Here is a 72089-nt window from a genome sequence, read left to right on the forward strand (position 1 = left end):
GGTATGTATCTCTTCAGTGCTCACTTTTTTTTTAAAATGACTGACCCATTTTGCATTACTGGGTGCACTGTCACAATCAATGTTGCTGCAAATCATTGACTGTGATAATCAAAACAAACAAACAAAAATGACTTAGCATGTAGTGAATTGAAAATAATTCACTTTTTGAGGTTTTTTTCCCATCTAAAAACATAATGGCATCATGACAAAAACCTGTCATTTTAAAGGTTAAAATTCTGAAAATTTATGAATATTTGATCAGCCCTAATCATAGGGCTGATGTTGGTTAAAAAAATAACTCAATGAATGTAGAAAAAAATATTAATGTAAAATGGTTTTTAAAGTGTGATTTTGAAAAGAGCATTTTGTGCACAGAGCAATACGAGTGTGAGTAATATTAAAGCGGGTTCTCAGAGTTAAAGATCATAACCACACAGATAACAGCCTTGTCTCCCTGCTCAGGCTGGTAAGAAGGTAGCGGATACATCGGGCCAACAATGAGAGGGTCAGGAAGCGCGTCTACCCTCAGGCCGTGACAATAACTAAATGAGGTCACTGCCTTAGTGCTTCTGCCACACACTGACAGAAGTAGCAGGATAACATTTCACTGTAATTGTACCTTACATGACTTATGACTTAATGTGACAAATAAAATGGATTGATTGAATGATTGATTGAGTTATATGCATGTTTTTGCCCATAAATTAAACCTTTGTGCTTCCGAAAAGCAGCTGTCTAATCCAAACACAGTCACAAGCCAAAGTCTGCTTGTCACTGCATTTTTATGATCTCCAGCTGCAGATAGTGTGCAGGCGTTTTCTCTGTTTAAAATGGACTTATCACCTCAATCAGGCACTGACTCAGTGCAGGGACACGTGTCCTCAGATAAAGAAGGTAGATGCAAAGTGTGTCTCAGAAGAGTTCAACAGATCCAAACCCAAACAGTGAAAGTGAAACATACTGGGTGTGTTTGTAGGAGATGTGTCTATTCCTGAGCATTTCAGCAGTTCAACCACACAATTGAAATTACAACACGTGTGGTCAAATGTTGCTACCATGCCTCTTGTATTGTTTCCTATTTCCAAATTGAAATCTAAGTGGAAGCAGTAAGTTGCAATAAGGTGTGTGTGTGTGTGTGTGTGTGCGTGTGTGTGTGTGTGTGTGAGCATGTGTGTGTGTGCTGGACTGTGGAAACATGCATTGTGTCGGGTCTTGGCTCAGTTACCCTGCAGGCTGTAATCACCCACACCATCGAGAACCCAGCAGCACATTATTAAAAATACAGACGAATGGCGCTTCAACCCAAGAACCAAAGCAGCACGGGCTGAGCTGCAGTTCCTCAAAAAGAAGACTAAGTATACTAAGTATTTAATCACAAAATTTACATTATGAGTTGAAGTCAAAGGTCATGCTAATGTCATGTTGTGTTCATACGGCATCTTTGGGGTGATGCTGGAGTAGTCCTTCCTGTAACTTACCTCATACATTCACCTGCCAGTCCGCTTCATGCTCACAGTTTTCCTCACTCGAACTCTGAACTATCACCTGTGAACGTGAGCTCACGTCAGTGCTTCTACAAATCTCCTCCACTCCTGATAACTGTCCCTACTTACCTGCAGCCTGATTATACGCACCTGTGCTCCATTCAACCTGAAAAAAGAGTAAATAAAGGTCATTACCAATTACTCACCTGCTCTGTTGTGCTGCAAATGGGTCCCACCACACCCCGTTACACTGCTGCATCCATTGCCAGACACAGATTGTCTTCCTGTCTGTACTGCAGCTCTGTATTTGAAACAGCAAATCAATTTTGAGGAAAATGTAATGCAGATTGAATTATGTTTTCAATTTTTTGTATGGTTTCATTGAGTTTCACAAAAATAGACAGATTCATTTTTTCCAGTTTTGACTGAATACCCTCTGCGACCATCCTCCACCCCATGGCACAGGAACCCCTATAAAGTAAATATATGAATACAATTTAACAAGTAAAAGAGGGAAGAAAATAAAATATTACGTGTTCTATTAAGATGAGAATGCGTATGATCGGTATTCACTCCTGTGTCAATCGACCATGCATTGACAGGCTTTTGGGAGATGGGAGCACAACACCGGTGCAAAAGGGATAATTTCAGCTCTTTAACCGGTGAATGCAATGACGTGCCATCACTAATTACTTTCCTTCTCCATCTAAGCAGCACTAAAACACATATCCACAATATTCTGCACCTACTTTGAAGGAGACTGAGTAAGATGTATAAAAAGAAGAAACCACTGAAAACTTTTTACCTGTTTTTCAGCCTGTCCACGACATCGCAGGGATTCACAAAAATTAGAAAGGCAGACTCGTGTGGTGTGTGGGAATGCAGTACTCAATGGGTTTACCCGTGTTTCAAAAACTTGCATGCATGTGCTTATTTGAGTAGAAAAGCGGTGTTAGGAGACAAAAACCCAGATAGTAACCCTTCAGTGAGTCAAAACATTTCTGGTTTCGATCAGTTGTGTGTATCAGTTTTTAATTTCTCACTTTCTTTTTCTGCACCTCATTAGCAGCAGCGTTTGTCAGTCGTGCATTGATTAAACCTGATACACGAGCAGCTGGGTGGCAGCCTGCGCTCTGCAGACACCCTTGGGTGATCACATACACACCAGACAACGCTTCACTAACCACCTGAGACTCTGAGGTGGACAGAAGAGACACCTGAGTCCACCCGCTGCTCCGTCTGCCATCCTATCCCGTCTTGTTAACATCGTTAGCCAAGAATAACGCCCTGCCCTCTGTGCTGAAGACAGTGATTGGTGTAGGCGCTAATGTACGAGAGGCAATTAACCCCGGCCCACAGTAGGGTTTAGACCACATGCACGCATGTGTTCATGTCTATGACAGTAATCTGTGAGAAAAATTAGGCAATTAGCTCTGAGAGGTAATCACACTCAGGACAGCTGAGTTATTGTTGATCAGTGGAATCATTTTCTATTGAGGTCATTTTATGTGATGGTGATCTATCATGCCATAATTAGGCTGTAAAATATTAATACAATATATATTGATTCATTCTGCCAGCACAGGAGGAAATGTTATACATCACGCCATGTGAGACAATTATATTGGCCTGCTTCTGTAGACGATGGGGTTTGGTGTTAGCACTTTAATATCCATTACAGTATCATCCTGGCATCATTTTATATTTTTATTTAGACAAAACCAGCAATGAATTGGCACATCTCACAACTCCTTCTGACTTAGGAACATGCCGACCAGCGCAACAGTGTGGCTCACTGATGTGTTGTAGTTTTTAGACAACACTCGGGGGTTTCCATTACAGATTTGCACAAAACTAATGCAACATTTTCAAAATGTCGATAAAACACAAATGCCAGATGACTTTGTTTCCATTGAGTGATGCTCTGCGACTTCTCCTCTGGCACTAACACTCAGTAACCATGGCGATGGATGTTCAAAACATTAGTAGGTTTATTTCTTATTGCAGCCACCGCACTAGCTGTCATTATTTTCAGTGGAAGGTGATGTAGGCGTGTTGTGCGAGTGATAATGGAAAGGCAACCCCCTTACATGTGGGAGCGGCCTCGTGAGGGATTTCTGGTAGATGATAGTCCACGATTTCACAGAGGAATTGTGGATTCAAAACTTCCAGATGATCCGCTCAACTTTTGAAGAGTTATGTGATGCAATAACAGCTCTTGTAGCTCCTGCTGCATCATGAGGGAGCCAGTTCCTGTCTACAAGCACATAGCCATCACATCATGTGACCTATAAAAACATTGCAGTTTTGTGAAATATGGCTTTTTTGAACAGCCTGAAATACCACTTTATGCAAGCGTAAAAACTTTTTTGCAATAAATGGGAGATATGACGTATTTCCATTGGGTATGTTTAATATTCGCATTTTCAATTTTTTGAAGTTTGCACAATTTGAGGATTAATACAAACCTGCCTAATGAAGCTCTATGGAAAAGCGGAATCAGCAACTCTCCATCAGACTTTGGATACAAAAATCAGTGAATTGCTGGTTTGTGTCTTTTTGAGGGATTTGTTAACATAACAAAAACATACATAATATTCGCAGTGTTATCCTTTTAGCACTGCAGCAGCTGTGGCTCAGGAGGTAGAGCAGGTCATCCACCAACTGAGCGATCAGCAGATCACTCCTCCAGTCTGAGGTAAGATACCGAACCCCGAAACTGCTTTCTGCTGCATTGCTGAGTGTGTGTGAACGGTTAACTCAGGTGGCACCTTGTGTGTTGCAGCCTCGGCCACCAGTGAATGTGACATGTGGTGACATGTAGCATTTTGAGTGGTTAAAAGACCAGAGAGGAGCTCTACAAATTTAAGTCCATCCATTTACCAGTAAACTCCAAATGATCTATAAAGTGCTGTTAAATACAAATGACTGTACACGTACTTATTGCAGCTGCAGGATTAATGATGAGAAGATGCCCTGAGGAGCCTGTGAGACAAAATGGAAAAAGACTGTAGTTTCCATCTTGACTCACCACTTCAGAATCTAAATAAATCACCAAAACTCTCACCTCTTTCTCTTTCTAGCTTTCTTACAGACATATTGTGTAAAAGCAAAAGTATGATTCTGAACAAGATGTTAGACCAACATGCACATATCTGTGTGCAAGTATTTTGCAGGTTTTTTGCAGGGGGGGGGGCATATCCTCCATTAGAAAAGTTTGAGCAACAAAAACTTTATTTTGGGTATTATTTGCTTTATGCATTTTTTTTTCTGCATTAATTCAGGCTGGAAATCTCTTTAATTGTGTCATAATAAAAGTCATTTGTTTCTATTGTTTTTATTCAGGGGTACAGATGCACATGTTCTAAATACTGAAATGAGAAATCTACACCTTTGGGACGTATTGAGTAACAGTAAACTTGGCTTTGATAACAATAGGTTGTTTGTTTTGGCAGCAATTTTAGTTCAATTTGGCTGCAAATAAGCTCTGCATTTGGCCTAGCAGCCTTTTTTCCACGTTGTTTACTGCACTAACATATTTTTGCCTACAGCTATGTCATGTGACTTGTTGCCAGTTTGTTTGTTTGTTTTTTAAGTCGTATCTGCACCATCAAGAGAACAAACCTGCAGTCATTATTTTCATTATTTATAACACAACTTTGAGTCAGACTTAAGATTGTGTGCATGAGCAGTTTAATCACATGTGAACCTCAGGATTATTATTTATGAGCGCCTGTTGGGTGTCCATTGTTTCCTCGGGGTGACCAGCTGTGGGTCTGCTAAGCAGAGGGATGTAGAGCCTCCAGTCCTGCAGTTCGCAGACCCCCTTTTGTCTTGGCCTGGGTCGTTATGAGAGGACAGCCTGGGGACTGGACCCCTGCTGTTTGGAGACCCCACACCCATTACACACACACACACACACACACACACACACACACACACATACTTCCAACTTCTAACTGCCATCTGGGTGCATCTTGTAGGGACCTTTTTAGTTCTGCTGCATGTAGGCTATATTTAATAAATGTATGTGTATATATATATATATATATATAATATATATATATATATATATTAATTAATGGGAAAAACCTCTTGAGATTAAAAATCTCTCTTTCAAGAGTGTCCTGATAGACAGGTAGCAGCATAAGTTACAGGTGGACAGCATTGAACAGAAATATAAAATAAATAACTCCAAAACAAACCATATAAAACACAAAAAGAGCACAAAATGAAGTTACTACAAGCACAAAGTCCTTATGTGTATATTGTGTTGTGCATCATGCACATTTGTTCTATTTATAACTTACTAGTTTTATACATTGTATTGTAGCAAAGGCACATTTTTACACACTAAACACACTCAGAAAATTATACATATTTATATTTTTAATATTCACATACTAGTGCTAATTGTTTCTGTGTTTACATTTTGGATGTTATGTTTTTAAAGACTTTGTGCTGCTGTACTTATTTACTACTCTATAATTTCAATCTGCTTGGCATCAGAGCAACTATAACAAAGAACAGTTTCATTAAAGTAAGTAAGGGATCAATAAGGAATTTTTTCTGATTCGAAAGATTGCGATAAAAACAAAGTGAAACAAAAGAAAAAAGAGACGATAAATTTGCACACCAATGGGAATGGAGTTTAAGTGCAATCTGGATGACGACATATTAAGCCAATTCTCAGATTACGGACAAATCCAGTTTTGGCCACCAGTTTTGACTTATTTTAAATAATCAATGAACAAAATAAACATGCCTTTATACAGTTGTAGCTGTTGGCAAGTGTCACTCCCACTGAACTGTAACTGGTGTAACTGCTCCATCTCTGTTTACAGACTGATGACAGTTGCTGTATTTGCCAGAAATTTAACAAGCAAACAGACAATAGACTTGTCAGCCTGATCACTGTTCAGACTAATATTCCTCTGGAGGGATACTCCTCTCCAGGTTTAATTGACTCCCGGCTGTTATATAATGCACAACAGTGTTATTGATCTACTGATCTGAGTCTTGGCATTATACATTTAATATTATGTTACAGAGAAAAAATGATTTTAGCATTTTCTCTTACTTTTTTGTTTTTGTTGTTTTTTATTGGCAAGAAATGTCACACAAACGTAAACTAAAAATTAGCTGGGCGGGATTATTCAATATGATCAAAAAAAAGGAGGGAAAAATGTCCAGAAAAATATATTTGTAATTCTCTTAACTATATATTTAAAATTATGTTGCAGAGAAAAGAAAAAAAATATTTTCAGCAGTTTGTCTTTTTTTGTTTGTTGTTTTTTTAAAAAAATATATTGGCAATAAACGTCAAAGGGGACAAGATATTGATCTGAAAATGAGCTGGGAAGGATTATTCGATATGATCAAAAAAGGAGGGAAAAATGTCCAGAAAAAATATATTTGTAATTTTCTTAACTATATATTTAAAATTATGTTGCAGAGAAAAGAAAAAAATATTTTCAGCAATTTATCTTTTTTGTTTGTTGTTTTTTTTTTTTTTTTTTTTTTTTTATATATTGGCAATAAACGTCAAAGGGTACAAGATATTGATCTGAAAATGAGTTGTGCAAAAGGGATTATTAGATATGATTTTAAAAATGGGGGAAAAGGATGTATATATTTTATATTTTTTATATATATTTGCAAATCTTTTAATTATATTTTTACAGAGAAAGGAAAAAATACATTTTAGGCTCTCACTTTTTTTTTTTTTAATTTTATTTTAATTTCATTTATTTATTTAGCTTATTTTATGGTGGTTTTCTTGTAACTTTTTACAAAGTTCTTGCTAATTTTTGGACTATTTCTGATTAAGTTGCTTGCCTCCCTCTTCCCAAGTTTTTGAAAGACATCAGCCCATTTTCTGAAGTTTCAAACAGTTAAGTAAAGGATGTAAATACTTCCTCCGCCAACAGAGTAGCCAATACAGTAGCATAAAATAAAACCTCTTAGGTACCTCAAATTTGAATACTTGTAGGTAAAAGTACTTTGTTAATTCCCACCAAAACGCAACCATTAAGCATTCCATTAAATCAAACTGAAATGATGACACCTCATCTTAATGAAATAACGCTATAACCAGTTTTTGGGGTTTCTGTGCGCGCGCGCGCTCGGCGCGTGTGTGCTCTCGTGAGAGCCTCGCTCCGCCCACAGCAGCGTCATCACCGCGGAGAGCAGCTCAAAGACGGAGTCGGTGCCTGCAGCCGCAGACCCCTCAGTCGTCGTCGGTGGAATAAAAACAGGAGCGACTCACGGTGTAAAAAAACAAAAAGGGCGACGTTTCTTTTTCAGCCGCCGGAGAGAGAAGTGGCGTGGATGTATGTAACTTTTCCGCCATTGTTGGGGTGAAGAAGGACGGCTGAAAACAGGAGCTCACCCGCAGCTGGAGGAGTTTTGTGTCAGGACTTTAAAGAGAAACAGGCGACCGTCTCACCGCTAACGGAGGTAAACTACCAACACGACTGACTGAGGCAAAAAGTCTCAGTACAAATAACAATGTTGCAATTTAAGTTACTCCGACTTTCATGTTGAAAATAACCAGAAAATAACAAACAGGCTGCAACTTAAAACTTTAGTGGCGAGACTAAAGAAACATCAAAGTTACACCATTATCCCGATATATGCTGAGCTGCTGTAACCAGCTGTAGAAACGGATTTATCGATAAAAATCCAGTCAGCAGTTCTCATAATCGATTATTCGTTTAACTCTTTGAAACCTGGAGACATCTCCTTTCTCGTGCTGCTTTCAGATGCCTTTAAAAAGTATTATAACTTTGAGCACAGTGGTGCCATTTCTGTCAAAAACATTGACAAAAAAGGCAATGAGCCACAGAAATGTTACACAAACTGGAGTAAATTCTAAATAATAAAAACATATTTTTAAAAAATCCGTCAAAAATCATCGAAATTACATATTACATAATACATTTTTTTTTTTTTTTTTTTTTTTTTAAATATTATATTTTGAATCATTTTTTCCAAGTCGTGTTTGCCTTTTTGAAAACGTTTTTTGTCTTGTGTTTTTTTTTTTTTTTGGACAATTTTCAGGTAATTTTGTCCTACTTTTTACAAATTTCTTGTTAATTTGTGGGTCTTTTTTCCTTTTGTTGGTCATTACTCTCTTCCTAAGCTTTTGCACGAAATCAAGCCAACTTGCTCAGGTTGCAAAGGGTTAAAGTCGTTTAAAAAGCCAAAATACCAAACATTTCCTAGCTCCAGCTTCTCAGATGTGACTGTTTGCCACCCTTTTCCTATTTAAGCATCATTAAAAATGCAGCTAAATTAATTATATTTAGTCTAAAATCGTCACATTTTGCTCTTGGAAGTTGTGGCAGACATTTTTTCATTATTATTGGATTTATTTTAGACTAAACAATAGATCAATTTATGGTGAAAATGTCAAACAAATGTATCAGTGATAAAAAATAGTAGCTGCCCTGGTCATTGTAAACACACACTAAGTTTGTGCCCCTGAAACGTCAGAGACTCGAACACAAACTTAATACATGTTTGAGGCAGAAAAGCAGGCCAGTGTTTATATTATATTTGAAGGAGATATCTGAGAGAATATTTTCTGATTGGGGCTTTTGATTTTTATATCAGTTAACCTACATTTCTAACCTGTATAGCTTCCTCCTCCAGTAGCAGTTTTACTCTTTCTCCTCCTCTCTGCCTCGTCTATCTTCTTTTCTCTCTGTGATGCCTTATGTGCTTTCCAAGATAAAAGTTTTTAATCACATGAGCAACATTTTCCAGAGTTGCTGGCTGCACAGATGTGTGTGTGTGTGTGTGTGTGTGTGTGTGTGTGTGTGTGTGTGTGTGTCAGCAGTGTAGCTATGTTTAGACAAAAAAATCCAAACCACAATTTGGATGAGTAGAGTAGCTGTCATCCAGTGGAGGGTGAGTTTCTGTCTTTCTGGTAAATAAAAATGGGGAGCAGACAGTGAACATTTGTAAATCAAATCCAAAAAAAGTGAGGAGCAGTCACATAAACTGGTTTGGATTTATATAAATCCCCCTTTTTTTGAATTGATTAGTATGCTTTTATGCGATTTAATATGGAAAATGTGAAATTTTGGAGCACAATAATTGGCTTGTTTGGTACTTTGGCTCATTTTTTCCATCTCAAACCACATGATTTTTCATCTTGGCTTCATATGTTGTCCCAGTTATATCTTTCTGTTTGGCACATCAGCTTGTACTCATGATAATGATTGCATTATTTTCTCCATCTCAGATGTGACTTATCTCCGTTTATTATGGTATGTAGTCCCTGACCTGCATGGTTATTAGATAGTGATGTAGAACAGTATGTTCAGTATGTCTTTTGTTGAGTTGCATCAGATAACGATTTAAAGTGACTCTTGTGAGGTTTTGTCATTTCAGATTTTTGTGATGATTTGTTGAATCAATGTGTTGCTCATTTGGCTCGGTATCAAGTTGCCATGGCAGAGATAAAGCAATCTGATTTGACATAGTGGGCAAATGTGAAATTATAATACCCGTGTCCATTACGTGATGCCATGGAGGTCGGAAAGATTTTTTCCCGTAGACTTAGATTGAGGAAAAAGATATCTGTAAATCGATGGATGAATTGTTTGAGCAACACAACTCCTAAAAAATCCATTCACTCCAGTAACATTTCTAAAGTCTGGAAGAGCTGCACAATAATATCATTTTTACCCTCTTCAGGTTTGGCATAACTGGAAGTTAGCTGCTGGTATGAAATTGGTGGTCTCGTAAGTGGACGCAGTTGTCTCGCCGCTGCGTCCTCTGACCTCATTTTTAAGTGTTGTGAACATAGTGTGGATGAATGAAAGCAGGTTTGAAAAATACGACACTGCACAGAGTATAAATTTAATGTTTGTTCCTCCGAAGCTGAGAAATGAAGCCAGTGTGGACGTGCCAAAAACTGCAGTTACTCAAATGGCCACATGGGGCAGGCTTCAAATCAGAGTAAATGCCCCCCATGTTAAAATTCACAACTTTACAGCAGAAAAAACAGCCTGTTACAAAATAATACTTAAAAATGACTTGTTTTATTATCAGGATTTGATCCATTCTTTCCGATTATAGTTCTGAATTCTCGAAGAGCGGCACAGTTTAATTATTTTATCCCTTTTCAAGGTAGCAGAGGACTACTCCGAAAGAAAGCAGTTGTCCACACTCAGCTGCTGTAAGTCTCTACTTTGTTTTGCTCTGAGGGACACACTGATGCTGAACATCTGGTGAATTTCATACCACGGAAATCAAGCCTTTTCGGCTTCATAGGAGATGCTCTAAAATAAAAAGTAACGCAGTACAAGCTGTGCCAGTGGTATACACTTCTGGACGAGGTGCGGTTGTCTGTCCCCACATCCCCCTCTTCGTTTTAAAGTGTTTTTAATCTGCTAACTTAATATCTCATCTCAGCCGAGTAAAAGATTATTTCTCTTTCCGGGTCTCTCAAGAGTTTGTTGCTGAGACAGAGGGGCCGTTTACGCGGCAACGGTTCTTGTGGTTTCGGTTTGGCTTTTCGTTCACATGACAACTGTGTTTTGGGGGCCTGAAGATGCAAACTTTTGAAACTGGTTTCCAGAGGGTATGCAACCCTGCATCCCCTCTGGAGACTCAGAATAAAGGAGACTCAGAATAAAGTTGATTTTCTCCTGATTTGTATGTCCGAAAATGCTGTTTCAGTCTCAGAGAGTTAGGGAGAAACTTGGCTCAGGAAAAAGCAGGTCCATGTTTGCTTAAATGAGTTTGCAACAAAAGAATCAGTCATAATCTGCTCATGTTCACAGTACATCCGGTGGAACGAATAGTTGCAGGATGGCCACTAATCTGGCCACTACTGAGAAACTTTCATAGGAATGAACAGGACCTCCAATGCTGTAGCCTGTTTTCTTTATAAATCCATGAAACAGAGGTGTTGGACGGCATTTTTTAAAATTCCTGTTCCCAAAGTGCTGATTTTTCTTCCATTTTAAATTCACAAAAAGTTAATTTTTATTGGCCAAATGGTCCACCAGTCTGTTTGATCATCTCAAAGCCATTTTGGCGTTCAGACACAGACAGCACTCTGCATAAATAGCCAATAATTTCTCCACTGAATATGCAGAGTGCTCACTTTTAGACACTCGCTGATGTCGTCCTCCTCCAGCTCGGTGAGCAGCTCCAGTTTCCTGCTCAAGGACACTTTGACCGTCACGGGATGTGCGTTCACCTGTTGAATAAATCAAGCTGTGACCTTTTTGGATCGAGGACATTTTCTCTACCCACTCTCATGTTTTCATCTTACCGAATCTGTGCCACCTTTTGAACCCTCCTCATTACTATTCAACACGTTCCAGACTGTGGCTGACTAACAGTTTCTAGTGGAGAGGAACAGGGATGAGTAATAGCAGTTATATACATAAGAGTTTCTTCCTAATGTTTTCAGGACCACCAATGTCAAAGTCAAGTCGGCTGGTTATTCCATGCATGTGCAGGACTTTGTTTATTAGCAGAAAACGGGCTGCTCTATGTCAGCCTTAGACCAAACATCTTTTTAAGCAATTTCACTGTTGCAAATTTCCAATATTGAACATTTTTTTCCTCAGTTTGTACGCTCTTGTATGATCTCAATAAGTATTTTTACCCCAGCTTGTCAAATATTGCCGCTTGGTAATTCCCTTTGCATCTACATATGACGCACTATGTGTCCTCTTGTGTATGTTGTTGACGTTCCAGGACAGCGTGCCAATTTATGCTTGTTAAATGCATTGCGTCTTTTCAAATATGCATGACTTTTCACAGCAAATGTACAGTTTCTGCTTGTTAGATGCGTACAGTCTTTTTCAAAATCAACACCTCATATGCACTTATTCGTTTGTGAAACTCAAACATGTGGTTAGATTTAGAAAAATCATCATGGTTTTGCTCAACGTTCATACTGAAAGTGAACGGCGGGCTCCCAGGTGAAAGTCTGTGGTTTGCTGGATCCATCTACCACCCCTCCCAGATGCCCTGTAGGGACTTTCCAGCTTCTTATGTCACGTCATTACAGGCAGCATTTTAAACTGGAACTGTTTTGCGGCATGTCATACCAATGCCACAGGTGCTGTCCAGCCTTGTTATAAACTGATGCCACCTACCTCCGTATCATACTGATACTTTCTGTGTATGTGTCTGAGGCCGAATTTGCAGACCAAGTCTCAGAATTTGACGAGTTTGGAGGCTGGTGATTTCACGACTGTCTTAAGTCAATCTTTCTCTTGTCTTGACTTGCTGAAATTTTAAACATGTTTAATATTTAGTCTTGGCTTGTGCAAATAGTGAAGCACAGCACCAAAGAGGAAGCAGCAAACCGCATGAGTTAACTTAAATAAGTCTCAGTTTTCTAAGACTGTGGAAAAGGACGAGAAACTGGTTGAGTCCTGAAGTGATCATGAGTCTGTTTAGTGTATCTGATCCACCATCCGGGTTATTTTAGTGAGAAATCTCAATTTCTTTAAACACTTTGCCCTATGATTGCCTCTATCTCCTTTTCACTAAAATATTGCAATTAATCAATGAAGGCTGGTCGCGAGCTGAGGCAGCAAAATCCAAAATGTTTGTCCACAAATACAGTTTATATTCATGGATTATAATGATGCCAAATTAATGAGAATATTGTCAACAGCTTATGTCTTAACTAATTTTTCTAGAATTATGTGTTTTTGCAAACACATGTGATTGTCAAAGTTGAATATATTTCTTAGAGGGAATTTGGATGGAAATGATTTCTAAAGAAATTGAGTTATAGTCTTGCAAATAGTGACCCTGAAAGATCCCCAGTCTTTGCAAGATCTTAAGTGACTAAAAACTCACAGTCTTTATATGTAAGAGAGAGTCAGATTTATCAGTCTTGTAGTGTATGATATGCATTAATAGCAGACTGAAAGAATTGTATTTTTTTAGGAGTTGAATGAATTAGTTCATTTTAAAAGCTGCAGCTGATTTAAAGACTCCTCAGCAGCCTTCCTCTCATTTCAAGGTCAGTAATTCAGCACACCCCAAACGGGAGAGCTGGAGTTACCCAGGGGTGCTGCTAATTATGGGGACATGCGATCATGTCTGTACTATAACCACACTGCTGTCATTCATGTCGACACAGAAATCTGCCCTGTTTAGAGAGACTGTCAAACAATACCTCACAGTACTACTTTTGAATGGCAGCCAACATTTTCTCCAGTTTACAGAGAAAATGTGTTTACCTGGCTGCTGGCCAGTCGAGCTCCTTATCACAACCAACATAAAGAAGGCTCACCTAACAAGTCTGCAAACAAAACAGGCTCTGTCTGTACGGTCATGATGCAGAACAACGGAAAAATGTCTGCAGTTGATGGGAAAGCTGCAGTCAAATAAGGAACAATCCGATTTTAACTTTGCCAATTTGCGCTCAAAAACTGAAACTCAGCTGACATTAGCAGGCAAACAGGGAAAAAGTACTTCCATTTGACTTGTTAGCTTTTTTTCAAACTTGTATAAATGCTGCTCCGACGCAGCAGAGAGGGATGCGTAGGAATACAGCTGAGAGAAAGTAGTGCCAAAAGAAAGGGCTATTTGACAGCAAGGTAAAACCAGAGAGTGCAGCTGTCGTTGGTTAAGAAATGGTTATAAATGGTAAGATAAGCCACAACGGCTCCTTTTCAGTTTCAACATGGGCAGAGTCAAATATGCGCCCACACCTGCTGAACATGAAACGGACGCATCACCTCAAGTACACACTCATCAGTAAACAACAAATACTTTATTTCCCAAAATGTCAGCACATGACACGGGTTATCTCCTCACAAACATCAGTGTTTTCCACACACATACTGTTTACGTCATTCATGGGATGGTATGAAAATTTAAAGTCAATATTATCCCAGAAAAAAAGTGCAGTTCACAATATTATCCTGATAATCCTCCAAATGTGCTTAAAACTCCTAAAAAGGAAATTAAACATGCTGCAATAACTTCACCTTACATTTTGTTAAGAAACTCATGTTATTGCAGCAGAGATCAAACATGTCTTTTTTTAGTAAAAAAAAAAAAAGATTTAACTGTCTTAGGAAGTGAGGCTTTTGATTTAAATATGGTATTATATAATTTGTTATGTAATGTGTAAATACTTGATGGAGATCTTGTGCTTTTTTGAGGTCGGTGTGTGTGTTTATTGTTTGTTTACCAGCAATCTCCAAACTTAATATTTAAAACTCTACCAATAATGGAAATTCACCACAACTAACTTATTGAGATTTTATTTATCCTGCATTACATAAAAAAACGTATATCGACCTGTCTGTAGTTAACATGCTAGCGAGACTAAATATACCTTGATAATTAAAAATAAGTGACCTCACTTTTCTCGTGCTGCTTTAAGATGCCTTTCACAAGAATTGAAACCTTTGAACACTGAGAAAACTTGTGCAATTTCTTTAAAAAAAAACATGGGATAAAAGGCAATGAGCAACTTTGTAAGAAATGTATAACAAATTGCAGGAAATAAATAGATTTAGAAAATATTTTTAAAAAGGCAGGGAAGAATGTCAAGGGGAAAAAAGAAATCTGTGGAAAATTGTATTTTTAATGATCATGATTACATATTTAAAATAGTGTTGCAGGATTTTTATAATTTTTTAAAAAAATTTAAAAATAATTTCTTTGTTTTTAACTGACTTTTTAAGTTTAAGTTTTTTCCTCTTATTTATTCATTTATTTTATTTTATTATTTTACTTTTTTTTGGTAATTTTCTTGTACTTTTTGACTAATTTCCTGCAATTGTTTTTGCCTCATCTTATCTTTTTGAAAGAGTTTTTGAAAGAAATCGAGCCAATTTTCTCAGGTTTCAAAGAATAAGCTGTTCAAGCACTCTTATTTACAGTGAGTAGGAATATACACAATATTTAAATAAATATAGCAAAATTAACAGAGGTCTGTAGCAAGACCTGCTTTGCTTTCTGTGTTTGTTACCATGATGTGAAATTGGCTTACCCACTATATCAGTTTTCCAGTAAAGCCGCAAAAGCAAAATGAAAGTCAAACTACACAAAACAAAAGAAGCTTTTTAATGTCCCTTCAGATTTCATCTTGAAAGAGAGCCAGGGTTTAAAATTACACGCTTTGTTTCTTTTTTTAAAATCACCAATAATGCCTTTTAATGAGCCTAAACCCAAATGTGTACTTTCCAGAGTCAGATGAAGCTGCTGCTGTTAAAGTGCTTGGCTGCCGCTGTTTTCCGAGATCCATTAAAACCAGCTTACAGGGATAATATATACTGCTGCATGGACACAACTAATCCATAATGTTACAGTCAGTTTGCCGACAGCAGTCCTGATTGCTGCTAATACATCAGTGGGTTTAAAGTCCTTATAGGCATTAATGGGCTGATATAAACTGACACCAGCATTGCCTGTAATGGCACACAGAGAGCCTTTATATAAGTGGAATTTCTTTATGGACTCAGCACACAGAGCAAAGTTTCAGAGTTCAAAGTTAGTGAGTCTAAGGAGAGTGACATGCATTTGTTGCGCTGGCTCTGCACAGTGAGCCTGCATTAAATTTAGGATGTAGTATTGGCTGTGCGCACTAAAAGTTCATTAAAGCGATCTGGATTCAGTTCATTGATTCAGATAAACCTTTTTAAGTTGCAAACATTGTTTCCATGTGTTGACATAAATGTTGATAATTGCATCAACCTGATCCTGTAAACTGATATTTCTGATTTAAAGTGAAATTCAATTTGTGGTAACCAAATGAAATTGGCTTGATAATTTAACTTTTCTCCACCTGCAGCTCAGGACTTAAAGTCCCCTCCTCTGACCACTGAACACGCCTGGACAAAATCAGACAGACAAGACATATTCGGGACCTGCAGGCCACAAAACTATGACACATAGGACATTTTCTCAAATAAAATTTGCATTTATGCTGTAAAGTGAGTCAAAGTTGTTGAAGAAAAGCTTATAGTCCTGACTTAATGTAGTGCTTTGGTTGCATGTGATTTCACCAAAAGTTGCTCGAAAAGACTCGAAAAGATTGATGCAAGCCGTTGCATTCATTTTTTTTTTCCATTTGTTTTCTGAGTGTAGGTAGACGTCTACAACCCACAGACTCTGCCAGCCCGGCCAATGCTGAAGCCATCTTTGCTTCTTGCAAGTTTCAGGGTCATTTTTCTCTAAATCTGATTAATTCGAAGTGAAAGTAATGCATACATGCTCAGTTAGACTGAGATGAAATGACTGAAGAGCGTTAAAAAATTTGGCCGTTAAAAAAACAAATTGACACCAGAGGAACACAGTGTTTTTTTCATCAGTCTGACTAAGTGTTGCTCTGTACACTTTCCAGTACGCAACACCAGAATGAGTACCTGGACTGCAGATTCGTTTTGGGAGTAGGAACATTTGATGATTGTGGAGGTGCTCGAGACAGTGTGACACGAATATGATAGAAAGACGTCACTCAGCAGAGCATTTTCAGAGAAATTAATGACCGTTTCTGATTATAATGGAGATATTAAATCTCAAAGTAGTTTTAGATATTAGTGAATATGTCTCCCGCAGGAGTGCAAGTCTGCAGAATCAGCGAGGATTTTTTTTTAGGAGGAACTTGACCTGAAACTTAGCGTGCAGCCGTTGTAACTGGTTCTGCTTTCGTTGTCACGAGTCTCCATCTGCTTTTGGGAACCAGAAATGGCATTTTTGGCATTGCTCAGGAGGTGCAATTAAACGTTTTATATTCGATAGGATTGCGACTAACATTGTCAATTAATTGTCTGTTTTTTTTTTCTTTCTTAACCAGTTAGTGTTTTGATGTTAGACATTGTTGAAAGTTTTCGATTATTGTTTCCCAAAATGCACCAAGAATTTTTTATTTTAAAAAAAATTGCTCAAATTGATTGCTAATTATCAGATTAGTTAATGATTAACGTAGTAGTTCACAAAAACGAATTGATTAATTGTTGCAGCGTTATCATGCATCATTTTTATCAATCGTTTTGTCTATAAAATATAAGATTTTTTTTTAATAGTCTCAGTAGCCAAGATCAAGGAGATTTCTTTAAATGTCTTGTTTTTTCTGACCAAATGTACAAAACCCAAAGGTATTCAGTTTAATAATAAACCTGCAGACATGTCTGATAAATAGATTAGCTGATCAACAGAAATCTGGACCATTTTGATTGTAGATCTATTGTAATTTTTAATCATAAATGCCAAATAGTTGCTGTTTTTGCATTCTCTAATGTGCATGTTTGCTGTTTTAATCAATGCTCTGTGATATTAAGCTAAATATTGTGGGATTTTTGACCGTTGGTCCGACGAAACAGGACATAAAAATACATCTTGGATAGATAAATATGTGACAGGCTGTTCATAATGGCAGACTTCATATTAGATTTTTTTTTAAAAAAAAGAGCTTATATATTGTGGTCCTTGATTGTGGGAAGTTGTGATGGACAAGTTCATGTTATGAGCATCTCTAACTCCTGGTTTGTTAATTTCCCGTATCGGACACACTTAGTGAGATGCCAAGCGTCCGTTTTACGAGTCGCTTGGCTTGACAAATTAGCTCGGTGGTTTTGTCCTTCCTCTCTGTAAACTATCTGGCGGAGATGACAGTGAGACGGGTTAATGAGCCCTCAGCGTTTGTGCAACAGGATAGGACATGTGAGAGATTGTCATTACACACACACAGATGCACGAGGATACAGTTACAAGGAAACTAGTTTGTCACCCAACAGTTTCACAAGAGCCGAACCTCACTGGACACAGCAAAGAAACGTCGAACGTTAGCAGAATTTGAGGTTAAACTGTTGAAAGTGTGCAGAAATGAGATGTGTCATTTTTCTGTAAGCATTGTGTGCACGCTTCCTCTCTGTCTTCCCCATACCGTCTTCCTGCCTCGTGTCCCTGAGGATGTGGGACAGACTTTTATACAGCCGTCCATTGTTGATTAGGTGCATATCTGATGTTGCACAGGAGCCAATGATTCTTAATTTGTTTCCGAATGGTTCCTCTTGTTTATGTGTGTTCAGGTTGTTTGAGGTCAAGGTTATTCAAGGCTTCATCATCTCTGAGTCATGGTCACTACCTCCTTTATTTAATTACGCCCAAACCTAATGCAGAAGAAAAATTATAACCTGATTATCTTAATTTTATTTTGATCAAAAGCGCTGTTGCACAAACACAGCGAGGCAGACAGCTGCAGCTTGGAAGACACTCGAGCATCCTGTTTTGAAATGTGGTCATGTGTGCAGCTCATGTCAGAAGGAGGAAGTGTCCCACGGGAGGTGGGTGTGGCTGAGGCAGCTCAAGTCCCGCTCAATGTTGATTACGTAAAGTATACATTTTCAGATTGTTATCAGGAAAACCAAGGAGGGATTTTAGCTGACAAAGGAGCTGTAAAATGTGCACATTTGGGAAATACGTTTTTATCTCTCTCTCTGTTCGCTTCTGCTTCATTTATGTAAATTTGTCCTGGGATTCAAACCCATTTGCCTTCCTAACTGCATTTCTATGAGTTGCATTATTACCATAAACAAAGCTGCTGTGTCTGTGTTATCTTTCTTATTGACACACATGTGATATACTGCCTCGCCTTATCTTACGATCAATCTGTGTATGTTTTCTTGTGTTTGTTTTTTTTTTAAGTGTACTCTGAGATAAATAATACCCTGAGACTGCCCACCTCTGCTGATTTCTTTCCCTTCCTGTAATAACTTCTGCCATTAGCTGCAATTAGCCGTTTTCCACTGAAAGGCTGAACAACCACATCACCCACAGCTGCAGGAGGCTTTTTTCTCAGTCCACTTAAATGCATAAAACTGTGCTGTGGAACAAAGTTAATGCCAGAAGTCTTTTCTTTTTTACTCTTGGTAGTCTTTTAATTGTCCCCAAAAGCAATTAAAAAGGATGCATGAACTTCAACATCAGGATTTTGAATTCTGAAGATCAAATTGTTGTTTTTTTTCCTACTTTAAATATCCCAAAGAACGTCCGCAGGTGCCCTTGTCAGTGTATTAAACCAGCACTAATCCAGTTTTTTTCCTGGTTTAAAATGAGACAAAGGGGTGCCATCCTGATCATGGCTGCACACGTGCACCGAGGCTTCAACAGGCTCAAGAAAATACTTTTTAAAGCAATGTTTTTAACCTTTCCTAAAAATTATGTGTATGAATTGATTTGAAGGACACTACAGAGTACAGAATGAAGTTATTTAGTATTTTTATAATATCTCTTCTTGTTGTTGCACTTTGTAGACGGTCCCTGAGCACTTGTCTCAAAGCAGGCTGCACACTGAGGGCAGTCGAGCTCGGATCACATCTCGTTTTGATTAAAATAAAGTTGTCACTTATTGTCTACTTTACTGGGGTTTGGAAAGAGGAATTGTTTGTGTTTTAACAAGAGTTTTCTTAGTAGTTATTGATCCTGGAAGTTTGAACATGTGAATATCTTTTCAAAAATCTATAAAGCTGCGTTCGCAAACATTGACTCCAGTAGGCAATGGTGTTTGTAAGTGCCAGTTTGAGATATAAAACTATATGTTTAAACATCCAAAAACAGTGGAAATGAGACTAATTATGACCTTATTGGCTCTCTTTGGTGTTTATAGAGCTGGTAGCCACTTTGCTGCAGTATAGCTAAAACAGACAGATCTGTTCTTCATCTATATCAATAGCAGTTATAAATGATAGAAATACAATACAAATACAATACAATACAAATACAAGTGCAACACAAGTGGTAGAAGTGTTTTCCATGAAGACCCCAGTCACAGTTTTGTCAAGTGCTGGAGGCGAGACGAAATATCAATAGGTCACCTCATAATTCTTTATGTAGGAAAAACACTGTTATCAATATTACTGTAACATCAGAGGGTCACATGACGATGTGAAAAGGGCTGTTTGTGGTTGAAAAACTCCAGAATAATCTGTTTCCCTCAACACGACTTTTTTTTTGACCTGCAGCTTTTACAGTTTCGATTCATACTCACCGCTCTCAGCTGCTCTTGCTTTCAGGAAAGCAACCATGAATTTGCATTTTCTGCGACTTAGGGCTGGGCTTTATATCTATATTTTATTAATATCGTGATATTGTAGCTGCATTGCAGTAAAGTGACGTCATTTTCTGAACTTAAAAGACTGTTCTAGCAATTTATCAAAAATCACATTGTGCAATTATTTTGTGTTAACACCCACAATTTCATTTCAGTATCAACATAGAGGTGTTTGGGGAGAAATACTGTGATTTCTGATTTTCTCCACATCGCCCAGCCATACTGCAACAACTTACACACATGCATCTGCACATTCATGCATTTACACACACACACACACACACACACACACACACACACACACACACACACACACAGTCTCACAAATACCTGTCAATAGTCCAGTGGTGCCTCCCTACAACAGCAGCTTCATGAGTTATGGATTTTACCCAAATGGCATAAACTAGGGATGATAGCAATTAACTGATGATCGATTAATCTGCTGTACAGAATAAAATCAACGTGTGATATTTGATTGATTAATCAATATGCTATGAAATGCTGTCAGAATATATATATATATATATAATATAAATAATATATAGTAAATATATATAATATATATATATATTTTTTATGTGTTTTTTTCAAATAATGATTACATCGATTAATTGACCGTTGTGCTGACAATTTGTAATCTCTCTCTCTCTCTGTGTGTCTGTCTCTCTCTCTCACACACACACACACACACACACACACACACACGTGCGCACGCACTTGACCTTCATGCCAAATTCAGCCTCCCTGGGCAAAAACTGTGGTTGGCAAAGGGTGGGGTCGCGGCTAAAACCCTCTGATATAGCCTCGCTCTGCTACCCGCCCTGAGTCAGCAGACGGACAAAGTTAGTAATTAACTTGTGAACATTAAGGAGCATTTAGAAGCTGAATATACAAATGAGCAGAGCTAGAAGAAGAGTGAATGTTGAACTTTCATTCACCAGGTAGGCAGAAACATGATTACAAATGAACGATAGTGTCGCTTCATATTCTAAGCAGCTGCATTTGGCCACCAGTTATATCATGACCCACAAGAAGCTGGTTTTACATGATAAACTGTGCTTTATGTTATTTAATACTGTCAAAAGGTGGATTTTTATAGGTTTTTACTCTAAAGCCATTGTATCCACGGTTGTAACTCTGCCTCATAATGCCATTAATCCCGACTATCTATTGTGTATCACAGCTCCTGCAGCTATTAATCCTGAAAGGTTTCATCATGACAGTATAGAGTACAGGACTAATGTTGCCGCTGTACATACAGTACGTACACAACGTCTTTGCTCATGAGGTCACACTGTGAGTCATGTGTCACACGAGGTATGTTTTATGTAATGCATTAGCTGAGCATTGACAGGGACAGTGTTTGTCACTCAGGTCACACACACACACACACACACACACACACACACACACACAATGTCACACTCCTTTAAGTTTAGATTAGGGTGAGTGTGAGGGGACGAGTCACGGCACAAAGAGAGGTGACCTTTGGCGTGCAGAGTCGAAGTGACAAGTCTTTGTTGATAATTAGAAATTCCTTTCTATTTTCAGTGTGTGTGTGTGTGTGTGTGTGTGTGTGTGTGTGTGTGTGTGTCCTGATTATTGTCTGCTGATGTCAGTTTCTCTTTGTTCCACCAACATTTTATGAAACGAAAGTTAGAAAGAATCAGGAGCATGATGCGAGGTCTGTGGAGACTTTTCAGTGGTTTCTCTACAGATCACACATTTATGTGTTTTAACGCTGCTTAGGTGGAGAGTGAGTGTAACTAGTGACGGCACGATTGCTCCGCACCTGTTGACGAGGTGAATGATCGATGGTGATTAGAAACTAATTTTTACTGCAGAGACATTGATTGTATACATTCTCGTTGCATTAAAAAGCCAGATGTTTGCCTTTTTTGTGCAGTGGGAACAAGGCTTTAGCTAGCTCTTTGTTGCTTGGTGAGCTACCAGCAGATGCACACCTCTGTCTGTGCAGTGATCCGGTTGGTGGGTGAAGGTCCGTAGAAAGAAAATAGTTTCTACATGAAACTGCTCACAACAGGGTCCGTGGATTATTTTGAGTAACAGGGTCATGATTTCTGGGAAAGAGACAATGCTGTTGAGTTTTCAGATGTATTTATTTTTTGGTGCTTTGACACCCAGAGTGTCATCTACTTCCATTATTTTGTAGAGAAGGCCGAATTCTCCAACACTCTACAACTCACACCAAAACAGTCTATTGGTAAACAGCACTACAGGCAAGAGGAAGGATATGCATTTTTGATTTGGTGTGAACTGTCCCCTTACAAAGACACTGAGGGACATGAATGGTACTGCAATTTGTACCAGGTTGTTTTAGCTACACTGTTACAGGCCGGGGGATCAGGTTCGGCTGAAGTGTCACTGAGCAAAACACAATCATCTGTAGGCACACTGAGTCATCACAGACCTGACCTCCACTTTCAATCAAAGCAACTGGATCTTTTTGTCTCAAAGAGACATGTCCACCATGCAACGGGATGTTCAACCAGACTTTTTTGTGTGCATCTGACTGAAAATAATTTTTAAAACACTTTTAAAAGCCAACAAAATCATTAGTCAAGCCCACGTGTCTGTGACTAACTGTAAAAGCTGCAGTGGGACCTTTAGCCCTTTGTGAATACTGGTGTTGACTGTCGATATTTGGTGGGCAGACTCCAGCTCAGACGGCACCTCTCTCAGTTTCAACCCTCAGGCTATTTATGGCGCTCTCTGCTCGCACCGTGTTGCTATAAGGCCCACATTCCCTCATGCGGTAACATCCTCTTATATTCCTCAGACTTTTGTCAAGTGGAGCTCAAAATCACCTCTTTGGTATATTTTCTACACAGGTGCAGGATCGACAGTGTGTGCAAAAAGGGAATTATTTATATAACAGAAATGGCTGACTGAAATGTTTTACAAAATGCATGAAATAAAATGTGCAACAATTAAAAAGTAAAAAAAGAGATAAATGTAAAGTTAAAATAAATATCCTGATGAACCAGAATCATAAAACATTTTATGGAGGCTATTTCTGACAGGGAGACATGCAATATAATGATTCAGCTTTGTGTAACCAAATACTCCTCTCTACATATTCTCAGGCCATTTGCAGGACACAGTTAGGTTGGCCGTATTTGCAGCAGGTGCATTTTTAGCATGGCATGGATGTCTGGTCGTGTGCTTTTAGTTTTTAGATTTTGGAAGATTTTTGAATGCTCTACACTATACTTGCTGTTGGTTTTATTGTTAAATTATGTTTTTCTAATTGAAATTTGCACTTCAGCAATGACAAGTATGGCTGGCTGGTGTAATAGCAGCCAAAAAATGATTGTTCTTTGTTGGCAGGTCTAATATTTGTTGCAGAAAGAACAGTGGCTACTTTCATTTCTGGATTTTCTCTGCATGAAACAGTTTGTTGCAAGGACACATGATGCAGAACTAAATCATGTAAATTAGTGATATATAGCTTTGGGCCAAATCTGGTATGCCGGGTGCCCCCCCCCCAAAACTTTTTTTTCTAATTCACTGTAAAGAAAGTGATTCACACTGGTAATTGTTTCTGTAGTTAAGGCGCCAGAGGGCATAAAACAGCATCATAATAGAGCTTGAGTAGTAAAAAAAAGGGCCAACAGAGGATCCCCCACTCCCCCTGACAGAGGTCCCAGCTAAGACCTTAATGTCCGAAAAATCCTAAATGCCTTAAAATCCAAGAAATGTCCTAAATTCCTAGAAATGTCCTAAAATAGAAATGTCTGAAAATCCTAGAAATGTCCTGAAATTCTGGAAATTTCCAAAATCGTTGAAATGTCCTAAAATCCTTCAGATGTTCTAAAATCCTTGAAACGTCCTAAAATCCTAGTATCATTGATGGTACTGCAGTGACTGGCCCCAGGCCACCTGTCAACTTCCAAAAGTGCCCCTCAAAGAAAAGCAAGTTGAGTATCCCTGCTGTAAATGGGTTTTTTAAGGCTGTTAAAAGCACAAAGGTACTTCTACTGTCGGACTGCAGTTCTGTGAGGGGACATTTCTCCGGGACAAATTTGAGAAATAACTTAGTAAGACGTTGTTAAATGAGATGTCATGATTCTGCTCTGTTTGTGTAACCAATACTCCTCTGTATATATTCATAGACCACTTGTAGGACACATATAGGCCTGCAGTATTTCCAGCAGATGCATTTTTAGCGTGGCATGGGTGGTCTGTGCCTTTCTTTTTTTTCTCGGTAAAGACGTCACACTGAAATTTAAGAAGTAAAACATGAGAAAAATGGACTGAGTAAAACACGGATAGGCCCTGTTTTTTTGTGTGTGTCCTATAACTGGGAGGAAAATGGAAATTGGAATAAATTGCAATTCAGAGACGTGTCCAATACTTAGTGAAGACTAAGGTGGGACCCCCTCAGATAAAAGCCATGGATGATTTGGCTTTATCATTCACCCTGCTCCTCTCTTATCGGTCAGACGTCCCTCTTGTTTGAATTTTGAACTTTGTCCAGAGACCTGACGTGGCCTCGGGGGTCCCCACTTGTCGCTGTGCTGCCTCTTTATATCACACACACACACACACACACACACACACACACACACACACACACACACACACACACACACACACAGAGCACTCAGCAGTGTGACTCTGCTTCACATGCTCTGCTGGCCTCTGTCACACCGTGTGCTTCGCTGAGTGTGTGTGTTCACGAGCTGATCACAAACTCCTCTCACACAGTTTGTCTGCTGAGTGCAGAGTGCACACCTGTATACCTGCACAGCCTTTTTGCATACAGCGTTTAACAATGACCAGAACACTTCTCTAATTCAGCAGCTGCTACTAAAAATCAGCACACCAAAAAAAACAGGTTGTTAATCATTGCTGCTTCATTAGTTGTGTTCTCAGCTGTGAACAGAAATGGCAGCTAACATGACCTTGAACTGAAATATTAGGCCCATTTCAATTAAAGACTTGCTGTGTGTTCCTGATGCAGTTATCCATAGCCGTTACGAAAGCCCTGCAGCAGTGAGGCCATTCAGAAATGATCTGGTCTGTCAGCAGACCTCACACGCCTTTGGCATTTCTGTCTTTTTGCAAGTTTATTTTTAATTCTGCTTGACAGGTAGTGATTGACATGGTGGAGAAAGATTGTAGCATGATTAAGCCTAGTTATTATTGGGGAGTGTCTGAATTATAGCACCACTGATGTTGGATTTAGGCTGATACAGGTTTTTGTTTTTTTTTTTCATAAAAAACAATCTTGTTTTGGATCCCTTAGATTTTTTTTTTTTTGGAAAAAAGTATTTTAATTTTCAGTTTTACAAATAACAAATAGCATCTGTGTTTAAAGAACAAACAAGCAAAAATAAGATAAAATAAATAAATATATAAATAAATAATTAACTCATAACATGGGGAAAAGGCAACGGCCAACTTACCAACACATGGCTCAAAAAACAGTAAGAAATTAGTGAAAAGAAAATTACCTTTAGAAAAAAGTCCAAAAAAGAAAAGTCCAAAACAGAAACACAGAAGAAAATGACCAAAAAAAGTTCAAGAAATTATTAATTTTTTGATTATATATCTATATTTACTTAATTTTGAAATTGTTAGTGTGACTTAACTTGATGGTAACAAAAAGGATTTTGTCAAAGATGAAGTTAGGAAATCTCTGATGTTGTGTTTGTCAACATGTTTTAGAAAATACAAATATGATTGACTATTTTGCAACCAAAAGAATACAGATACAGCAGAGTAAACATGGTTTACTGAAGCTTTTAAAACTTTGATCGATTAAAACTGAGATTGATTTAATTAAACATTTTTATGTTGCAACTCCTTCACTAAATTAACATAAGGTATAAAGTATACGTAAATTAAGTTTTATTTACCTCAATTTTTCAAGGCAATTTGTATCCTCGATTTTTTAAAAAGTAAAATCAAATTGTCAGATTTGACGGTTCAGGAATTAAAGGTGTTAAGTTTCTGAACAAATCAAAGAGTAAAGTTTAAGAAGTATTTTTCTTTCATGAGCACAAAGTCCAGAGTACACAGTGTTCAGATCAGAGTCACCGAGTCACTCACAAACTACAGACACACTGAACCCATGATTAACTCTCCTGCTCATATTCCCTCTAACATTTCTGGATAATCTTTAAGAGAAAGTTTCAGACGGCGTGAGTACGTCAGCGCAGCTCGGTGAAAGGTGATATGTCCTCCTAATCTGCTGCCACCTCATATCTAGCCTGTAGAAACGCCGGGTTAATGATTAACCTGGGAGCTTTCCACGTCATTTTTGGCAAAAGCTTAAGATTATAGATGTTGTTTCTTTTAGTTTAACCCTTTGAAACCTGAGCAAATTGGCGTGATTTCTTTTAAAGACGTGGGAAGAAGGAGACAAACAGCTTATGAAGAAACAACCCCAAAATGACACAGGAACTATTAAAGAAAAACCCCAAAAACAAGGAAATTACCTGAAAATGAAAAAAGGAAAGTAAAATAAAGAAAATAAACAAGGGAATTACCCGCAAAAAACTCCCCAAAAAATCCATTATATATTCTCCAACATATTTTAAAAAACTGAATTAAAATAATCTTAATATACATTTGCCCCCTTTTTTGTAATTTTCTAATATTTTTAATTAAATTAATTTTCCGATATATTTTCTGTTTTTTTGTGGGGTTTTTTACATTGATTTTCAGATTTATTCTCACAACTTTTTTTTTTTTTTACCAATTTCTTACCTGTGGAAGGCGTTTGAATGCAGCACAAGAAAAACTGATGTCAGTCATAGTTTCAGGTAGTTAACAGATTTGTTGTCTGACTGTTCATTGACTCACTTGTGTTTATTTTAGACTCTGGTTATTTTATAAACCTCATGTTTTTTTATTCACTACTGTTTTATTCTCCACAGACTATAATGTGGAAAAAAACAAAAAAAAAGTTCATGCAAGGTCTGAAAAGGAACAGCATAACTTAACGGCTTAAAGCACACTTCCACTTAATTGAGGCGTCGTTCTGTAAACGACAGAAAACGGTGCAGAAAAGCAGTTTTAGCTCCCTGATAGATGTGGAGCGCTGCAGACGTGCGTGCAGCAACACGACCACCGGAGGTAAGATGCACTGACACCAGATCAGTGCAGCGGTGTGGGAGTGGCACTAAAATGGCCCATTATTGGGGGAGTGGTGGGCGGAGGCCGACAAGAGAAAGACGATCTCCCCTCTCAGCGGTCTTTGTCCTGGTTTAGTTTGTTTATGTTGGCTTAAAAGATCTGTAGAATTCCTTAGATTATCGTGACTTTAGTATCACTGCTGCTGAGAAAGACAAATGAACGTAACCATAAGTACTGTTATTGTCCCAGAAATAATTGTGATAAACTACATTATTGTCATTTTAAGACCATTTTATGCCATATATTTAGAATGATAATAGCATAATGATATAAGTACATCCCTTGCTTTTAATTTTAGGAATATACACACATTGGAATTAGAGACTGAAGGACATTAAAAGATGATAAATAAATGTTTGCGTGTCTATCTGGAGCAGCTCCAAAAGAAAGCGGATTGAGAGGACAGAAGGAGATTGTGGCTTCATGTTGGCTAAAATTTTGGTGACATTTTTATGTCATCAAAGGCATATAAACACAAGGGCAAGTTGTTTTGATATATGGACATGACCTTGATAGTTTTTGCTGACCTTAATAAGTTGAGAATTAATTATCGAGACAAGAAAGTGACCCAAACACCGGCATTTTGGGCGGCTTTTAGCTCCCCTGGTAGAGTGTGTGCAAACAGGCTGTGACCTTTGCAGCAGCCCGGGTCCTGTCTGGCTTAAGCTGTAGTATCATTAACCCATTAACCCTTTGAAACCTGGATCTACATCAGTTTTCTTGTGCTGCATTCAGATGCCTTTCACAAACATTTCAACATCTTAAACTTGAGCACATTTGTTTGATATCTTTCAAAAAGATTTGTGAAAAAGCAACCAGGAAATTGGCATAAAATGTGTAGCAAACTACTTCAAAAACTGTGAACGTTTCCAAGAAAATGACCTGAAAATTTAGTCTTCAAAAAGAGAGAGAAAAAAATATATATTTTTAAAATGTGTTCTTTATTATTACAATTATGTATTAAAATGAAGTTACAGAAAAATACTATTTGATAGTAATTATTATTATTATTTATTTGCTTTTTAAATCTGATGACTCTTTTCAGGCCATTTCCTTTTTCTGTTCTTTTACTTTTCTTTTTTGTGCCAATTTCAGGTAATTGTCTTATAATTTTTAACCAGCTTCTTGAGAATTTTTGGATCATTTCTTCTTAAGTTACTCATTACCTTTTTTTCCATGTTTTTGTGAGAAATCAAGCTGGTTTGCTTAGGTTTCAAAGGGTTAAAGGCAAACACCACCTAAAAAGTTAATGTTTATGTTTGCAGCCAGTCACTGTGAGCTGTCGTGTGGTGAAGTCGAGCGCCGTGTTTTTGATGAAGTTGACATTCATTGAACCCAGTTGCCACCAAAATGTTAAAAAGTATGACTTCACCGGCCGCTGGTTATTTTACGCAGCTGAATGCTTCCATCCACGTCACGGGTATCGATTGAGGTAGAAAAAAATGTTTTGCATGAAGTGGTGTATTTGTATCGGTATCGGTGGTTTAGCTACTTGTGATTTTTTAAAAAGATACCAGTGCTCTCCTTTGGAGGATAGTACACACGAGCTGTTCATGTTTTGTTTTTTTCTGAATAACATTAATAATAGAAAGAGACTGTGCTGATTGTTCACCTCGACATGACATCAGGAAGTTATTCACCAAAAGTTGATTCTGTTTCAGCTCTTTGCTGTTGTACACTGCAATTTTTTCAGCTTCCCCTGCAGCTTAGACGCACAACCCAAATTCAAATAAATGGGGGACTTGTGTTTTTGCTGCAACGTCTAATTCGTTGTGAATGCAGCTTAAGAGAAGCTCAAACATAACAAGCTTTAATCCCGAGGGGACAAAATGACATGGGTGAGCGCAAATACTGTAAACTAAAGGAAATCCCCCAAAACGACAATTATAGCTGCTCTGATATCTGTGGTGGGAAGAACTTATGAAACTCTCTTTGGGTATTTAAAGAAACGCTGCAGCGCCTCATGATTTGAATGTCTGTGCTGTAAACCGTGTGTAGGGTCGCTGTCTGTTTCCTGTTTCGAATGTTACCCTTTAACATGTTATCTCTGTTCCACCTGTGCCTGTTTGTGTTGAGCTGTCAGCTGAGCGCAGGCTACAGTTGAGTGTTTGCATTAATCACGTTTCTTTAACATCATGTAAATGACAAATACCGTTTTCGTCAGTGGACATAGGGAAAGTTTAGAAACCTGTTTTCACCAGCCAGACTCTCCTGGAGAAACCTGATCACTGTGCTGCGTGTTTGCTTACTGCTGATGCTCCTGGCGATTTTAAAGTCATTTCTTAATTTATTAGACAATGTGGCAAATTTCCAAACACATTTTTTTTTTAAAAAAAATTTCAATCAAGCAATCATGTATTTGTCACATGAAATCACACAAGTGTTACTGCAGTGAAATGTGATCCTATCAGCTCTTGAATTAAGTCTTTTTTTGAGTACAGAGAGCATTTTTACATGTACAATAGTCCATTTTTGCCCTTACTCCAAAAAAAGACAATATTCATACTATGCTGTTTACATGTCTAATAAAAAATAATTTTCCACGAACGCTCCCGTTCACATGCAGCCGTGCATACTCTGATTAACGTGTCCTCACATGTCATCTGTCACGTTAAAACATGGAAAGGTAGAACAGCTACAGCCGTGTGTCTTTTGGTTTCTTTGCATCAAAATATGATTTTCTTTTCACGTTTTCTTACCGGTGGAGAATTTGGACTCCCTCTTGTAAAGCTCTTTGCTGGGATATTTGTGAATATCCAAAAACCTGTTTATCAGTCTTTCATAATCTTTAGAAGTAGGTGTATTTCTGCTACTGACCAGAGATGAGGGGTTTCTTCATGCATGTCCACCCCAAAGCTCTGCAAGTTAGTTTATGTGCAATGTATCAATGCTCCTAAAATCCAAATAATAATCCCACACATCTGAATCTGGATATGCTATATTTGGAAAACAGTCTAATTCTGATTATTTAAACAGAATATTCTGTTTATTTGACCCGCATCAGATTCAGAAAATTGTTATATTCAGAATAAAAGGGGAACTTCAGTGTGAGTGTAACTCTAGTTGCTGCTGACTTCTGCTTTACAACTGTCCAAGTTTCCGGATGGTTATTGTGATTTGTGGTTTCTGGTCGTGGAATAAACTAACTGTGGTTTTGGACAGAGTTGCTTCTGTTGTTTTACAAATTAAATTCACCACTAGAACAAGAATAAAACATGAAACTGCCTGCTCTCTGCTTCCTCTAATGTTTTTCATGTATTTTCCTACACTCGGGCATCTGAGTTATGATTTGGGATTGATAGTGAGCCTAAAAACGTATGAGTGTTTTGAAATTAATTGTTTTGTCTATAAAACATCTAGTGAAAATACTCTAATGTCCCACAACCCAGAACTAACAGACCAAACCCTCAAAATATTCAGTTTACTATCGTGTATGTCAAAAGCAGAGCATAAAATTAAAGAAGCTGGACCCACAAAAGATTGTAGATTTTTGCTTTAAAAGATTACTATAACAATACAATTTTCTTACTTTATTTGCACACAGATAAAAATTGCATAAAATCTGTATAAATGAAATTAAGAAATGTATCAGGAGGTCAAAAAATGACACAAACTTGAAACAACACACAATAAGAAGATTTTTTTTATTCTAAACTAGCATTATACAGAAAAATACAAGTTGACTGACTAATTTTTGCATTTTTTTGTGTTTGTGTCGTACATGTTTTGCACTTTACAGCTGCTTCTCTCAAACACACAGCAGCTTAACTGTGGTTGTGCGCTGAGATCAGAGTCGAGCCGCACTCTCTGGTCTCTAACGGGTAAAATCCATCAATAAAATTGACAGGGCGATCTAAAAATATTAACAATCACTTAGTTAAATACAGGATAAATTGTTAACCCTCGCCGCCTCCTGCTTGTTAATATTTCGACATTTGTTCAGTGTGACTTTCTCCCTCTTTTGTACACATTTGCTTTTCAGCATGTGGGTAACACAGACTGGTTTTTTGAGTTCCCATTAAGCGGTTGATATTTATCTTGTCGTGTTGCTCAGTCAAAGATCCTGTCAGCATGCTGACACGCAGGTTGTTTCATCTGTTTTCAGGTTTGGCCTTCCAGATCTTCCCTCCCGCTCACCTTCCTCCCTGCCTGATCCTTTTTTTTGCCTCATTGGCTGCTGTTCCCCAGAGGGCGGAGCTAAGTATGGGTTAAGAGAGCCGAGAGACGACACCAAGACGACACAAGCTGAGGAGGCGCTCTAACCTGCACAGGTGAGACCAGCACTCACACCTTCAGGAACACACTGCAGCATATTCAGGTGACATACGTCTTTTTCAAGGCGTGCAGGTGCAGGTGCAGGTGCAGGTGCAGATCCAGTGTGCAGCATTTAGGGGAATCTGATCAAATAAATTTGTTTTCTACAGCGTAATCACCAGAAAATAAGAATTGTGTTTTTGTTACCTTAGAATGACAAGTTTATATCTACATAGGAAGCAGGTCCTCGTCCACAGAGATCGCTCTCACCACCATGTTTCTACAGTGGTCCAGAACGGACAACCAAATACCGGCTCTAGATACGACTATACGTGTTTTTGCGTCAGCCGCCAAAGTTAGCGGCCTCTCTGCAGGGAGCAGTGTTAGGAAAACATAGTTTATTTTAAAGTGAAGCTGCTTTATTTAGTGTTTTTACCAGTTTAAATCACATGGTCTGTTTGTTTTGGAGAGGAAGAGACCTCTTTGGATCATTGGGCTCCCGGTCAAAACCTCCTAAACGTCTGAATCTTAAGTTATCAGAGAATCAAGGTGAATACTCATTAACAGGTTTCAAATGCTGTTCTGAGTTGAACAGCATTTGAAATAATGATTTGTAAAGTTGAACTGCTTTATTCAGTTTGTCTACCGGTTTAAATCACCTGGTCCGTTTGTTTTGGAGAGGAGGAGACCTCTGCAGAAAATCCGGCTCCCAGTAAAAACCTCCTAAACAACGAAAAATGAATTCTGACCAGGAGAAGTTTAAGCTGGTTAAAATCTACAATCCTCACACTAGATGCCACTAAAGCTGCCTAAATCTTACACACTAGTCCTCATTAAACACCTTTTAGCTTAGCCTCGCAAAACAGGACACCTCCAACCACAAACAGGATTCATTATTGCTCTTTGTGTTAAGATTTTTTTTAGGTATCAGAAAAGTGATTTAAAAATCTGTGATATCACAATGTAAAGTCCATAAACTGCTCATATTCAGAGGGCCACATATCGCGGAAATAAACCCAGAAACCTTTTTTGTGTATGCGCCAGCTGAGCAATTCTCATTTGATTAAGTAGCTGCCATCTTTGGGTCTGGTAGCCAAGTCCAATAATACATCCATGATACCAAACCACGCCTGGCTCCAAAATGAGATATCTGAATTTAAGCAAACACAGGCTTGAAACTCATTTAGATCTGCTTAAACTCTCTCTCTCTCTCACACACACACACACACACACACACACACACACACACACACACACACACACGACTCTTAACCTGCCACAGCTATTGTTTTCTGCTGTCTCACACCCCTCCCCCACACAGGTGAGACGCCTCACCCCACTGGACCTTTTATCAGGAGGAAACCACCGTGCTCAAACACAGCCTGGCATTGTCCAGTAAATTAGTGCCAGATGTAATCAGCGTGAGGAAAACCTGCTGTCTGTCCCGATCAATGAAACCTCTTAGAGGTCCATCTGGCTCGCTGGCGTCTCCAGGATCTAACCAGTGAATTAGAAAATCGTTCGACTTTATTACGTGATCCGTCCTCAAAATATCCTTTTTGGAATAAAAAAAGCAGCTGAAATTGGTAGCTTGCGTTTGTTGCACTCTGAGATAATTGTGGCTTTTCTCCGGCTACAGTTTGCTGCAAAATGTTTCGTATTGACTCACGGTGCAAAGAGAGAAACCTCGATAGAAACATACTTGCTAATGCTTTTAGTCAGCAATCATCTAGTCAGTTGGTGGCAAATTAACCGATTTAAAAAAATTCCCAACTTAAAACATACCCACTCAAACCATCGACAGATTATTGACCAGGCCGATATTCTGCATTTTACCAATTATCTGTATCAGCATTTAATTCCAATGATTGTCAGTAAAATTAATTAATGAAAAAATGTGCAAATTACACTCAACTAACGCCATAAATGGAAAGAAAGTATCAACACTGGAGGAACTTTAACTTTGTAAAACTCCACAAAGCTATTTTTATGTATTCATTTTGATTTAAAAAGTTGATGGGAAATTTCTGTATAGGTTTTCCAAAGTTTCAGTTTTGATTGAACATTTGCTGAAGGCATTTAAACAAAGTTTAGTGTTGGAGTTTGTAATATTCAAATTTCTCAATATCGACAGAAATATTTTCATTTTTGATGTAAATGCATATTGGTTCCAAATATCAGTTATTGGTCTCATTAAATGCTAATAATCAGTATTGTAATTGATCCTGAAAAACCAATATTGGTCGACTTCTGTTCTGTATAAAAGCACCACACAAGGCTCTTATGAGGAGGCTGCTAAATTTATAATTGAATAAAATTTTAATTAAACTAATCCACCTTTGATACAGATCATTCGTTCTTAATTAAATTATTGACAGAGTTTTCCATAAAGCTATAAGGACATTAAAACATTTCCAGCTAAGTCAAGTCGCCATCACTTGAAGTTGGTCATTAATAACAAAATCTTTTAGTCATCAGGCGTCTGGATCTTAGAGGGTTAAAGATCTTTAACCAGATTTTGTGTCATAGCATTGTGGGCAGAAAGAGAGCCCAGCTTCCGGCTCATTTCCCCGTGAACATTATCGTTTGCTCTCGTGCTGTTTGCGTGATCAGATTGTCGCACACTGAAAGATAGAAGGACAGAAAGACTTGCTCTGTGTGGAAAAAAAAAGTCGAATATTCATATTAAACTACCAAATCTGATTCCTCTGGCATAATTTTAAGTCGCCAACCCCCCAGATTTAAATAATCAAAATCAGGCATAATGGTTTCTCTGCTTTTTGTCATGCAGGTTTTTGCGTCTGCTTTGTGCTTCATTTTCCTCTATCTGATCCTTCTCTCTCGCACATTATCATTATCATGCATTACCACATACATATCAGACAATTAGAGTCTCCATACAGTAGAAAGTCAGTAATATGGAGCCAAAGATGTTTCCTGAGCAGATACTCGACTCCACTGTTATGTCATTTACGAGCGCTCTGGACCTCCATTAAGCACAAACATGCTGTGCTTCCTGTTAAGCTGCTTAATGTCTTTTCTTGGTAAACCCCGTGTGTGCTCTGCATCTAAATCTATTCTTAAAAAGAGCATCTTGATGCAACAGTTTGGTTTTTATAAGATATGCATCCAAGACTGCAGGTGTGAACCGCAGCAGGGACAACATTTGAATATTGGAGGGAAAACGCTTTTGCACGTGACGAGGGCTCGTTGGGCCATAAATCTGCTCTGTGGCTTTAAAGCTTGAATGTGACCAAAATAGTTCCCGTGTTAACAGTTTCAGCACCCAAACCTGATTTACTGATAAGAGAATCAGCTGAAACGTCCGTGTAACGGCTGAAACAAATGCCCTGTAACCAGCCGCAGATGTTCCATCAGCCTGATGCAGGTAGGCGTATGTTCAGCTCTGCGCCGCTGATGGTTAATTAGACGACAGGAAGCTGTGGTCTCGTCAACATGTTGTTCCTTCTCCAGAGCCCTCCTCCCCTAATACCCGTTTTCCAGAAGTCTCCTTGTTTGTATGGGGATGCACAGGACAGGAAAGCTTAATCATTCATAAAAAAGCGAGAAAAAGGAGTGAAAAAGCTGCATCTGTGATTATCGTTCTTAGTAATTTGACACTGAGATACCGTCAGGATTATGTTTCATCATCCTGTGAGGATGTGACCGGCCCTGTGCTCCCTGTTTTTACGTAAATATGAGCCAAATACAAGAGAAAGCAGGAAGATGAGGTGAGGAATAAAAGGGGTAAACAGGGATAGAGAGTTGGACAGAGAGCAAACAGGAACGCAGCGGTGCAGAGGTGTTGCTAGGAGGCCAAGAGAGCAACACGACACAAGGCAGGAAGGATACAGTCTGTGCTGTGGAGGCAGATAAACCCACTGAAGCACGAGCCGTTTAACATTTTAACTGTTAAATTTATTGTACCAGAGAGTAAAACCTTCAGCATTTAGCTGTCATATAGCCCTATCATGCTATGTTGTGTTTCTCTTTCTTTGCAGCATGACACTAATCGCACTCAGGGATTTTCCCTGTCAGACAGTTTGATTTGATACGATTTATTTAGCACACATTAAAAACAGCAATGATATACATTTCAAGAAAAGGAGACATGCAGGGGAAACCCAGAAAACCCACAAAGGGCTTGACAAGTGAGGTTCCCATGAAACAGTCAAACAGTGCATACAGTCTCTTAACTCTGATTAAAGATTTTATTAAATTGTTCATAAATAAATAAATTATAGGCTATGATAAAAAATATAAATAAGAAAGGGCAGGCAGATGAGGACAGAGATAATTATGTGAAGAAGTAAAACAGATGGTCAATCAGTTGATTTGCAGATTAATCAATTAGTTGTTAGAAAGATGAGGAGTTGATAATGGATTTATCGTTTCAGTTATTTTATGATGAATAGTAAAAACCTTTGATTCCTCACAGAGCTGCTACTGGCTGCTTTTTTTAATTTTATGTGACAAGAATTTGACTGAAAGGGTCAAGAAGTCAAAAAATAAAGGTCCCAAATGTCCATAATATCTCCCAGATGTGGAGACTTTTGGCTTTCAGAGCTCACCCTCGGGCCCGTTGGCTCAGTTCTGGAGCAAAAGCTGCACGCTCGCTGCCATTTATTTCGTTTTTTTTTTTTCATTATCCAGTCGTGAGTTTGTTTTATTGCTTTCAAAGTGCTGTTTATACAGGATACGTGTAGTTTGAAGTTTACAGCCTCAGAATCAAATTTGGAAAGTTCAAGTGGGGCGTCGTGGTAGCCGCGGGGTCAAAGCGTTGATCGTGGGGTCACCAGATTGGCTGGGAATCTTTGTCATACCTCCTCTCTGTCCCCTCGTTTCCTGTCACCGCTCTACTGCAAGCTAAATAAATAAAGGAGAAAAAAGCAATAAATACAAGTTTTTACTCACCGTGGATAATGTTGGTCATTGTGTGTTTTCAGAGTACCACAAGAATTCCAAATAGTTCATAAATAACTCAATAAAAACTCCCAGAGTGGCTCATGCAGATGTAAACGCTTCCTCCCTGGCCATCACAAAAATGAGGAGGAAACGGGAAGAATACAGATATTTTCGGTAAGAAGAGAAGACGGCAAAGAGGATGTTATCACTGAGGGTGTGTGAGCATGCCAAAACAGAAACCTGAGGCAGACTCAAACCTCCCGAAAGACCGTATTGTCTGTTCAAACCCACCGCTCACATGTTGTCCATATTTCTTCACTGGTTCAGTTTATGCCGGGGAAAAAAGGAGCAAAACCAAAGCGAGAACAAATCCTGAAATATATCATACAATGAAACTGTCCTCTGCTGTTTTAGTGCTTCAATTAAAGGGATAGTTTGGGAATTTTGAAGTGGGGCGTTGTGTGTTTTTACAGTCGGTTGGTGCACTCCTGGTCTGCAGCAGCAGACAGCTCAGCATTACCATGTGTAGAGGGGTCGATATCGAAACCAAAAAACCTTTTTTGTGTATGCGCCAGCTGAGCAATTCTCATTTGACAAAGTAGCTGCCATCTTTGGGTCTGGTAACCAAGTCCAATAATACATCCATGATACCAAACCACGCCTAGCTCTAAAATGAGATATCTGAATTTAAGCAAACACAGTCTTGAGTCCCACACAGGTGAGACGCCTCACCGCACCGGACCTTTTATCAGGAGGAAACCACCGTGCTCAAACACAGCCTGGCATTGTCCAGTAAATTAGTGCCAGATGTAATCAGCGTGAGGAAAACCTGCTGTCTGTCCTGATCAATGAAACCTCATAGAGGTCCATCTGGCTCGCTGGCGTCTCCAGGATCTAACCAGTGAATTAGAAAATCGTTCGACTTTAATACGTGATCCGTCCTCAAAATATCGTTTTCGGAATAAAAAAAGCAGCTGAAATTGGTAGCTTGCATTTGTTGCACTCTGAGATAATTGTGGCTTTTCCCCGGCTACAGTTTGCTGCAAACTGTTTCGTATTGACTCAGAGGGGTCGATATCGAAACGTGTTTTAGCCACTTTAAAAAAGGCCTACTGAAAACATACAGTATCTGTCTAAGTGCACGCTGTATTGAGTGTTTAAAACGTGAAGATTTGTTTCAGTCGGGTCACGTATCAGCTGCTAAACCGACCCAAACTTCTGAAAAATCATCATCAGCCACTGTTTATTGAGGGAAAATTGACTGAGCATGAAGCTGTTTTAATGCAATGTCCTGAATTCACATGCAAAGGGATATACAAAATATAAAAGCAACTAATTCAACAAAAAACCAGCTAGCAGAAATAGCTATCAAAAGTCACAAATTGCAATAAAATCAGTAAAAAAAAGTAATTTATGTGAAATGTAGGAAAAGGTTGTGTGACGGCGAGATAAAGAGGTGAAAATACTCTGAATATGGCATCCACCACTGATGTTGATTTTTTCTTTTAGGTAGGTCATTTTTAAAGTTGCCAAAACACATTCTGATATCAACCAGGTTTGGAAATTAGCTCCAGCCAGCAGACAAAGTCTGGTAAAATATGCAGGTGCCTGCTAGATTTGTTGAACTCACAAGCCACAAATTAAAAAAGTAATCTAATGAGTTGCTGGTAGATTTTGGCCACAGTAGCAGGGGGACAAAAAATTTCCAAACCTGAAATCAACCCCTGCGAGGTGTGCGGCCAGTGTATTTCTGCAGACCGGGAGCGCTGCAGCTGCCAGCTACTGTATGTTATACACTGTCTATACATAAGTGTCTCATACAGCCCCACTTTAAAAATCCACGGCAATCCCTTTACGTAAACACGTCATTACTAAACACAGACACACAGCAGCTGTAGTGCAGCTTACTGAGCAGCACACGCTGTTACATAACTGCAGGTGAACATTTCTTTTTATGGTGACTAATTGTTTCATTTTGTCTAGTTTGGACTGAAGCCAAAGTTAATAAGTGTGTTAACTGCCTGTCAGTCCAGAGCACACACCCTGCTGGACAACCTGACAGCTTGTTGTTACTGATCTGCAGAGTTTGCAGAATGATTTTCTGTCTTAGTGTTGCATGGTGGCTGAAACAATCAGAGCCAGATGATTAAGTGGGACTACGGTGCAGCAATAGCAAAAAAAAAATTGCATTTTAACCCTTTGAAACCTGTGCAAAATGGTCTGATGTCTTCTTAAGAGCATTAAAAAAAGTCAATGAGCAACTTTACAAGAAATGACACAAAATATTAGCAAGAAAATGGCAATAATTGTAAGAAAATTTCCTGAAAATTAGCACAAAAAAGGAAATTACCTGAAAAAGTGATAAAATAATATTTAAATATTTCTGTCACATAATTTAAAACATATTTTTAAAATAATCATATATGTTCATATATGTTTTTCACTAGTTTTTTTTACTTTTTTTAAAAAAAAAAATTTCTCTCTCTCTCTCTAAGTCATTTTTCTTGTCACCTTCTACTATTGTCTTGCAGTTTAGGGGACATTTCTTGCCAAGTTGCTCTTTGCCTCTTTAAATGGTTACGAAAGGCATCTGAATACAACACAAGAAAACTGCTGTTGATCCAGGTTTCAAAGGGTTGACCAACTTTACAGCTCTACAACTGTTGAACGGCTGATGACGGCTTTGAGTCGCTCCTCTCTGAGGTGTCCTGAGAGAAACGCTGGCTCTTGTTAGCAGGAGTGAAAATGTGATTTAGATCTTCAGATATTTATCTCCTCTGAAATTTTCCAACAGTTTTGAATAAAATGTTTGTTCAATGTCATGTGACTTTTTTGTCACAGTGGTTGAAATCTCTTCTCATCAGTTTCTTCTTAACATAGCGAGAGATGTGTGGTGAAAGCACACATCTCTCGCCTCACCATGGAGACCATAGAAACAATGATGACTATCTTGTTTTCCCTGAAACGGAAAGCACATGATCGTTAGGAGGAGGAAAATCAATTGATTTTTCCATCAGTGATTCCTGTCAGGACTGACCGAGCTCTTAAGAAGCGCATTAAAGATGTATTACACACGTGTTTTCAGCAGTAGTGCATGTGGTTGTAGTTCGTCATGGTTACTGGCAGGATTTCTGCTTCCTGTTTTCCTACAAAGACATTTGTAGTTGTGTTTGTTTTTAGACCTGAATGGTTAAAGATTACAGAAAGATCTGTTTGTCAGTGCTGGAGTCAGGTGCACCTGCAGTTTAAACAGCAGCCACACTGTAGTCATTATTTCACAAAGACGGTTATTTATTCTTACTCTCTGAATAGTAAAACCAGTTTTCACTGTTTGATGTCTCTACAAGAAGTTTTATGCCTCTTGTAAAATAGTCATTCTGAACTTAACATGACTTACCTTGTTTTTAAAAAAAATGTGCACTGTTAATCTGCTCCTTTGTTGTGCCCTATGTTTATCTTTGTAATGCTCTAATATTGTTTTATATTATGCAGGATTTTTCATTTTTTTATCAACATTTTGGCAGACCAAGGCACTATATCACTATGGTGCATATTGCACTGTTTGTTGGCATTTTTAAGAAGCAAAACAAAACAAGAGCATATATAATATTTCAGAAATCTTACAATAATTACTAAATCATTTTTTAAACAAAGAGCCCTCATTACGCCGCCTTTGCTTTTTTTAAACAGAATCAAATAATATCAGCATAATGCCACCCCAGTGTGTAATTTTAGACAGCATGCCGGCATTCTGAAGCAAAAGAGACAAGGCATGTAACACAACAGTTGTCGGCCTCTAGTGGGACAATTAATACATGCACTTCTAAATAAGAATAATGCATTGCAATACACTGCAATCACAATCATTTCCTGTCCCTGTTGTAGGGTGTTTGACCTTGTCAGGATGGGCAAGTCATCTGAACGTCAACAGTCATACCGTCCTGCCGGCTGTCCCTTTAACACAGACGTCAATTCATTGCTCTTACAACACTGTTCCCCATTCAGTCATTACACCTTTTATACTAAATGCTGAGATGGAATAACAGTGGGACATTCCTGCTTTTAACAAGCTGTAGCCTCTTCAAGGCAGGAATTTCACGCTGTTTTTCCACCTCGCCGTTCTGTATGAATGATACAATGGGGGGGGCAGAGTGGCCTCAATTTTAAGCTGGCATCAGAGGTAGTAGGAGTGCTGAAAACTGGTCTGTATAGACAGCCGGCAGGACAGGATCATGGACAGGACAGGGTGTGTCGTTTTGATGATGTGTTATATCTACGACCCACCACAGGGATTTAAAAAGTAGCTGTCAGCAGCTAACTCAAAGAAGAACAGCGGCTGAAAATGTCCGCGAGGACGAGATCAGCCGCCACATAACAGGGATGATGATTATTGATTGTTATTGTTTACAAAGCCAACAGTTAAATGTCACACTGGAGTTGGACGTTGTTGTGTTATATGTAACACCTGTCATGCCTCTTTTGCGTCTGCAATGCCAGCATGCTGTCTAAAATCCCACTCTGGAGCAGCATGATGCTAACATTGTTTGGTGGCATAAAGACGGGACTTCGTAGCGGTTCTAAAGTGCGATCTTTGTGTAAAAAGGTTAAAAAAAAGTGGCTAATGACAGACAGATGGCAGCTCTCCTTACAGGATGGAGAGAAAAAGGCCTAAAAAACTTTAGTCAGTGCATGTGGTGATATCCGGACTTTGAACACAATATAACATCGTCTGTCCCGCAAAGAGTCCACACTGTCCTCAAGAAACTGGATAAATGTCCTCTCAGATTTGGTGCTCAAATGCAGCTTGTGAACAAAAGTTTTTTCCCATCCTTAATGTCTTTGTGTCTTTCTCTCTGTTTGTCGGCTCAGGTGGTGACGGGTGCAGGACGCTGTCATGGCGCTGCTGCGGAGAAGGCTAAAGCTTGTTGTGACGGTGACGATGGTCAACCTCTTCATCTTCATCATCATCTCCCGACACAGCAGCCAAGACAAAAACGACCATCACAAGGTCCACGTCCCCTCCAAACCCTTCTGGACCAAACTGGTTCCCAACTCTGCTTACTGGAACCGCCAGCAGCAGATTATGGACCTTCAGAACAATCCCGTCCTGATGGCCAACAACAGCACCGCAGACATTCCTGACTGGATCAACGACACCAGTTTGACCTCTGACCCCTGCCATCCTAACCTCAGGGTAACTACTCAGTTGAAGGACTACAATTCCCTACCGGACCGCTTTAAGGACTTCCTGGCTTACATGCACTGCCGCTCGTATCCGATCATGGTGGACCAGCCTCACATCTGTAAGGCGCCGCCGTTCCTGCTTCTGGCTGTCAAGTCCCTGGCGCCGCACTTTGACCGTCGCCAGGCCATCCGCCAGTCCTGGGGACAGGCGGGTGTCATAGCTAATCAGACAGTGGTTACCATCTTCCTCCTTGGCAACGCCACAGCTGGGGATCACCACCCGGATCTGTCCGAGATGCTGCACTACGAGAGCGCCCGCCATAAAGACATCATCCAGTGGGATTACAGAGACTCATTCTTTAACTTAACCGTCAAGGAAGTTCTGTTCCTGGAGTGGATCCAGACCCGCTGCTCCGGTGCTCGCTTCATCTTCAAAGGCGACGACGACGTCTTTGTCAACACGTACCGCATCCTGGACTTCCTCAAGGGCCTCTCGGAGCCCAAAGCCAAGGACCTGTTTGTGGGTGACGTGATCACAAACGCGGGGCCGCACCGAGACAAAAAGGTCAAGTACTTTATCCCGGAGAGCATGTACGTTGGGACGTACCCTCCGTACGCAGGAGGAGGCGGGTACCTTTACTCTGGTGACATCGCTGCTCGTCTGCACAACGCGTCCCAACATGTAGCGCTCTACCCGATAGACGACGTCTACACGGGGATGTGTCTTAGGAAACTAGGACTGGCCCCCGAGAAGCACAAAGGCTTCAGGACCTTTAACATCGAGGAGAAGTACAGGTCGAACCCCTGCGCCTACAAGAGCTTAATGCTCGTTCACCCGAGGACCCCGCAGGAGATGATCCAGATCTGGGCCTGGCTCAGCAGCCCTAACCTGACCTGCCAGTGACGCGTCCGCAGCGGGCAGTGAGGGACTAAAACAACCCCGGAGACAAGGACAAGTTCATTTTTTTCCCCAAAGGGTCAAAGAGACAAATATTTTATTTTGGGTCACGACTTGAGAGTTGGCAGCTTTAAGTTAAGATATTATTATAACGGTCACTTGGAGCAAGTTGACACATTTTTACCTCCAAAAATGAGGACGGATGTGTTGTTTTCAAAGTGGCCACCATAGTATTTTGACTTGACGGCAGACTTCCGTAGACGAGCTAACCCTGCTTTACTGTCGAACGAGCTTCACCCAAAGTGGCCGTGTCTTTCTCTGCGTGCACATATTTATATCACAACTATTTATATAAGGCCTTTATAATGCTTTAACACTGTGTGTCGGCTCCGTGACGGAGCGTCTCAATGCTGTATTATAGAAATAAGGGGACTAAGAACTGGGAGATGTCCACCTGGGACTCGCTGTTGTTTGGTCGAGGGAAAAGACGCTGATGACGGTGATGAAAATCGCTCATGTTTTCAGCACTCTTGACTGTCTAAATGTTTCAAACATAATTGTAAGAGTGAGGCTGATACGGACGGTTCACATGCCACGTTTTTTTGCCCTCAAATCAGTTGTTTTCCATGAAGACGTGCGGAAGACGTGCTTAAAATCGAGAACAACGCCGTTAAAGCGCACAAACATTCCCAAGCGTCTGTTTTTGTGGAGCAGTGGGTGCACACTGAGATAAACAAAGTTCAGCTTTAGGAATGCAGCTGAGACATACGATGCTTTTCTTTGTACGTAATATTCATTCATTGCGCAAAATGGGAAAAATACTTCAAAGACAAAGGGTCAATGTTTTGTTCATGTTCACTCTGCCAATGAATTTTGAAGCCAAAATCAGAAGATATTATCGTGCATCCCTAGTACAGGCTATAATGTTACTTTTTTTATAACAATTTTTGGTGATCTGATCCATAGCAGTCATTTCTGATGGATTTTAAACCGCAGACACTGAGGTTAACCACATTACACGGGGTGCAGGTGCAGCTGCAGCTCCGTTCAAATGTGAAGTGGTGCAGCAATACTAAGTTTAAAGCAGTCATCAGATCATGCAGCGCTCACAAAATGTTAACGGAGCGGTAGTTGATTTCAGCGTGTGCTCATTACACAGAGCAGCAGTGGGCGTGCAGGAATTGAGAAAATCATTATCATTGCAGTTTCCCAAATGCTCTGTTTTACACGTCCAAACAGATACCCATAGTTTTGAAAAATCTGCACCTTTAGAAGGCATTTTAAAAAAATCTGTGTTTTAGTGGCCGAAACTTTGTTTGCACATGGACAAGAGGCCAAAACATAAAGGGGAAATATATGTTTTCAAAAATATCTGTTTACAAGTAGACAGGGCCTTAGCGCAGGGCTAGACAGAGAATACTCTAAAAACACACCTGCAGGGAGGATTAGCTCTTGCTTTCTGTTAAGCAGGCTTTGATACGGTGCTGGTAACGGTAGTTAAGCCACGTCAGGCACAACCTGTCTCCGCCTGTGAAAGTTGGCACAGAGTAGACAGAAGAGTAGCACCCAAATTCACGTTTTCTGGGCATTAAAAGACGCAGCATGTGACCCGGTCCTAATTCTTCACCTCTTGGTCACCACCAGTCGTTCCCACACGCAGCAGTTTTTTTGCTGCTGAAGCTTTAAAAGGACTTCCGAGTGAACACTTCCCAGTAGCTGTTGCTGGAGGCTTAGTTTGTGCTGCTATTCCCATCCACACTCCCGAAAGTATTCATGTGACTCGCTCCAACTCAAACTAAACCTCACCAGAACTTGTTTCGTTCAGTTTGTGTTCATTTACAAAGCATCTTGAAAAGTCTGTTTTACCGTAAATTCATCGAATCCAGATGTGTCACTTTTTGTTTTATTAATGATTTTTTGTTTTCCATAATTCTTTTGAACCGGTGGGTAAATCATGTTACAACAAAACCTCCTGTGGTCCTCAGAGCTTCAGACTGTTAGAGTGAATCCACATTTTGCTTTCAGTTAACAGGAATGTGCGAGTGGAGCTCCGTGCAGCTCAGCAGGTCTGGGCTTGGTTTGGAGACGGGTGGAGAAATCAAAAATGCTGTCAAATTCTGCTTCAGGTTCTCACTTTACACGAAAACACAAACTGCTCACATGAAGTGCATTTCCAGAGGTTTGTGTCACTTCGAGCTGCCGGCGTAGAGCTTCTCGCTTTAACTCGCCTCATGAGTGTCTGCGGCTGAACGCTGTTAAACGCTGCTTCACTGGGATGTCAGCGAATGCTTTTGAACAGGTGGGACTTCATGTCTGAGCTTTTTAAGCTTTTTTTTACTTGATAAATTGTCTCTGCAATGTTCGCTGATCGTTTATCCATTTATAGTGGAAATGACTTCTTATTGTCTTTTTTTTACTTTGTTTCCACGACTGTTTGTTGGTGAAGGTTTGAAACGGCGGATAACTCAGTTTGGATTGAAAGTCTTTATTGTTTCTGCTCACTACTGTATTGCTTTTCTTGCTTTATGAGAGAAGTGCTGCACATATTTACTTTGCATCTATTTTATCTAATGTTTTCTGAATGTGAGACACAGATTTAAAGTTTTCAGATGCAGTTTTTGTCTCTTTGTGTCTCTCAGACTCTGTTGGAAAAGGTCAGACGTGTGTGAGATGAATGTATCTTTACCCAGGTTCAGGAGTCAATCGACTTGGACTCGTTTCAGTTTAAGAAATCGATTTTTTTCAGTATTCATGCTCTGAGAGTCTCTGGATCCACTCCATAAATTCAACACTGACTCTAAGCGTCAGTCCGACCATGAACCTGGTTGTTACACTTTGATCTGAGAGAAGAAGAGCATGTTTGCACGCCTCGGTTTGAGCTCCCCCTGCTGGTCAGGACGGTGATCTTCTCTCATTAAAGGGATAGTGCACATTTTTTAAGGTTATTGAAAGTTTGTTACATACAGTAGATGTCAGCAACAAAATGTACTTTAGTCACCTAAAAAAATCAATATTAGCGTGTGTTTTTTAGCATTTTAGTGCATGCTATATTGAGAAGATCTTCACTGCTTTACCGTTATGTCAGAAAGTGATTTCCAACTGGTAAATTATTATATCGCACTCTTTAAAGCTAAACTGCATTGTGAAAAAAGGTGACTTAACATCTCTATAAATAGGAGCTAAAATTAGTGTTTTTAATAACGTAATTAGTATAGCACCTTTAAAAACTGTTTGACAAACAAAGCAAAGCAAAAGCAAGAAGGTTTCTTGCAGTGGCAACATGATTATAAAAGCCGAACAATAATACTAAGGCCAGTCAAAAGTGAAAGTAGAATTTGAAAAAAAAAGAAAGGAGGAAAAAGTATATTAGAAGGAAGACAGATAATAATGAGAAACAGATAGAAACAATTTAAAAACAAAAATAAAAACTCACCAATAAGAGGAAATACGATACAAAGAATATAAGCATTAGACAAAGAATATTAATAATAAAACAATTAAGCATGCTAAGACAGAAGAATAATTTCAAAGATAAATTAAAATAGATTTATTAAAATATATAGAAAACTCTGCAAGTTGTAAATCGGTAAAAAATACTCTCAATATTTTGTTCAATTAAACAGAAATTAATATTTTTTTTAGTTTGCCAAAATATATTTTGTCTGACTATCCCACAGCAGTATAAAGCAAAACCTCTGTGTCGGATCGACATCTACTGTCTGTAATTGGCTGACTTACATTGACCATGGGTAAAAACCTCCTTCAGCACCACCTCAAAAAATACAAACTATCCCTTTAAAACAATTTAAGATCCCAAATTTGTAGTCCGAAACCTAAGACATATATTTTTAGCGTTTGAACCATTTGTTTATTATCTCACTTTTGACTTTTTGGACGCTCCAAATCATCACTTAAAACAACTCGTCTCTCCGTTTTACCTTTTTTGTCGCTGTAATGTGACTTTTCGTGGTGACTTTTAGGTGTCAGATAGTTGGTGTTTGTCACACAAGAAAACATAAAAAGTTAAGACAATCTCAAAGATTCTTAAAAGTTAAATTTATCATTTTTTTGTGGGATTCCCAACTTACTGGACACTGTTTTATTTACATTTACCTGCTAAAATCCATCCATGTTGCATAAAACAAACACTAAAAAGGAAACAGGAGCCAAGAGCAGAGTGGGGGTTATTTCACCCGTCTGAAATATTGAAGAGGACGCATCATCTTGTTCTTTGAGTCACATGTCTCATTTTTCCAAAGCTCACATACCAATAATAATAGGCCACATTCTGTCCTTGCTGCACACAGTTTGTGGCTACATGAAATGTTTACATGCTTTAAAAAGTCATCAGTCAGTTGTTTTTTGAATTGTTACTTAGAGGTATTGTCTGGTTGTCCACACTGATGAGCAACTTTGTCTTTATGTCTCACTGTTTGTGTCCCCTTGTGTTGTTTGTTCGATTATAAAGCCTTTTTCTGTCACTGCGCTTTATTTTGTAATTTTGCTCGACAGTTTTGTTTTGAAATTATCTTTTCCCTTTTTTTTGGACGCACAACTTGTGTTTGGACAGTCAGTGTTTCTCTGGTCGAAGTAGCCAGCATGTGTCATTTTCTGAGCTTCTGTAGATGTTGTTTTTAAGGCAGAACAGTGAGACAGTGAGTGTGTAAAATCGTCACATTACCATCAATACGCGGTGAAATGCAACCGAAGCTCCAGCTGCAGGATTGTGACCTGCAGAGGAATGTATTAGTCGACACGACAGGTAAAATAAATCCAGCAAATTCTAACACGATTCAGGTGGAGTTACGTGATAAATGCCTGATTGTTTTGGCATTTAATCAATCGGGATTTGGATCATTACCCGGAGAGAAAATGTTGGATGTTGTCCGTACTTTTACAAGCCATTAACTCATATTTACGAGTACTGTCAGAAACCTGTCGTTACTGTGTTAAAAAACACCCGCACTAGTCAGAGATGATCACCAAATCTGTGCCTGATGTTTGTAAGTACTGTACCTGTAAGATTATCCTTCAACCACGTGATCGCTTTTTTTTTAATATCTTGAACTTGACTTTATTATTTCAATAAAGATATATTTTGCTGTTTTTGTATATACTGCTCTATGCATTTTTATTGTAATACAAATAAATTATGTGAAGTAAAAAAAATGTTATTTTTTGTTATACTTGTTTCAAAAAGACTCAAAACTCCTGACAAGTTTTCATTTCTTCAAACTGTCCGTTCTCCTCTGCTGTCACATTTATTTCAAAAGTAAAAGTTGAGGTGAGAGGATTATTTTTTGGAGATGGAATTTATTTTCAACCCCTCCCCAAAAAAAGGAAGTAATCACACCATTTTGGACTAATACATGTAGTAATTACTGAGTTCAGCTAGTGTCATATCAAACTTTAAACTTTCATAAAAATTGAAAAAATTGAAAAAAAAAAACAAAAACCTGTCAGCCCACAGCTACAGAACCAATAATTTCCAACTGTTTTTTTTCAACTTGGGATCTATGGAAAAAAGTAACATATTCAATACTTTACCCATAGATTTGACCAAACCGTGATTAAAAAAAAACACACTATTTTCTTCATGAAAACCATCAATTAAATATTCCAGCAAACTTAAAATAAAAAAATATATATAAAAATCCATATTAGAACAAATAATTGGATTAAATCTAAACTGTTGTGTAAAAGAAGCTCTAATTTTTTTTTTTTATGAGCTCATGCAGTGAAAGTGTCCGAGCAGCAGAGGGCAGCAGTGTGTTACCTGCCTGAGCGCTGATACAAACACTCATCTGCAGATAAGAAACAGGTTTTTAGACTCTGTGTGTGTGTGTGTGTGTGTGTGTGTGTGTGTGTGTGTGTGTGTGTGTGTGTGTGTGTGATGAAGATGCTTTCAGCTGCCAAATAAAAGTGTCAGTAACCTTCAAAAGTTTGACAGCTAACATCACACATATCATCTCCTTTTAATATAAAAAGGTAAAGTATGCTGATTCAGTAGTTGTTTAAATGTGTCACTTGAAACCACAAAAGTGTGGCTGTAAGTGGACAGTTTTTATTTGTTGCTTTCAGTACAGGAATATCAAAGTGTCTTTTTTTGTCACGATCACTCAGGTTTGAATATCCTACACATTGTGGTTTTAAAGAAAATGCTGATATTAGCCCTAAAAGCTCAAATAAACTGCAACAGCAAACTGACAGATGCAGAAATTAAAATGTTTTTGGAGCGCATATTTGTGTAAATAGTGTGTGAGTCTGAGCCGGAGGAATCCTTCATCAGACACGCAGCAGCAGCAGCAGCAGAAGTTGAGCTGCTTCTCCTTTTTTTTTCATCTTCCAGAGACGAACTCATCGGCCTTTCCTCTCACGGGTATTTACCCTCCACTCCTTCACACGGGGATAAGGGAGAGATGGGACACGGTTGTCATGACAACCATACTCCTAAGGCGGAGGCAATCCTCATCTGGTGCAGGTGTGGGAGAGCGAAGAGGTTTACAAGAGGGATGTACAGTGTGCTATTATCTCACTGATAACGATCCAATGACCTTTAAAGGAAATTTAAAGAGATGAACAGGTTTTTTTTTCTTCGTTTTAAGAGATGGTCTTCTCTGCCAGGAGAGATACAGAGTCCTGAAACATCCAAAACAAACCTCTGCATCTTTGCATCACACAGAAGCAAGACTAATAAAAATGCCAGTGAAGCATGTGTGCTGTGATCTGCTTCACTGCATTAAAACTTAATAAGGTGAGCAGCACCTCACAGTGAAGGCTGCACAGTACAAAAAAAACGTCCTAAATGCAAATTACAACCAATGATGCCACTGCAGAAAAGGGGAGAAAGGGGGAAAATTAAAAAGGGGATAAAATAAGTGTTAAGTGTGATGGGTATGCAAGACAAGACGCAAAATAATGTTAATTTAGAGATTTAATCTCAGGACGACTGCAGCATCTCAGAATTAACTCACTTCATATATATTTTCTGTCATTTTTTTAATATGTGTGTCATGATCTGCCCCAGTCGCCTCTTGAGGTTATGTTTTCTCTTTGTTTGATTCTTCTTTATTCATTTATGTTTAGTGTTAGTTTCAGATAAATTCGCCTCCTGCCTGCATGTTTTCCCACCAGTTTTGCTGGTCTGCTCCGCCCTGATTATCTCACCTCGCTGCTCCGTTCAGTCAGCTCACCTGCTCTCACTCCTATAATTAATGTCTCCTTACTGATTCCTGCCCAGTTTCTTTGTTCATTGTCAGATCATCTTTATTTTTGGGTTGGAGTTACCTGTTTTCTTGTGCCTGACTGCTCTCAACTGCCTGATTTAGGGACTGTGAGTAAATTTGTCTTGTTGCTTTAATTGTCCTGCTGACAGACTGACTCTGTTTAAACTGTCCCTGCTTGTGTCATGTCCTCTCTGTCCTGAGAATATTGGTTTGATTTGTTTCAGAAACTTGGGGGGTAAAGGCAATGAGCAACGTTAAGAAATGTCCCGCAAACGGCGATGAATTTTTAAATTTAGATTTAGAAAGTTATGTTTTATAAGAAAGAGTAAAATGAGGTGCTCGTCTTTCCATTATCGCTCACATAACACGCCTACATCGCCTCTGACTGGATATAATGACGGCTGGTTTGGTGGCTGCAATAGAGATAAACCTGCTAATGTTCTGAGCATCCATCGCCATGGTTACTGGAGCGTAATCATGAGAGGAGAAGTCACATAACATCACTCAGTGTCATTATCGACATTTCGAAACTATTGCTTAAGTTTTGCGTAAATCTGTGATGGAAACGGCATTTTGATATATTGTGCTAAACTTCAGGCTGTTTATTTCAGCTGGCAGAGACTGAAAACGATGTAGATTTAGCTCACAGTGCTGAGGAGCGCTTCAGTAAACCGTTTACTTCCACTGCTGCTGATGATATTCAGATGGTCTTTTTCCTTTTTTTGCTCAGAAACAAAAAGGCCCGTTCTTGTTCTTTGTACTGTTGTTGGAAACAGACCAGAGCTGGAAAAAAAAGACACGTTTACGGCACGACATATTCTGCCAGAAAGCTCTGACCGTCACAAAAGAGCAGAAAGTTGATTGATTCTCCACCTCTGTTAGTGATGAAGCTTCTGGATGCAGAACAAACTCCACCCGTCTGGTCCTCTCTGCTGGATGAAACAAACACAGTGGAATAATTTGTAGCTGCGCTCTGATCCAGCTCTGAATGAATTAGAGAGCGACAGCTGAGTCATTCTGACCACTGAGCTCTTTTCCACTTTCTCCTCCAGCAGAAAGATTTCAGCACATTTTACTAAAAGCTTGGAATTTAAAGTTTGGCTGAGTCCAGTTACACTTTGTCAGACACGTGAAAAGTTTCTCCATCTGCTCTTCGTTAATTCTCTCTTTCTGTTGTTTTGTTTCATTTTGATTTAGTTTAAACTCGACTCATGTTTGATTTGTTGCTGTTTGTTAATGCAGACTTCAGGCCAACATGCTGAGGGCACCGCCGTGGCTGATAACATGCAATAAATGCACAATCCAATAATAGCTGAGTAATAATAATGACAAGTTATTTCTCTGTGAGCCCTTTGTGACACCAAAAACATAAATATAGACACTTCTCTTTGAGTGAGACTTGATTTTACACATTGAATCAGCAAAAAGTGAAGAAAAATGTTGAATTTCTCTGTAGGGATGCTTTCCATGATGCTTTCAGACACTAATAACAGTCTGAGCCTTTTAATAGACGTAAATTGATGGTGCACAGTTGCCCTCAGGAATTACGTTTCAGCCTGTTTTGCTGCTGTATCTGCAGCGATCTCTCTCTGTAACTGAAAAAGTCAAACATTGTCGTCTCCATTAGTCACTCAGACACAGACAGATGAGTAAATAGCGTCGTAGTTCAAAAATACAAAAGGTTCCTCAAAATTACATTAAAGCAATTTCTGTCATTGGAGTGTATTTTATTGGATCAAAATCTAAAAATCAGACAGTTAAAAGGTGATGATCAAAGCTGACCACATCCTGACTCATGGATGGCATCAGCATCAGCATCAGCATCAGCATCAGCAGCAGCACGCTGCCAGGAAGCTGGGATGATAAACCGGAGCGCAAGTTCTCGTAAATTGATGGGAGCAGATATTCTCTCTCTCTCTCTCTCTCTCTCTCTCACACACACACACACACACACACACACACTGATGCACACACACACACACACACATCTGCAAACACAGCATACATTTTCAAGGCTTGTAGAGGCTACAGAAAGCCTGTGGCATCAACTGGTGCCTGCAGATAAAAAGGGGAAAGAATCCTTGAGGCTGAATATTTCTGTATCCTGCAGCTTTTTGTTGAAGGAAGTGAGCCGACATTAATCACCCGTCAGACTCCTGGGTCACTCAGAGGAAATAACAGGAGAAGAAAAGCCTAAAAAAGGACATTTTCATGCATAATAAGTGTTGATTATATTATATACTTGCATTCTGTACATCACATTTAGTAGAAAAGCTTTAAAGCAGTAATTCAACGTTTTGGGAACACGTTTCCTCTCAGAAGTCTCATTCCTATATCCAAGGACGCTGGAAAGTTTTTTTTTCCAAACTGGAACAAGCAAAGTGGAGGAAACAGTGGGTCACAGTGAGGTGGAGGTTTTGCCTGGTGAAGGATGTGACATGGAGGGAGTGAGTCATTACTCTGATCCAAATCTACACTTTCCAGCTAATTCACCCACATACAGGAAATGTCTGTTTGTGATGTTTGAATGCCAAAATATGACAGCCAGCCACTGGTAGAGATATGATGTTAAAAATTGTTTTCAGATCTCTGCTATGATCACACCCCAATACAGCTGCAAGGGGAATTTAAAAATTGCATTTAAGAAATTCAACAATAAATTCTTTCCATTAAAATTCTTCATTATCAAAGACGTCACCTTTAAGGTTTTTTTTCCATTGGAAAAGAAAAAGTTCCTATGAAAACTGCAGACTTGTTTGGAGAACTTTGCTTTCTTATATTTCTATATTTTGTTTGTTTGTTTATATATACAGTACAAACTTTGGTTTGGTTACTAGCAAAACAAGCCCGGACAACCCAAAAGAGAGTTTGGGATCTCAGTTCACCATTACCACCAAGAACCACAAGTGTAATCTCAATCATGCGTAAAATCTTAAAGATTATAGTTTAAATACAGTTTTATTCAAATTCTGACATATTCACCAAGTAGTAGTGTCGGAGCACCAAAATGAAGAAATACGGTAGAATAGGAAACTGCTTATGTAAACCTTATAGAAACAGTTTAAATGTGCTCTTTTTTCCAATAAAAACAGAATAATAATCTAAAAGAAGCACTTAACTAAAGTACCATTGATTAGAGTAATAAAAACGATTCTCGAGACGCAGTGTTTATCAAATACTGGCACCAGACTGAACATCAACGTGAGGCACTTTGCGCTCGCAGGAGGGCACAGAAGGAGGGAAAGAGGAGCAATTTACTGCAACACGGTGTTGAAACAGTGTCCTGGAGGTGGAGGGAGTTATGATGGATGATCCACCTCCTGGTTTTAATGATCATACAGCTTACAGCTCTTCCAGTCCGTGTTTCCGAGGGAGGAAGTTGTGCTCTAATTCTCTGCATCCTTTGGGGGGAAGAGAAATGATGAGGGAGGGGAATCAAAAGGGAGGCAACACGAGAGGAAACAGAAATGATGGAGAGTTGGAAATGTAAAAGGAAAGAAGGGCAGAGAAGAGAAAAAGAGAGAGTGGAGGAAAAGTAAGAGAGGAAGTGTGTGAAGAGGGCTGACGGTACGAGCAGAGAGGCCCTGGAGAGTCGAAGCTGAGGAAATCATCAGCCTGACTCGTGCAAGAAAAGAATATCAAAATGCAAAGATTGCAATTCAGAGTGTCGCTGCAGCAGCGTGCAGACTAACAATGTGCTTCTGACACGACTCCACCCTGCTGCTGCAGCAGGAGAGGAGGGTGTGTGCCCACACTGCAGAGGCCTGATGGTGTGCTGCATGTCTGACATTTTTCATTAATACTGAAGTTATTAGCTCAAGGAAAATGTTGACATCAGTTTTCATGTGCTGCATTCAGGCCTCTTTCACAAGTATTAAAAATTTAGACCATGAGCAAACTGTTTTGATTTCCTCTGAAGACATGGAGGGAAAAAGCAATGAACAACTTGACAAGACCTTTTCAGCAAATTGCAAAAAAATTATAGATTTTGATAATTATTTTCAGAAATGCTGTGGGGAAAAAAATCCCCCAAAAGCTCTATTTCTCATTATTATTATCATATATTTAAAAAATGTTTTACAGAATTGTTATTATTTTTAAGCACTTTTTTTCAATTCTTTGTTTGTTGTTGTTTGTTGTTGTTATTTTTTTTTTTTTTTACCCTTTTTTAAAAAAATTTCTTTTACTGAATTTGAGGAAGTTGCTCTTTTTTTAAATTTCAGATTTTACTGTTTCTATCACTCGGTCATGGGGGGGAAAGCATTTATCAACTTGGCAAAAAATATCCTAAAAATTTGAATAAATTAGTAGATTTAGAAAATTATTTTCAAAAAGCTGGGGGAAAATGTAAAGAAAACAAAAACAAAAAGTTTTGAGAGTGCAAATACTCCACAGAAATATCATTGTGATTTTGTTTTCTGGCTCAATAACAAACTTTTTTCACACTTTTGCAAACACATTTTAAAATTTCTGCATCATTATTTTTTTCTGGCAAAGCTGAGCAGACATTTGTATGTTCGGTGAAATTCCAAAAATATCCGTGAATAAATTAGAGGTGTGAAATGGATAATCAAGTATTTGGCACAATAATGCTTCGACAAAACATAAATAGACACAATTCTGGACAACAATGAAATGCATCAAACATATTATGGTTTACTTCTTTTGCTGTTTGGCTGAAAATATTGAAAATGATTGCTCAAAAGGAAAAAGTATCCTGATTAGAAAATGTAATCCTGGTTTGGTTTTGATCGGGAACAAACGTTCATTTTCTGTTGTTCAATTTTTTTGAGTAGGATCGGGAAATCTTTGATCCAAAAAAATCAGGATTACTCTGATCCCAGCAGATTTTAGAAAACAAAATGAGGTAAAACTTTTAAATTTGTTAAATATATATACTTTTTTATTTTGCACTAGATAAGTTTAACTTGTATTGTGATGAAGTAGATAAAGTACATTAGGCTCCCAAGTATACCTTTTAGTACAGTAAAGTATTTTGTCCCTATAAATTATAATAAAATAATAAAAATAATAATAAAATAATAAAAAATAAATTTAAAAAATCCTTCAAATATCTGTCAATATCAAAAATAATTACTTTATTTTAACTTTGATTTATCAAATTATATTAATGATAACAAAAGTGGATTCTAACAATTGCATTTAAGCTGTTCTCTTCAAATAAAAACACTTAAAGTGACGCCGCCGTATCTGTACAGAGTTGCATTGTAACGTTTTGTCCCCTTTGAAGCTCTGGTTATCTGGATCAGAGTGATGCTTTAAAAAACACAGCACAAAAGTACATTAGGTATGGTTGATCCCGGATAGCAAAACATGGGATTTCCAAATCAAGATCATTGTGATCCACATTAAAATAAAAATGAAGGACCTGGGCCACACTGTGAGGAGCAGGGAGGAGGAGGAGCAGGGAGGAGGAGGAGCAGGGAGGAGGAGGAGTCCGCCCTGATGACAGCCTGCATACAGGAGTGAGTTCAGGTGTGGGTCTGCTTGTTTTCTCCTGCAGCTGAACTCTGGACTCTCCTCGCAACAACTTGTCTAACTGAAAATGTGAGTTTCTTTGTTCTCGGTAAGTTTGTGTTTGTAGTGCAGATTAAACCAGCATGGACACGTGCACCTGCCCTAACACCTGTCCATGTCTGCAATAAATCACAACTGAAGTGGACTTTTCTGGTGTCACATTGTGTCTGACTACACGCCGGTAAAGTTAATACCTGAAAATCAGTATATTCATTAAGACAAGAGGATATTATTAACTCTTTTCAGACACGTTCACTTGACCTTTAAGCCCCCTTTCACTGATATCTTACATCCATCCAGCAGATGCCCTCCGACTTGGTCTCCTGATTGATAGTTTTCTGGAAAATTTAGTTTTTTTAATTCTATCTTTAACCCTTTGAAACCTGGATCGACATCAGTTTTCCTGTGCTGCATTCAGACACCTTCAATAAGCATTTAAACCTTAAGCAAATTGGTTTGATTTCTTTCAAACGTTGGAAAAAAAGTCTGTCGGCAACTATATTTATAATTATTATAATTATAGTTTTAAAATTCAGTTCAAGACATACATATCTTTATTTTATTTTTATTTGGGTTTTTTTCTAATACAATCTGTGTCAGCATTTAGCGAGTGTATTTGCTGTATTTTAGAGGAAACGTTTGCCTCTATCTTTCATCAACAAGCAGCTGAAATGTCTTTGATTAATGGAAATGTCCTCAGATTTTATTCCAGTGTGAGGGGAGTTTTTGTTCTAAAGCAGTAAAATTTTAAGGCCTGACATTTAAGCACCTGGCTGATCAGCTGCTGATTAACTGATCCCTTTGTTGCCCTTTTCCTTTTTATGATTTTGGGTTAAAGTTTAGGAGTCTTGTAATCTTGGATCTGAAGAGTTTTCTTATCACTGCATCTTTTATTTTCTCTCCCCGCTGTCATAATAATTAATGATTACACACACCTCAGTGAGGGAAACTCTCGCCTCATTTTTATTGTTATTCATCTTCATCGCTGTCGGTGCAGCTCCCTCCATCTGTCTTGTTTTTCGTTTTTGCCAGCTGGAGTCCTCTCCTCCTCTTTCTTCTCCTCCCTTTTTACCTTTCATCTCCTCTGTTAAATCTAATGAAATTCTTTCAGACCACTTTAACCATCTTCAGTTTATTTGAACGCACTGTTTCTCCCTTCTCGTCTTTCCTCGTCTGCTCTGACCTGCAGGCTGTGAGGACTGTTTGTCTCTCTCACCTGCGTCAAACGGTCGTCTCTCTGTATCAAACCAAACAAACGCAGTAAAGCGAGATGTATCTTTATCCCCCTCAGTGGAAGCAGATGTGGTTTTTACGCTGTCATGGAGGAAAAAGGTGGCACAAAATCCCAAATGGAAAAACTGACTGAACCTGAACCTTCACTGCTGTGTGTCTCCTCATTTCTCTCCCTGCTCGTCCTCTTATTCCTGCAGCTCAGAGGATCATATTTGGGCGACCTGTGGAGTTTCATTTTATTGTTACACGCTCCTCTAAACTGTTATCTAACAGAAAAAAACATCTGTTGAATCTTACAGAGAAGCCAGCACATTTTAAAGGTCAGTAGGTGATGAAGCTTTAGATATTTTCAAGAAATTAACTTAATTCCTTTTTATTCACAATCATCAAATACTGATTTGACCAATGTTCAGTAAACAAGGAGCATAAGAACTAAAGTTGCTCAAAAAGTAACGTTCAATCAAATCACTGTTTTGTTCTCATTCAGTTATCTGACGGCAGAAACATCTAAATTGTGAGTTTAACTGCAGGAAAACATGAACCATCTAAATGAGGATGAAAGAGAAGCGATTCAGTCGTTGTTCAGGTGTTTGAGTGCAACAGATTTTTGCGAAAATCGCTTAAAATCAGAATATGACACACTGGGTTCCCCCTCAGTGTCAGTTTTGGACGTTCAAGTTTCAATTTATGTATTTTGTCTTTCCAAAATAAACTTAACGAACAAAAGAGCAAAACATCAACATAATAGAAGCAGATTGTGCAGGTGAGATACAGGAAACCCCGAGAGGCTTATGAACGAATCTCCCCTCAAAATGAATTACAAAAGCAAATAAAGGATCCTACAATAAAATAATAATAAAGAAAATAAGATCAAGCAGGCTCAATAAAGTGCAATATGAATGCTTACATGATATAGCAGAGAACATAAAATGAATGGGAAAAATAAATTATACCAATAAAAAAATGTAGGTAACACTTTACAATAAGGTACATCAATAAATTTCTAATAAATCAATATGGACTGCTTTATTTCACAACAAAATCAAGTTAAAGAATGAGCTTTAGCACAAGTTTTTACATTCAGTGTTCAGGTTTTCTGTCTCTTTGTGTATCACCTGCCACTGAGAGACACTGAGGCGGCTTTGTCTGCGTTTCGTGTCAGCTGTCTGTCAGTAATGTTGCGTAAACTATTTTAAATTCACTTTCGGCGGAGCGGACTGTTTAGAGAAGTAATGAAGTGAATTATTCTGATTGAGTTACCCAGGAGGCCTCAGTGTTTGCTGAGCATAATTGTGTTGGTGTGTTTGTTTGCAGCTCTTCAGATGCTCGATTCTCTACGGAAACAAAAAGCGAGGTGGTGGAGTCAGCAGCTCATTACAGTAAGTGCTGGTTTAAAGGATTCATGTTGTATCTCTACAGACAACTGTGTTAACAATACTGCCTCCAAACGTATAATAGAGCTACACATAGAAACACAAAGAAACACTGTGTCACCGCTTTCTCAAACAGAAAGTTCTATTGTTTTTGAGATATTTTTGGCTGAAAAACTACAATAACTCTGGAGAACTTGTCTCTAAACTCCATCATGTATAATCATCATGTAGCAATAATATCAGAGTAAATTATACTCTGATTATGTAGCAATAAGAACACAGAATTACTGCAGTCCTGCTGGGAGGAAGTTTAATTTACATCATCTCAAAATACAAGCTCCTAAAATGACGTTCCTTATCGTACTTAAGTATCATGGAGTTAACCTGCCAAAAACATCACGATAGTTTACAAAGTGAACTCATAACATCTGCATCTCTTTGGCCTGTGAGCCCAGATGTGACCCAGAGTCGACCACCATCTGTTTTAAATTTCCCTCGGTTAAGTTGCAGCAGTTATCCTCTTATCTGATTTGAGTCATTCTTCATGCCTGAGTAACTTTGACTGCATGCTGTTTCATTTTGACATTTGCAGAAGTAGTGTTACACTTGTTACACCTTGTTGCTTGGTGTCTTATTAGTGCAGAGAAGTAGTGTCGTCTTGCATGTTACTGTAGAGAATAACAGCGGAAAAGTTACGCAGAGTACAGATCTTACCGAGCAGTGAAAGACAGCAGGGAACGTTGTAGCTGCTCTTCGTTCATTTGTAATGTCTGATGTGATTTGCAGTGTTTCTGCTGGTTTTATAATCCCATATTTTTGTGTATTTTTGCGTCCTGCTACGCGAGGCCAATTTCAGATTTTTTTTCAAACAAAAAGCAAAATCTAAATCAAATCAAATTTTTAGATATCAGAGGTGTGGACTCGTGTCACATGACTTGGACTTGAATAACAAATTTGATGACTTTAGACTCTATTTGATAAAATGTTAAAAAAAAAAAAAAAAGACTTACAACTCAACTTGGACTTATCACCAATGACTCGTGACTTTACTTGGACTCGTGTCTTTGACTTGAAAATATTCGATACGTTCTCTTTAAGCCCAAAGATAAAAAAGTATGTTATGTAAAAAGTGATCCACAGATCCCTAAATTTCTTGAATAAACTCACATTATTCAGTCCTGAAAAGTCGACTCTTGATTCCTTAGATCCTCTTTGTTTGTACGAATCTTACAGCATCTAATCAATTGCAGGAGAGAACCCTGACCTAATGTTACGTTACTGAGCGCCACTTTATTTTTTTAAATTTATAAGATTGTCAACAAATCGAATAAAAAAACAAACAAACCATGGAGTGCAAAACCTGCAACAATCCTTTTAACAAATAAATACAGATAAATTATATTACTATATAAATAAATTGTCACTCAATTTTGTTAAAATGCCATGAAAGTTAGTTAAAAGGTGCATAATAACTTTTTTGTGACTCAAAACTTAAAGTTTGGAACTCGACCTGAAACTTATAATTCTTGACTTGGGAGTCATTTGTGAGGTGCAAATTCATAGGATATCATATGAACTGTTGTATGAGGATTATATTTTATGAAGTTTTGTAAAGTGTCTTTGAGTACCTTGAAAAGCTCCCTATAAATAAAATGCATCATTAGTATTATTTATTTTTTTATAATGATTGAATGTCAGCTCTACTTGTTGATTAAATTCAGTCACAGTTGTTGTAACAAATAAATAAACATCTTGGAAAACATCCATGATTTTATGAATATAATATAGCATTATTTTGTTATTAAAATGGCATTACATGTGGTGAGGAGCGCCTTATGACTTGCAAAGGAATTAAAACTTAAATTTAAAAACTTAAGCCAGTCTTGACATGAGACTCGGGTTTAAAAACTTAAGACATAGTTGTGACTTGCAAAACACTGACTTGGTCTCATCTCTGTATTATTCTGCAAAATTGGTACAAAATAGGAATGCATTCATGCAGCAAGATACAAATCTGACCTTTGACCTCTGACCTGCAGCAGATCAGATAATCCTCCTCCACAGATCAATAACATGTCAAAATATTATCAATAATCTCCTCATATGTGTGACTCTAACCACAATAACTGTGGAGTTTAAACCCACTTTACTCATATTAGATTTCAGAGCGGCCCATCAAACATGATGTAGTTGTAATTGTGCAGCTTCACGTCCGGGACTCTCAAAATGATTTAGTGCAACAGAAAAGCCATAAAAGCGATAATAAAGCAAGCCGGCGACGGAGGCTGTATCTGGGCTCATCTCCTAATGGCTGACGTCTTTTTAGTGGCAGATAGAGACGGAGATATGAGACATTTTACTAGCTGAGCTGCTGTTTTTCCAGAGGAGAGGGAGGAGAGGGGAGCAGAAATATCTCCTCTGTGAGCCGCTGAACCCCCGACCCCGGCACTGGATCAGTCCCTGTTATTACACCTGCAAGCAATGAGTGGGCCGGCGAGAGCCGCAGCTCAACCAAGGAGGGTATTAGGCTCCCCTCCTCTGCGCTCTCTCTCTTTATCTTCTTTTTTCTCTCTCTGATTCAGCTACTTTTCTTCATTCTGCTGCTTTTTTATTTAAAACCTCATCACAGTGAGCTTGATGGCCGTTGAGTCTCTGTTTCTGGGCTGAGTGTCTCGCTGCAGGGCAGTCTCTGTGCTCCAAAATTCAATTTTTATGCTTTTATTTTTGCTCTTCATTTCCTTAATAGAAGCTTTTTCTAAAACACATAAACTTATTTGTTGCATCCTTTTTCCTTTTTTTCCTTTTGCTTTTCTTTTTCTTCCCCGTCGTTAAATTCTTTGCTTTTAGTCGATGTGGAGACGCTGCCAAAACTATTAGGTCTTCCACCCTTCGTCCCTGCCTTCAATATGTTTGGACAGCCAAAGAGAAAAACTCCTGATAATAAACTCCAGAACAAATCAATTATCCCTGTGCCAATCTCAGTGTGTGTGAGAGGGGAGGCCGGGGGAGCTCACAAACTCTAGATTTTGCAGACGGTGCACAACAGAGGCAGTGTTTCAGGAGCTGCTCTCACCCGTCAGCCAGGTGTTGTGAAATATCTTCTGAAAGTTTGTTCATTATTAGCGCTGATCAGTGTGGCTGCTGAGTCAGCACATCTTCAAAACCTGCAATTCAAGCTTTGTTTTAAGAGGCTGAAGTCTGTGTCAGTTTGTCTTTTATACAACAGCAACTGAAACAGTACACGAAACCTAACAGAAGAACCCAAACTACAGCTGAAACACAGTCAGCTACGTAATTAGTTGAATGACAGAAATTCAGAAAGCATTTTAAAATAGATTAACCCATTTTTTAAAGACTATATTCGGTATGATAAGAACTTTTGTTCCAATTGGTCTTTAGTCTTGAAAATTGGTATGGACATACTTTGGGCGACCGTCTAAGAGTACAAGTTCTTAAATCACATGAAAATCCACACTTTTAACAATGGGCAAATTCAGGATTTTGGAAAAAAATAGGAAAAACATTAAAAATGATTGAACTTGTAAGTTTATGTGCATGTGTGTACATGTGAGTGAGAAGAAGGTTCCTTGTGTATTTAATGGTAAATATAGTGAATAATACAGCAGAAGACAGGCTCAGTTGTTAGCATGTGAGTGTTTTTGTCTTCACTCATCATTCCTCCTTAATCAAAGTCCTGTTTCACAGCGAGGACAGACTGTTTATCGTCCTCTTCCACTTAAACGAGCCTGCTCCTGTGTGGCAGGTCGGGTCAGCTTCCTTTAAAGCAAAACTTTAGGGCTGAATAACGTGACACTTTGACAAATATCTTCTATTAACATCAGTTATTAGGGGCTAATTTGAAAATGCATCCAGATGTGGAGACTTTGGTGGACACTGCGAGGCTTTCAGTGCTCGTTAATGGTGTTTTTTATTAAACTGCTGACTGCTGAGGACTGAGAACACATTATTCTGTTGGAGGAGGAGGAAGAGTCACATGCATGCAAACACCAGCACCTGGGGGCCTTTGCTTGTAATTGTTTTGGGAGGCTGTTTCTAAGACAAGAGGAAGTGTTGCCTGTCTCACTTCTAACACCCAGATTTCTGCAGATATGATGATTTGAACTGGCCTGTTTCCAGTCATGTGACCGCCTCTTTCCCCGCATTTCCCCTCAGTGTAAACATAACAAACCATTAAAGGCTCAACACCTCCACTCAGCAGTATTCATGTACACAGTGGTGGAATGTAAAGTATTTTCTTATCACGTTGCTTTATACTTTTACTCCACCACGTTCAAAAGGGAAATATTTTTTTACTTCCCTACATATATCTGAAGGCTTTAGTAACTTTTCAGATTGAGATTTTTGCTTGAAAAGAGTTTAAGAAATATTGTTTTGGGCTATAAAACTGTTAATATAAGTACAGCTGCAGTGATTAGTTGATTAATTTATTAACAAGTTGACAGAAAATGAATTACCAACTAATTTGATTTTAAAAATGGGTTAAAATGTTTTTCTTTTTTTAAACAATTTTGAGTTTTTTGGCGTGTTTTCGTCCTTTTTAAGTGTTTTTGTCTGTTTTATTCCAATTTATTTATTATTTATTCCAATTATTTGAGTTTTTACAATGACGCTGTTGTTATTGTTGTTTTTTTCAATTTTTTAAAAAATAATTTTGAGGGGGTGTCTTTTTGTTTGTTTGTTTTTTTTTAAGATTTTTCTGCATTTGGTACTTTTACTTTTAATACTTAAAGTGCAATTTCCTGGAATCACGTACTTACTTTTACGTAAGTAAAAAATTAAATGCAGGACTTTAACTTGTAACAGAGTATTTTTTATAATGTGGTATAAGTGTTTTTACTCAAATTAAGGTCCCGAATACCTCTCCCACCACTGTGTGTACAGTAATTATCCTGAGGCATCCCTTCATCATGTAGCTCTGACACTACGGAGAGAGAGCAGCAACAGAAGTCAAATACTGTTGGAGGTGAAACAGGGTTTTCTTTAAAGACCTCATGAGAGCCTCTGCGGTGTGAAACACGGCGACGGAGACGGGAAACACAAGAATCGGATGTCACTTGTGTTTATGTATTGCTTGGATGTCAGGCTCGTTGCAGGTGGCTGTGAATTCCCTTCTCCCTAGTTGAACCGAGCTGAACATTAGAGTCCTGTTTAATGTCTCTCCTCCCTGCGGCTGGTTTGTCGGAGAAGAGAACTTAAATTTTGTCCCTGCTGACGACGAATAAAGACGAGCAGTTCCTGTCTGTGTAGTGTTGGCTGTAATTTATTCCAGGAGACAGAAAGCAGACAGTGATTTATAATGTTCAGCTGAGGGAAAACAAACTGCGTTTGAGTTGTATATAAAACTCAAATCAAAACAAAGAAATATGAAGCAACACGTCTGAGAAAATCCTTCATTTCACAACAGCTGTGAAATATGTCAGCTCCTGTTTTTAGGAACGGTTGTGTTGTAAGGTCACAAGTTTACTGTGAAAAAGGTGTCTGACAGTTTTGTGCTATAAAACACAAATCACATTTGTTTTGCAAATATTTGGTCATAAAGTGTTGGACAAATTAAATTCTGACCCGATGATGAAGCTTTATGAAAACTCAAGGGATCACTTTATTTATTTAAGTTCATCCTGAAGAAGACAAACAGCCCCGTCGCCAGACAAAATATTAGCATTTCATGTTTCTGCAAACCACAAATTTGTATTTTTCAAATATGGGGGGGGGGGGGGGCAAACCTCTGTTAGACACCAACAAACAACAAATCTGGCTGTTTTTTAGTGAGTAATTGCAGCATTTCCAGCTGCTATTTAGTCACCAAACATGGGTGTTTTTAGCTCATCACTGTACTTCCACCAGGGATAGTGCCGAGCCACCAAAAGCAAATGTTTTAAGTCAAGAATAACAACTAAGTGTTTCTACCCTAAATCTAACCACACATTAACCACAGTCATTCTTAAAATGTAAAGAAACATAAAGTTTCAGCATACGCGCTACATACTAATGTACAAATGTAACCTCTCCGTGGTTTGCATAAAGATACGATACAAACGTACAATACAAGAAAAATGATTAGCAGTGGTGAATGAAGTACCTGAAAGTCATACTTGAGTAAAAGTACAGATCTCTGACCAGAAAATGACTCTGGTAAAAGTTAAAGTTAGAGTAAAAGTATATTTATTTAACATAATTTTATGATATAAAATGCACTTAAATATTGAAAAACAAACAATGAATGCTCACAAAAAAGCAGGTACAATTTTGAGAATTATGACGTTTAAATCTTTTTAACATACACCACCTTAAAAATGACATAAATTACACTTGAAGAAACTTTTTTTAAAAACTTGAAGGTTTTAAATGACAAAATCCATTTTCTTCTTCCCTCCCATTCCTTCATTTATCTGTCTGTCCCTCCTTTCATCCGCTCGTTCACAAAGATGCTACGGAGAAATGCACTGGAGTAAAAGTGAAAGATGACCTAAATATAAACTCAAGTGAAGTCCAGATACTGCCAAAAAATACTTAAATACTGTCACAAAGTATTGTTACTTTGTTACATTACACCACTGATCATTAGCATTTATCCTTTGGGGACAATGAGTGTCTGAACAAAATGTGGAGTCAGTTCATCCTGTAGATGTTGAGATATTTCACTGGATATCTGAACATTTTGACCTGCTGGAGGCATTAGAGGAAAACACAGGAGACCACTAACATCAGCAGGCGTTGTCCTCTGGGGACCATAAATGTCTGCACTAAGTTTCATGGCAATCCATTCAATAGTTGTTGAAATATTTGACATTGTCGTCCCCAGAGACAGACCGCTGGCAGGGCTAAAAACCCATTAAGCAGCACAGATAACACCCTGAACATGCGCCTCACACACTGAAGCCTCATCTTCCACACGAAGCAAAACCAATGAGGAACACCAAAGAGAAGCAAAGGCCGATATTGATTTCGGCATATTAAACAGGCCCAGTGGTGTTGATGAATTACTTCCTGCAGTGAAGCCCGTAATGACTTCATCCAGCCACCCTGCAGCTAATTAACAGACTATTTAAAAAGGCAGGCGGAAGTGTCTAATCCAGGCTGGTGGTGGTCGAGCACACAAGGAAGTCATTCTGCACTCAACCCCGCCTGACTGGGTTCCCAAAAAGCCCCAAGACAGCCATCCAGAGACTAATTTAGCCTTTGTTCAGGTTGTGTGAGTGGAAGTGGAGAGCTCGCTCTCTCTCGGGGAGAGTAACTGGAGAGTGACTCGTCTGCTGGACTCTCTGTTCACTCAGTGAGCTGATACTGTCTGACGCTTGTTAGCTAATGATCTCGCAGCAGTGTGCTGATCTAGTGACATCTCTCTGGCTTGTTCTCTTTCTGTCGGGGGGAGGTTAACAGACCATGCATGTTACATTTCCAGCATCACACTGCTGTGCATTCACACAATTACATCTATATTTAGGACATTTATCTGACCCTTCTGTGCCGCCATGCTTCCCAGAGCAAATGGTTTTTTTATATTTGTTTAATACCAGAAATATATCTGGATCGTCTGAAAAATGGGAACAACTTTATTTTCAACCCAAATGATCTCCATGTACCTCTTCTTAACCATGTGAAACTTGAGTAAATTGGTTAAATTTCCTTCAAAAAATGGGGAGAAGGCAACAAGACATGGTCCAAAAGTTAGCAGGAAATTAACATTTTTTTTTTTGAATATATAAAAACATGAAAACACACACACAACAAAAAATAAAATAGTTGAAAGGTAAAATTATTGTAATTATAAATATAGTTTTTTTAAAAAATATATATATATTATTAATAATTGTATTAATATTGCTTCCCCTTTTTCAACACTATTTTTTGGGTGATTTTCTTGTCACATTTTACTTATTTCCTGAAATTTGTGGGGCATTTTTTTGCCAAGTTGGTCATAGTTAAAAGCCATTGTTTTTTATCCAGACACAACTGCTTTTTTCTGCTCGGAGTATACCACCAAAACTGGGCATTTTAGGCAAAACATGATGTTTTCCTAACCATAACCAACCGTTTTTTGTGCCTTAACCTAAATACATTAACCACAGCTTTGTTCAAATCTAAAGTTTCAATGTATAAATGATAACACAGACAATGACGTACAAATGTAACATATCTGTTATTTGCAGAAACATACAATGCCAACAATTGTTTTCTGGCAATTGTTTTGTTGAGCCGACAAGTTTATCCTTTATCTTTCTTTGTGCTTAAGTATCCTGATTCTTTTAAATGAAAACAAATGTATGGCTGCTCTGTGGTATTTTGAAGACTCATGGCCAAAATATGTTGACCCTTAATGGATTTTTGCCAGCCCTACTTTTGAAGAAAAATAAGCACCTTGAACTCCTCACTGCAGGTCATTCAAATAATTCAGATCCACTGCACTCAGCAGATGATGGGATTTCAAACCATGACAGCTTGAGTAAACATTTACTTTGTAATCATTGTGAAGCAATACTGACCGCTGCATATCTGCTCGGCTCTCGCAGTCAGCATAAAATGGGAATGTGATGTATTGGCTCTCACTATCAGCAGCGAGCAGGCCATATGTAATCAGCACCATGTTCCTCCAGAGGAGAAGTGATTCTTCAAACTAGGGATCATTGCGCAGTTTGTGCACAGTCCAGGTTCTCCCTGGGTGAATGTGGGTTTAATTTCGCACAGACATGGATCTGATAGCCGCCCAGATGAGTGTAAATGGGCAATTTGCTCTCGCGGAAAAGCCATTCCTCAGCAGAGGCAAAACAGATTCATTTAACTCTAATTTCCGAGCGATGTAGAAGATAAGGTGCTCTGACCGCTGTGATGTGACATTGCCACAAAGACTTGAACATAATGTCTCCATTAATGTTAAAATCTGCCCTCTGATCCAGTTTAATGCTGTTAAATATCTGTTTAAGACGTTCCATTCATCACAGGAGTTACTTAGTGATGACCTGGTTTGTAATAATTGACATTTTCTTGTACTCTTTTCCTTCCACCTGACTTGTCTTAACTCAGGTGAGACATTACTGTGTTTTTTGGCAGCCGTCAGAGAACAGGTGTGAGCTTGTTGCAGTCACTTACTGGTGAGGGTATTGGCATATTTTACGATTGCACCTGCATCCCTTACTTGGCATCCTGGGCTGTTGTTGATGGAGATCTCTCTGCCTCAACGGATTTCTGCATTAAAGAGCGCAGTTTGTCAATTTTACTCCTCTAGAACGAACCTTTGCCTTTTTGATTCTGAGAGAACGACTCCAAAAATCAGATTTTTATCACTGAACAGATTAACTGAACGGTCCCTGAGATGAAAAATTGATCGTTATAATGTTTTTAATGATGTTAGTGTTTCAAAAATGAACACTGGTGGGTATATTTTAGCACAGGAGGCCATCATTGGTATTAGGGCAGAAAATAAAGATGCTTTTCAACAGCAGAGAAACCAGCTAATTATTGTCTCAGCTGATAAATAAATCATTTGGTCAATAGAAAGAAAACAGTGGAAATCCTCACAACAATTTCCTAGACCCCCATTTAACATCTTCATATGCTTTGTTCTGTCCAACCAACTCTCAAATCCCCAAATATTCAACTTACTATAATGTCAACATTCGTGGGTTTGACATTTAAAAATAATTCTGACATTTAAGAAACTGGAGCCATCAAATGTTTTTCTTTAAACATGACTTAAAGCAGGAGTAAGCTACACCAAAAGATGTAGTAGGATTTAAGGACTGATTTGATTTTAATTTTTTTTTTTTTTTCTAAACTATGTTTAGAAAGAAATGACTGATAAATCTACCTTGTAGCTTGATATTGGCGTCACTGGGCAAAAATTCCATAATAACCTCTGAACATTTTTTTAAATTTATTTATTTAGTTAATTTTTATTGCTAAAATCAAAGCAAAACTTGTTTGTTTTTAAGAGGAAAAAATTGCTTAAAATCATAAATTGAGTTTAGTGTGAAAAAATCAGAGATTTTATATTTAGGCCATATTGCCCAGCCCTGCTGCAGAGTAATTCAGAAAAGAAGGAGGACTTAACAAAAAGAGTGTAAGAGCGCATGTGACAATAAATGGAATAAAAAACACGTCAACATCGAAGAGCTGTTTCAGAGATGGAGCGAAAATATTCATAATAGTTTAGCGTGCTGCTTTCTACTGTTTACTAACCTGTTTTTTTAGGCATGTCTGTGGTGTTGAATGTAACACAGCAGTAATAAAAATATATATAAAGACATACTTTTCTACTCTCTGCAGAGCCATTTACATCTTTGAACGATTAAACAAATGATCCGAGAAGTTGATTTGCACTTGCTTGATTAATTAATATAACATGAATCAGCTTGTTAACCTTATCACTACCAGAACTACAAACTTTCGTAACCATGAAAGGGCAAAACCGCAGATGGTCTACAGATTGTAAAAAGTTTGGTGATGGAGGAGGAAGGAAATAGCTGTTTTCACTACATTTGCATAGCAAGAGATACAGAACCAAATCACATATAAATCAAATCCATATTTAAGCCACTTGTGGTTTTGATGGCAGCGATCCAAGAGGAAATTACCACGCCCTTCATCCATCTGTAAAATCCAGCCATCCACCCGGAAACGGAGCGGCTTCCTGTAACTGAGCGGCAAGCTGCAGATACCAGCAGACACTCTGCTGTGAGTCAAGATGGAGCAGATCAAAGCTGAAGATGCTTATCTGGCACTGCGAGCATGGCACTCACATTTCCACGGGGACACGAGCACAAATAGGAATCTGTGGAGGGGAGAAAATATGATATGGTGACCCAAACTGAAGATAAAATCAGTCATGTTTGTTTTTTGGGATTGACTTGTTAATAGACGAGGATATTGCTTTCTGGAATAGTCCCCACTCATCATAATCCCAAATATTAAAGCTTTATCTGTGTGTGAAAGGATAAACCCGGAGTTCTTCTATATTTTTGTTATTTCAAACAAATCCTGTATATCAAAACAAAGCAAAACCAACACTTCATTAATCTGTCAAATACTGTTTTTCCTGCTATACCTGTCATTTAAAAAGACTAAATAATTTGCAGCCCTTAGCAAAAGTTACTCAAACACAAGTTAAAAGTTAATTTGTTGGGGACTATTTTCAGCTGTAGATGAATACACATTTGGTGCTCCAGTAAACTACACTGCCCATGTTTATCCTCAAGAAAGAACATAGAGAAGCCCAAGAATGAGTCCTAAAACCCTGAAAATCCTTTAACGTTTTCAGCACTCCCGGTTCCCTTGACTCAAATTCAGTTGTTTTTATTCTTTAATTGCTTGTCTGTTAGCTGCCTAAAATAAGACTTGTGGTTAATACTAGCATGAGAGACTTTAACCATTTGTTCTACGATATAAAATACGTCACTAACTACCCCACTTGTGAACTTTGAGGCTTATAAGTGTCTTAAAAATGCAGCTGCTAACAAGTGGCTAAATGAGAACATCATCACGCTACTGAACACAGCTTTACAGCCTCAAAACAGTGGTGACACAGCGGGAGTGTTGTTAGTTTATAGCCAAGCAAAAGTTTTTTTACCTCTGGCGATCATATATAGGCTTCAAAAATCCTGAAAGTGGAGTTCAGTTATGAAGATTATCTGGCTGAACAAAACATGAAAGTATCATAAATGTTTGAGCTTATTTTCTGCAATGATCCAAAATCCTGTGGGCTTTTTGACGAGGTAACCAGGGCGACTTTAACTTTAGAGAAAGAGAAGAATATCAGTTGAGAGTGAAGGATTTGGATACACAGATAATACAACAGGGTGGTATTTGTTTTAGAAAAGCACGTTTAATATTGCACATTAACCAGTTTTCTTCGTGCAGCTGCACATATATTAAACATAAAGGTGCATTTCTTGAGAACAATACCTGTCCTGAATCACGAAAATGCTCTAAAAGAGTGTGCTGATCTCAACTGGAGGTGGTAAAGTTAAAAAGGCTTCAGGTCTTGTGTTTCTGTTCGACCCAAATTACTGTCAGCAGTGATACTTTTGGCTATCTGTGCTCCACTGAAGTGCTTCAGACTCACTTGGCTTATATCTAAAGGACTCCGCTTTGTTAACAGGTCTTTTCAAGTGGTTTAACACCAAATGCCAGAGTCTCTGCCCCTGAAGAGCTGGCTTAGATCCTGGAGGACGTGTTTTTGTTGGCTCTCCACAGAGGGAAACAGAGAGAGGGAAGTTAGGTGTGAAACTTTCACTCTCGCTGCGCAGTCAAGTGGAGACAATATCAAGGCTAGCACAATCAATATAAAGTCCACAATAAGAAGCACTCTGATACCAGAGATAAAGTCTGTCTGTGTAAAGTTAAAGCTGCAGTACTTTTGTGTTGAGAAGTGCAGCAGCAGGCACATGGATGGATTACTAAACGTATCTACCAGGCACAGGCACAGGGGCCCAAAAGCCCTTTTACACAAATATTGCACTCAAAGGGTCGCTACTAAGTCCCTTCTTTATGCCGCCGTCACATTTTTACATGGAACCAAACAGCTGCAGCATTGTGCTGCTACAGTATGTGATTTTAGACAGCATGCAAGCATCACAGAAGCAAATTTAACACAACAGCGTCAGCATTACGTTACATGTAGAATAAAGGCTACGTCGACAGTGCTTTTGAAACAATAACAATAGCGTAACATGGCAATAACAATAATTTCCCGCCCTTGTTAGCTGGCGGCTGGTCTTGTCCTTTGCTCAGAGGGTAAGGAGCTCCCGAAACTCATTGTCAGTTACCAATTTGAAGACATTTACAGACAGTTTTTTGTCTTTGAGTAAGCCACTAACTGCTGCTAACTGCTTTTTAAATCTCCTGTGGTGGTCTGCACACATAACATGTTATCAAAATGTCACATCTGTCTTGCCCATGATCCCGTCCTGCCAGCTGTCCTGTTTATACAGACACTATTTTGGTGCTACTACTGCCCAGGGTGGCTAAAAGATGAGAAAACTTTGTCCCCCCTTTTAGACTTAGACACGTTTATTTATCCCACTTGTGGGAAATTAGCTTGTCTCAGCAGCCGTGTGTATCACTTTCTGTGATTGTACTTTTTATTCAGAACAACAAGGCGGCATAATGGTGCGATAGTCCCACCTTGAACAGGCAGTATTAAAAGAAGCTAAAGTGTCAGGGGCCTCGCGGTCTTCATCTGCAAAACGTCCCTCAAATTACGGAGGAGACTTAAAATAACCATAAAGACGTGCAAATGAACTACAAAGAGACACAACATAATAACAAAAACAGGCAACAACCATAAAGACACACAAAATTACTTCAGCGAGCCATTAAACAACCAAGAGAGACACAATAGAGAGACACAAAACCCACAAAAAGATGCAAAAATACAAAATATAATATAAAATAATATAATATAAAAGAAAGATGAAAAACCACAAAATATGTTTGTCTTGCGTCTATGAATAATAGAGGAGGTGGGGGTCTTTTGCATATTTGTGCTCAGGGGCCCCATTCTCTTATAAATCCGCCCATGAGTAGCAGTAATGACACACTGTGCAAAAAAATTTCACAAAAAAAACAAAAGTCAAAATTTCACCAGATGGCTGCATGACCAGCAGATGACCTGTTTTTTTTTAACTCCAGTAAATAAGTGATTAATTAATCATGTTTGGTGTTTTTTGGACAGAGCTGACAGTTTCTCTTTACTTTGGATTCATCGATGTCTCTGGTGAAGTGACAGTATCTAAACAAAATATTTTGGTCAAA

General features: G+C 38.6%; 1 protein-coding gene across 1 annotated transcript; it reads left to right on the top strand.

Annotated features, from left to right (window-relative positions):
• The first annotated feature begins 7686 nt into the window (after positions 1-7686).
• Positions 7687-48061, top strand: b3gnt2b (UDP-GlcNAc:betaGal beta-1,3-N-acetylglucosaminyltransferase 2b). Its single transcript, XM_042501907.1, has 3 exons — positions 7687-7943; positions 31814-31979; positions 41737-48061. Exon 3 carries the CDS (start codon positions 41762-41764, stop codon positions 42953-42955), a length of 1194 nt encoding a protein of 397 aa, XP_042357841.1. The 5' UTR covers positions 7687-7943; positions 31814-31979; positions 41737-41761; the 3' UTR covers positions 42956-48061.
• Positions 48062-72089: the final 24028 nt, after the last annotated feature.

The sequence above is a fragment of the Plectropomus leopardus genome, chromosome 15, assembly GCF_008729295.1.
Source record: "Plectropomus leopardus isolate mb chromosome 15, YSFRI_Pleo_2.0, whole genome shotgun sequence".
Taxonomy (NCBI): Eukaryota; Metazoa; Chordata; class Actinopteri; order Perciformes; family Serranidae; genus Plectropomus; species Plectropomus leopardus.

Bases quoted from the DNA above. Each gene is read 5' to 3' on its own strand.
- b3gnt2b (XM_042501907.1), top strand. From the start codon at position 41,762: ATGGCGCTGCTGCGGAGAAGGCTAAAGCTTGTTGTGACGGTGACGATG.